The 72,089-nt window shown below is 44.3% G+C and overlaps 3 protein-coding genes across 4 annotated transcripts; 2 read left to right on the top strand and 1 right to left on the bottom strand.

Annotated features, from left to right (window-relative positions):
• Positions 1–21,562: 21,562 nt before the first annotated feature.
• Positions 21,563–22,381, top strand: LOC127315789 (BTB/POZ and MATH domain-containing protein 1-like). The gene has a single exon (XM_051346241.2). It carries the CDS (start codon positions 21,563–21,565, stop codon positions 22,379–22,381), a length of 819 nt encoding a protein of 272 aa, XP_051202201.2.
• Positions 22,382–23,525: 1,144 nt separating this feature from the next.
• Positions 23,526–25,635, bottom strand: LOC127316451 (uncharacterized). Of its 2 annotated transcripts, none has more exons than XM_051346843.2 (7): positions 25,162–25,635; positions 24,936–25,051; positions 24,734–24,822; positions 24,565–24,639; positions 24,377–24,469; positions 24,140–24,238; positions 23,526–23,982 (listed from the first exon to the last, which is right to left on the bottom strand). In XM_051346843.2, the coding sequence occupies exons 1-7, from the start codon at positions 25,503–25,505 to the stop codon at positions 23,728–23,730; spliced, it is 1,071 nt and encodes a 356-aa protein (XP_051202803.1). In that variant the 5' UTR covers positions 25,506–25,635; the 3' UTR covers positions 23,526–23,727. The 2 variants fall into 2 exon arrangements, with proteins under 2 accessions (XP_051202803.1, XP_051202804.1); XM_051346844.2 differs by having other exon boundaries at positions 24,140–24,235; positions 25,162–25,634.
• Positions 25,636–37,712: 12,077 nt separating this feature from the next.
• LOC127315790 (uncharacterized) lies at positions 37,713–38,705 on the top strand. Its single transcript, XM_051346242.1, has 2 exons — positions 37,713–37,865; positions 37,941–38,705. The coding sequence occupies exons 1-2, from the start codon at positions 37,713–37,715 to the stop codon at positions 38,703–38,705; spliced, it is 918 nt and encodes a 305-aa protein (XP_051202202.1).
• Positions 38,706–72,089: the final 33,384 nt, after the last annotated feature.

The following is a 72,089-nucleotide window of genomic DNA, read 5'->3' as shown; positions in this document are numbered from 1 at the left end:
TCTAATCGCTGCCTCTTTTTTGATCCATATCGAAAATATCCATGTTTGACCACTTTTGTGGGATCTTCTAGTGATCTCCTATGATGTGTTTGGATGCACGTACTTGAGCCTTGGAATTGAATTGGAGTGAAACACCAAAACCCAGATGGAAAGGAAATCACGTCCAATTCCGATTCTCTTGTTTGGGTTTGCATACTTATTGTTGGAATCAAAAGTTGGCACCGAAATCTAATTCTTGTTTGGATGTACAAACAGTGGAATTGCATGTTTTGTTGATTTTGGACAATATAAAGTAATCTACATGTATGAAAAATAGTATGTGTATCTTAGAAGGTTTATATATTATTTTTCACACATAATAAAACTTAAAGTAATCCAAACAAGGTCACAACAATGACATAACATAAAACACTAATTTTGTTTATAACCAATAGTATAGTGGATAATACTACAAGCTAACAATTTGGTTGTATGATATAGAGATTATAAGCTAGAGATTTGGATGTTTGCTTGAAGAAAATGAACTAACAAAACAAATACAAAGATATGGCGAAAATAGGACGTGAGAAATGTGAACATATTAAAATCATAGTTTTAAATAGCCGGCTATATTCCCGCTATAGCCCGGCTATAGCCTTTCGAGCAAGGTGCGACTAAAGACATTCGCGTGCTAAAAGGTGGCTATAGCCCGCTATAGCCTTTTTCGGAGGTCGCGGCTATATCCTATAGCCCGCTATTTAAAACTATGATTTAAAATTCAGATTATCTTACACACCGAATGTTTATGAGTTTTGATTAATTAATGAGTCCCTAAGCTTCTAAAAATGTACGAGATGAATGAAAATAAAAAGAAGAAAGCAATGCACACAGAATGTGGATATTCGGAAGACCATACACACTGAACGTTGATAGAGTCTCGAATAAAAAGATTATGTAAGCTACTAGGAAGAAAGTACTGCAATGAATAATCGAAGCAAACAAATACGGCATCATAATTAAATTCCTGATCTCTTTGAAAGAAGAAATTTTGGGAACAGAAGCAGCGGGGGACTTGGAGGCTTTGTCCTGTCTGCCGGATTCACGGTTGCACAGAGAATCCTCCTCCCGCCAGAGCTCATATGAGTGGAGGAAGAGGCAGATTGCCAAGTAGTCATCAATGGTGATATTGCGTGCATTTTGAATCTGCAATTAAAACACACAAAAGATCAGCCAAAAATAGCTTTGCATGGCTGCTGGAAGGGGGATGGTTCAGTTGGAAGCTGTTACACCAAGCTGTAGCCAAAAAGAAAATAGAAATAAGGAAGCAGAGAAAAATAAAACAGAAAACAAAAAAGAAGAAACAAAAACTAGGAAAACCGGCCTAATGGGCCGGCCTATACTCCTTCAGGCGGCGCGACGCTCCAGCGCCGCAAAGAACGGCATATAGCACCTCCCGAGACGGAGACGAGCCCTAGTCGGGAGGAAGTTGCGAGGGGCGGCGGCCACGCGAGGGTAGACGACGACCGGCGTCAGGGCGAAGGAGGCGGACTCTAGAGGAGGACCGGCGCATCCCGGCAATCATCGTCACCAGCAGGCCAACCGCCGCCACCTCCGGCGGCTTCAAGCCAGTGAGTGCCCACTCGTGTTCTTCTGATGTTCGTTAGTCTGCATAATAAAATAATTCGCCAGTTTGTGAATTGGTTTATCGTACTCTTTTCCAGTGAGCAACGGGGACAAGACGATCAGGCCGAAGGCGCAGATCACCAGTTTGGGTTCTGCCGCCCTCCACTTGAGAGTAGACTACGAGCAAGCCAAGCAGCTCCCCATCGGCCAATACGTACAATCTGGCGTCTTCTCGGCCGGGGGACACCCCTGGAGGATTGAGTGCTTCCCGTGTGGCGTGTTTGGAAGCGGCGGCCCGGCCGAGTATCTTGCTATCTACCTCAGGCACATGGGCAAGAGCAGAAGCGTACGGGCCCTCTTCGTGGCCTTCTTGATGGACAGGGATGGTCAACCATGTAGCAACACTGGTAGAAAAACAGGCTTCGGGTGAGCCCCATAAGTCGCGAAGCTGTAGGAACCGCGACTAATGGGACCTTTAGTCGCGGTTCGGGAGGCGAACCGCGACCAAAGGCCTGGGCCCAGGGTGCTCGGTGGCCAGCCGGTGCACGTGGGGGTCTTTAGTCCCGGTTGGCCTGGCCAACCGCGACTAAAGGTGCCCGAAGGCCTTTAGTCGCGGTTGGGCCAACCGGGACTAAAGCCCCCCCTATATATACTCATCCAAAGACCAACACTTAGCCATTTGGTGCCATTCTCTTCACAAACTTCACAAGTGGGTGTTAGGTTTGCTTTTGGTTCCTCTTATGCACATAAGGTGTTTGATGAAATGCCCCAAGAGCATGAAACAAACATGATATGAAGTGTTGGAGCCACACTTGAGCTTTCTCATTTATTTTTTCCTCCTCGATCGCGGTTAGCAACTTGAACCTTTGATGTGTCGTTGATAAAATGTGCATGTGCATGTGTGTAGTTCATTGTTTAATTTATATTGTTTGTAGCTAGTTAGTTTAACAAATGCATGATGGTTAATTATATATTTTATATTATAATAATGCAGATGAATCGACAATGGATGTACGGTAACCGACTCTCCGGCGAGTTCGATACGGGTTTGAAAGATTTCCTCGTAGTGGCTAATGCGAACAAGCGGGGGGTTTTGTTATCTGTCCATGTGTTAAATGTAAGAATCGGAATGGTTACTCTTCCTCAAGAGATGTTCACATGCACCTGCCGGCACGGTTTCATGCCAAGCTATAATTGTTGGACCAAGCATGGAGAAAGAGGGGTTATAATGGAAGAAGATGAAGAAGGGGATGATTTCATCGATGAAAGCTATCTTGCTCATTTCGGTGATACTTTCATGGAGGATCTGTCAAGGTGAAGGGGAAGGTGAAGAAGAGGCACGTGATGATCCCGTTGATGATCTTGGTCGGACCATTGCCGATGCACGGAGACGTCGCGAAACCGAAAAAGAGAGGGAGAATTTGGATCGCATGTTAGAGGATCACGGGAAGGCGCTGTACCCGGATGCGATGATGGTCTGAAAAAGTGGCCGCACTGCTGGATTTGCCGAGATGGAAGGCACAGCAGTGTGTAGCTGACTCGGCATTTGAAAACTTGCTAAAAATGTTGAAGAATATGTTTCCAAAGAATAACGAGTTGCCCGCCACTACGTACGAAGCAAAGAAGGTTGTCTGCCCTCTAGGTTTAGAGGTTACGAAGATACATGCATGCATCAACGATCGCATCCTCTACCGCGGTGAATACGAGAATTTGAATGAATGCCCGGTATGCACCGCATTGCGTTATAAGATCGAGGCGATGACCCTGGTGACGACGATGTTGAGGGCCGAGAAACCCGGGAAGAGGGTTCCCGCCAAGGTGATGTGGTATGCTCCTATAATACCACGGTTGAAACGTCTGCTCAGAACAAAGAGCATGCCAAGTTGTTGCGATGGCACAAAGAGGACCGTAAGTCGGACGGGAGTTGAGACACCCCGCAGATGGAACGCAATGGAGAAAGATCGACGAGAGAGTTCAAAGATTTTGCGGTGACGCAAGGAACATAAGATTTGGTCTAAGTACGGATGGCATGAATCCTTTTGGCGAGCAGAGCTCCAGCCATAGTACCTGGCCCGTGACTCTATGCATCTACAACCTTCCTCCTTGGTTGTGCATGAAGCGGAAGTTCATTATGATGCCGGTGCTCATCCAAGGTCCGAAGCAACCCGGCAACGACATCGATGTGTACCTAAGGCCATTAGTTGATGAACTTTTACAGCTGTGGGGCAGACCTGGTGTCCGTGTGTGGGATGAGCACAAAGAAGAGGAATTTGACCTACGAGCGTTGCTTTTCGTAACCATCAACGATTGGCCTGCTCTTAGTAACCTTTCGGACTCACAAATAAGGGATACAATGCATGCACGCACCGCTTACATGAGACTGAAAGTGTACATTTGCCAAATTGTAAGAAGAACGTGTATCTTGGGCATCGTCGATTTCTTCCGAAAGGTCATCCAAGAAGAAAGAAAGGCAAGCATTACAACGGCAAGGCGGATCACCGGCCGAAGCCACGGAACACTGCTTGGTGCCGAGGTATTTGATATGGTCAAGGATTTGAAAGTCATCTTTGGAAAGGGTCCTCGCGGACAATCGATTCCGAAGGGAGCCGACGGGCACGTAGCCATGTGGAAGAAGAAATCTATATTCGGGAGCTAGAATATTGGAAAGTCCTAGAAGTCCGCTCTGCAATCGACGTGATGCACGTTACGAAGAATATTTGCGTGAACATCCTAAGCTTCTTGGGCATGTATGGGAAGTCAAATGATACAAAGGAAGCACGGCGGGACCAGCAAAGTTTGAAAGACCCCGATGACCGGCATCCGGAACGGTTTCAAGGTCATGCCGCCTACGCTACGACCAAAGAAGAGAAGGCCATCTTTTTTGAATGCCTGAGCGGTATGAAGGTCCCGTCAGATTCTCGTCCAATATAAAGGGAATAATAAACATGGCGGAGAAAAAGTTCCAAAACCTGAAGTCTCACGACTGCCACGTGATTATGACGCAATTGCTTCCGATTGCTTTGAGGGGCTCTGTGCGGAAAATGTTCGAGTAGCCATTGTGAAGCTATGTGCATTCCTCAATGCAATCTCTCGAGAAGGTAATCAATCCGAGAAGTTCTACCACGGTTACGTAACGATGTGATCCAATGTCTTGTCGATTTCGAGTTGGTGTTCCCGCCATCCTTCTTCAATATTATGACGCACCTCCTGGTTCACCTAGTCGATGAGATTTCCATTCTCGGTCTGTATTTCTACACAATATGTTCCCCTTCGAGAGGTTCATGGGAGTATTAAAGAAATATGTTCGTAACCGTGCTAGGCCGAGAAGGAAGCATCGCCAAGGGCTATGGAAATGAGGAGGTAATTGAGTTTTGTGTTGACTTTGTTCCTGACCTTAAGCCGATTGGTCTTCCTCAATCGCGGCACGAGGGGAGACTAAGTGGAAAAGGCACGATCGGAAGGAAATCAATGATATGTATGGACGGCCATTCTCTCGATCAAGCACACCACACAGTTCGACCAATTCCAGCTTGGTGGCTCCGTACTTTGAGAAACACAAGAATATTTTACGCTCGGACAACCCGGGAAGCCCGAATCCTGGATTAGGAAGGCCCACATGGAGACTTTCGGCGGTTGGTTGAGAAAACATTTAATGAGTGACAATAAGGTTGTAGATCAGCCGTACATGTTGGCCAAGACACCATCTTCGACTATAACGACTTTCCAAGGGTACGAGATAAATGGGAATACATTTTACACGATCGCCCAAGATAAAAAGAGCACCAACCAAAAGCAGTGGTGTCCGCTTTGATGCAGCAACCGAGAATGGGCAAAAGGTCACATATTATGGTTACATAGAGGAGATATGGGAACTTGACTATGGACCCTCCTTTAGGGTCCCTTTGTTCCGGTGCAAATGGTTCAAGCTAACAGAGGTGGGGTAAAGGTGGACCAGCAATACGGAATGACAATGGTGGATTTCAACAATCTTGGTTACCTTGACGAACCATTCGTCCTAGCGAAAGATGTCGCTCAGGTTTTCTATGTGAAGGACATGAGTAGCAAACCGAGGAAACAGAAGATAAGAAAACGATCAGTACATCATGCGATGATCCAAAGCGCCACATTGTTCTTTCAGTGGAAAAGAAACATCGTGGGAGTGGAGGACAAGACAGACATGTCGAAGATTATAATATGTTTGCTGAAATTCCGCCCTTCAAAGTGAACACCGACCCAAGCATTAAGTTAAATGATGAGGATGCTCCATGGATACGGCACAATCGTAAGCAAGCGGGGACACAAGGGAAGAAATGATGTGTAATAATTTATTGTACCAAACTTTTTTGAATGTATCATGTGAATTATATTACCCGTGATGTGTTTGGTGTCTATTTTCGAATGATTCAATTGACTCGAGATAGCACTGATGATACATGAAATTTGGAGTGACTAAGTCATACTCCCGCATACATGAAATTTGGAGTGACTAAGTCATACTCCTGCATATAGGAAATTTGGAGTGACTAAGTCATACTCCGCATACATGAAATTTGGAGTGATTTAGTCATACTCCTGCCTAGGCGTATGATATGCATACTCGTAGTCTTCATAGCCGCCGCCGTTGTACCGGTAGTCGTCGCCTTCTAAGTTGTCGGCGTCGTCGTCCGTCTTGTCGTCGCTGTCGTCGGGCGGCGCTCGTGGCTCGAATCGAGGGTAGCGCAGCGGGGATATCGCCGGCCGTGATGTAGTCCATGACGCTCTGCAGAGTCCGGCCGTTCCACCATAGCCGACGGCCGGCCTCGTGGAAGTTTCCAGAGGCGCACCGTCCTCCTCATACAGCGAGCGCCCTCTCACGCCGATTGATGAAGAAGGCGTCCCAAGTATGCTGGTTATCGGGATGCCGCCGGGATTCATCCGCTGCTCCGGCGTGAGGTCGAGGTAGTAGTGGTTCGTGATGGCCGCCGGCGCGCAGTACTCGAGGGACGGGAGGGACCGGCACGCCGCCGCGCTAGGCTCCAGCCAGCATAGGACGCGGTAGTCCGGAGGGCAAGGGTAGTTCGAGGCGCAAAGCTCCTCCACCTGCTGGTAGGTTAGAGTGGGTGCGGTGGAAGCCATGAGAGAGTGATGAGAGATTGTAGAGATGATAATGCTGGCCAAGCCGGGCTACATATATGTAGTGACAAATGGCGGGAAAAATGGGAGCGGGAAGACAGAGGCGGGAAGAAAGAGGCGGGAGAAAGTGGCGGGAAGAAATTGGCGGGAAAAAATTGGCGGGAAGAAAGAGGCCTAAGAAATTGGCGGGAAACAATTGGCGGGAAGAAAGAGGCGGGAAGACAGGGAAGAAATGGCGGGAAGACGAGGAGGGAAGAGGGTCGGCGGAAAGAGGCGGGAAGAGGGGGCCAACGAACTTTTGAATTGAATTAGTTTTATTTTTATGAATTTTTGATAATTTGTATTTTTAAAATTTTGAATTGAATTAGTTTTATTTTTATGAATTTTTTGATATATTATATGTATTTTAAACATTTTGAATTGAATTAGTTTTATTTTTCTTAATTTTTTGATATATTATTTGTATTTTTAACATATTGAAATGAATTAGTTTTATTTTCCTGAATTTTTTCATACATTATTTGTATTTTTAACATTTAGAAATGAATTAGTTTTAATTTTCTGAATTTTTTGATATAATATTTGTATTTTTAAGATTTTGAATTGAATTAGTTTTATTTTTCTGAATTTATTGATATATTATATGTATTTTTCAGATTTTGAAATGAATTAGTTTTATTTTTCTTAATTTTTTGATATATTATTTGTATTTTTAACATATTGAAATGAATTTGTTTTATTTTTCTGATTTTTTTGATATATTATTTATATTTTTAAGATTTGGAAATGAATTAGTTTTATTTTCCTGAATTTTTTCATACATTATTTGTATTTTTAACATTTAGAAATGAATTAGTTTTAATTTTCTGAATTTTTTGATATAATATTTGTATTTTTAAGTTTTTGAATTGAATTAGTTTTATTTTTCTGAATTTATTGATATATTATATGTATTTTTCAGATTTTGAAATGAATTAGTTTTATTTTTATTTACTTTTTGATATATTATTTGTAATTTGAAAAAGAAAAGTAATTCGAAAAAGAAAAGTAATTTGAAAAAGAAAAGTAATTTGAAAAAATACCTTTAGTCGCGGTTGGCCTCGCCAACCGCGACTAAAGGGTATTTTTCCGCGGGAAACGAAAACCCGGCGAAAATACCCTTTAGTCGCGGTTGGTGTGGCCAACCGCGATTAGGGTACCCTTTAGTCGCGGGTCGCCTCCCCAACCGCGACTAAAGGGTGGTTACTATAAATACGCGCGTGGCGGCTCGGTGGCCGTTCATCTTCTTCTCGCGCGCGAACGACGAACTCGACGCTCGAGCCCCCGTCGCCGTCGCTGTCGCCTCTCGCCGCCGTCGCCGCGCCCGAGCCGCGCGAACGCGCGCGCTTCGTCTTCGCGCCGCGTACGTCTCGCCGTCCCGGCCCGTCGAACAACCGCGCGCGCGATCGAATAACAACCGCCGCGCCCGCCGGTCTTCGCGCATAGCGCCACCGCGCGCCGCCCCCACTCGCAGGCGCCCGCCGCTTGCCCGCCTTGTTTGCCGCCAGCCACGCGCTGCGCCGGGAGAGAGAGAGAGAGATCGAGGGCGCGGGGAGAGAGAGAGAGAGAGACGGCCGGCGCCCCTGCCTCTCTCTTTTTTTTTTGTTTTTTTAACTTAACTAAAAATTTGTATACTAACAAAATTTTGACTTAACAAAATTTAACAAATATGTAATATGTAACAAAATTTAACAAAAATTTACACATGTAATAGTATAATGTAACTAAAATTTTACTAAAATTTAGACTTAATGTAACTAAAATTTTACTTAACAAAATTTAGATTTAATGTAACTAAAATTTTACTTAAATTTAGACTTAATGTAACTAAAATTTTACTTAACAAAATTTAGACTTAATGTAACTAAAATTTTACTTAACAAAATTTAGACTTAATGATCAAAATTTTACTTAACAAAATTTAGACTTAATGATCAAAATTTTAACTTAAGAAAAATTTTACTTAACAAAATTTAGACTTAATGATCAAAATTTTAACTTAACAAAATTTAGACTTAATGATCAAAATTTTAACTTAAGAAAAAATTTACTTAACAAAATTTAGACTTAATGATCAAAATTTTAACTTAACAAAATTTAGACTTAATGATCAAAATTTTAACTTAAGAAAAATTTTACTTAACAAAATTTAGACTTAATGATCAAAATTTTAACTTAACAAAATTTTATTTGGGATCGAGCGGGGGCGAGGGTTATGTGTCCTCGGCACCGCCACCGCCCTCTCGGTCACCGCCACACCGGTCTCTCGGTCACGCGGTCACTGCGTCCCCCTTTCGCCACCGCCACCGGTCTCTCGGTCACGCGGTCACTGCGTCCCCCCTTTCGCCACCACCACCGTTCTCTCGGTCACGCGATCACTGCGTCCCCCCTCTCGCCTCCCTCGTCGCCCTCTCTCTTTATATGTAGAAGAGATATGATAATGCTGGCATATACACAATTAATTTGTTTTTACTACATGTTTTCAGATCGACATATGGCGGACGATAGAGCTGACCCGATTCTGGACAACTATGATCCGGACGCCTGAAGACCATATGTTCGGCATCATAAAAGGCGATATTCTATATGTGCTTGACCGGAGAAGAAGAAGATGATATCTCTTCTTATCTGAACCTTGAGGGTGAAGATGAAGGGCGCCGTCGGCAAGCGAGATGATGCCGAAGAAACGTCGATAAACAACGATCTTCAATTGGAAGTAGCAACCACCTCCGTGCGCCGAGGTATATATATATACATATTGAGCGTACGGTGATACAAACTAACTGATTTGAATAAATGTGTGTGTACTCACGCGCGCGACTCTCGTTCTTATTTTAGCCCTCGGCCGGATCGTCGAAAAATCGAGTACGTCGTCAAAGCGTGGCGCAACCAAGACGATGAAACCAAACGAAACATGCACCATCGATGTTGTCGATGAAGAAACCGCAGCCGCCGGAGCCCAACAAGAACGCCACCAAGTTTGTCGCCAATGCGGAGCCGTTGTTAGAGACAACGTCTCGATCACCGTCCAGGAGTGGAATGAGCCAAAGAAGGCACGTCTTGGTTTCACTTTTGTCGATAAGAGAACAAAAAAAGATTGCTTCAAGAAGCTTATGGAACATTTCGTTCTACCTCCGGAATACCGCAGATACGATGAGGCGGGTAACAAGATTCAGGAAAACAAGGAGAGGTGCAAGCTAGTCAAACAGTTCGCTCTTTCTAAGATGGCCAACGCATTCCGGAAATACAAGCAAAATCTAGCCCATGACTTTGTCAAGCAGGGCAAGACTCGGATTTCACAGGACAATATGAGAAACTGCAACATGATTGGCCAGAATTTGTGAAGCAAAAGAAATCGGAGCAGTTCCTTGAAATATCCAAAAAAAATAAGGAGAATGCGGCCAAGAAGGAGTACAATCATATCATGGGGCCAGGAGGGTATCGCTTTTGGCAGCCTAAGTGGGAGAAGATGGAGAACGAGCTGAGGGCGCGAGGAATCCGTCCAGGTACGGAGGGATGGGACCCAAGGGCCAAAAGCTGGTGGTACGGGCATGGGGGATCGCTGAACCCGGAGACAGGGGAGTGTGTTTATCGTGGCAAAATAATTACACCCACCCAAAAGCTTATTGAGGCAATGAGGGATGCTCAAGAGGGAGGATCAAGTTCAACAGAGAGAACGACGCCCGACAAAAGCCCTCGGGAATCCTGAACACGGAGGACGTGTACGAGGCATGGGGCCCATTCCGTGGAAAGTAGGGTTCCCCCAGAACGATGACCCGTACGGTTACAGAAGCCGTAAGAGAAAGATGGATCGGGATGCAGATGTTGTGGCGAAGTTGGTAACGGAAATGGATGTGATGAAGAAAACTGTGAGTGTACTAGTAGCCGAAAGAGATGCAGCTCGGGCGCAGCATGAAGATCATCCAATGGATCTCGGAAGCCGCAGCGGAGAAGAAGCAGCGTGGCTTCCACGGAGGCCTCACCGGCTGGTGCACCGACGATAGAAATTACCGCACCGGAGCCTCGGGTGGTCGAAATTACTGCACCGGAGCCTCCTCGCTACCCCGTGGACGATATAAAGGAGATGAAAGCATGTCATCGTATTATCCTATCGGGAACATGTCCATGAAGGTAGCCATCGGCGATGCTTTGCCACTGGAGCACTCCACCACAACAACCCCATTCAAGATGGCTATGCTCGTGTCACGGTGGAGGAGATAGTCCAAGGGTTTGAGGACCTGGACATTGACATTGCTACACCCGAAGGGGTGAAAAGACTTGGAGATGTCAAGCGCCAGTTCATTCTATGGCGTAAGAAATTTATCAAGTTTCCGGGCGAGGCGCCAACAACTCCACCCCCCACCGCTGGCGGGGGGGGCGGTGGCGGTGGTGGAGGCGTTTACGGTGGCGGTGGCGGCGGTGGTGGTGGTGCTTCACCTACGACACCTCCTTCACGTCGCCCGACGCCGCCCCAATTCACCTCCGGCGGGTAAGCGACGCCGCCCCCGATCCTCGTCCGGCGGGTGATCGCAGACACCGCCCCCAATCCACCTCCGGCGAAGAAGCGTAAGCAGTCCCGGGTTATTAACCCGGACCCTTATGTACCTAGAACCACAAAGATACCAGAGCCATCATCGAAGCCTCTCCCCACAAGGCCTTGGGAACGTAGTGCCGAGGAAGTCGACTCACGCGCGGCTGCTGAATATGAGAAATGGAAGGCGGACTGCAAGAAGAAAAGAGAGGGCGAGCCCAAGCGCATTTTTCGACAAGCAAAAGCAAATGGGCTAAGTCATTTTTGAACACACCGTCCCAAGCCGCGAAGAATCTGCCTGACGACTATTTACGTGAACTTCGTAGGCAAGCACTCGCGTTCAAGAGGAACCAAGAGTTGGCGGAGAAGAAAGCCTTGGAGGACGAGGCCGAGACAAAATTAGAAAGGGGGAAAGAAGTTGCCCAGCTCGGGGAACAAAGTAAACAATCGATCGCCCCGCTCATAGTGCAAGCCGTCGGTCCGGATGCCCCCGATATCATAGCAGCTGCGGCAGCACATGGATTGACTGTAACGAGTGCCAGAGAACAAGCGGCCGACTTAGGTATCACTCTTCGTGCACTGTTAGGCCTTGATGAGGCGCCAATGAAGGACGTAGTATTTACATATGTGAAGAATGGCCCTCTCGTCGAGCCTGCGCAGGAAGAGGATCTACCTCGACAAATGAAAGGTCTCAAGTAAATTGGTACAAGGGTTACATAAAACATAAAAACGCCAAAGACTATATCTATGCGGAAGTTAGACATGAGCATCACTTCAAACATTACTATGTGCAAATTCATCTGAGTGAATTGTTCCAGCTGTTCAATCTGCGCGACCTCGACAAATCTATCATCAGTTGCTACGTTCTGTAAGTGATTTATTAATTTCTACCCCATCTCGTTCATTGCCTGCACTATATATATATATATATATTGTCCTAACTATCTTGTTGTGTACGCTATTATACATAATGAAGAAGCGGGAAATGCGAATAAGGAACATCCATGATGTTGGGTTCATTGACCCACAAATCGTTAATTCATATGTGTTAGAACACCACCCCGCTGATACGTCCCCGACGTATCCATAATTTCTGTCGTTCCATGCTTGTTTTATGACAATACTTACATGTTTTGCTTGCACTTTATGATGATTTCATGCATTTTCCGGAACTAACCTATTAACGAGATGCCACAGCTGTGCCTCTGTTTTTCTGCTGTTTTGGTTCCGTAAAGGCTCTTCGGGCAATATTCTCGGAATTGGACGAAATCAACGCCAAACCTCCTATTTTTCCCCGGAAGGCTCCAGAACACCGAAGAAGAGTCGGAGAGGGGCTGTGGGGCCACCACACCACATGGCGGCGCGGGCCGGACCACGGCCGCGCCGGCCTAGGGTGTGGCGCCCCAGTGCCCCCTGCGCCGCCTCTTCGCCTATAAAATCCCTTTCGACCTAAAAACGCAGTACCAATTGACGAAACTCCAGAAAGACTCCAGGGGCGCCGCCACCGTCGCGAAACTCCAATTCGGGGGACAGAACTCTGTTCCGGCACCCTGCCGGGACAGGGAAGTGCCCCCGGAAGGCTTCTCCATCGACACCGCTGCCATCTCCACCGCCATCTTCATCACCGCTGCTACTCCCATGAGGAGGGAGTAGTTCTCCATCGAGGCTCGGGGCTGTACCGGTAGCAATGTGGTTAATCTCTCTCCATGTACTTCAATACAATGATCTCATGAGTTGCTTTACATGATTGAGATTCATATGAGTTTTGTATCACAATTCATCTATGTGCTACTCTAGTGATGTTATTAAAGTAGTTCTATTCCTCCTGCACGTGTGTAAAGGTGACTAGTGTGTGCACCGTGTGGTTCTTGTCGTAGGCTACGATCATGATCTCTTGTAGATTGTGGAGTTAATTATCATTATGATGGTATTGATGTGATCTATCTGGTTATGTTGATCTATCTTACACTATAAGGTTACTTAAATATGAACAAATTGTGGAGCTTGTTAACTCCGGCATTGAGGGTTCGTGTAATCCTACGCAATGCGTTCATCATCAACAAGAGTGTAGAGTATGCATTTATCTATTCTGTTATGTGATCAATGTTGAGAGTGTCCACTAGTGAAAGTATAATCCCTAGGCCTTGTTCCTAAATACTGCTGAGTTACTACTGCTTGTTTACTGTTTTTCTTTGCATTACTCTTTGCAATACTACCACCATCAACTACACGCCAAAAGCTATTTTTACGCACCGTTGCTACCGCTCATATATATTCATACCACCCGTATTTCACTATCTCTTCGCCGAACTAGTGCACCTATTAGGTGTGTTGGGGACACAAGAGACTTCTTGCTTTGTGGTTGCGGTGGTTGCATAAGAGGGATATCTTTGACCTCTTCCTCCCCGAGTTCGATAAACCTTGGGTGATCCACTTAAGGGAAAACTTGCTGCTGTTCTACAAACCTCTCGCTCTTGGAGGCCCAACACCGTCTACAGAAAAGGAGGGAAGTAGACATCAAGCACTTTTCTGGCGCCGTTGCCGGGGAGGAAAGGTAAAAGGTACTCACACTCCGGACCTCGGCTACCAAGCTATTTTCCGCCATTGTAAGTACTCGAAGCTATTTCCTTTAGATCCTGCAATTGCAACTTTTTGTTTCTTGTTTACACTAGTTAGGCATAATGGAAAACAACAAAAAAAGTGGTGAGCTTTTTAGTCTTTTTCCTGATTTAGAATTGTTTGATTCGAAAATTAAAAAACCTATGGAACCTTATTTGCATGCTAGTAGCGATGTTATTAGTATGAATGCAATTACTGCTAATGCTATGAAGAAGTCTAAGCTTGGGGAAGCTAGTTTTTGTGGTCTTTTTAGCTTCCCATCTTTAGGGAGAAAATTTGTTCTGATAATGCTTTATCTCCCATATGCGATACCGCTAATGATGCTCCTGATATTTTGAATCCACCTGCTGAAAGTATTCCGTATAAAATACCTATGAAAATTATTGAACGTGTTCTGGATAATCACTATCAAGGGGATGGAACCTGTCCATCCTAGAGATCATTCTAATGTTTTTGCACGAATTATGTGGGTTATTCAAGTGTGCAGGTATCTCTATGGATGAAGTGAGGAAGAAGCTATTCTCTGCTTTCATTGCCTCGTAAATCGGCGCATTGGTATAAATTATTGGAGAATAGACATTCTCTTGGTTGGGAGGAAATTGCATCTCTCTTTTATTCTAAATTTTATCCTCCGCATGAAGTGCATATTGATAGGAATTATATTTATAACTTTTATCCTCGTGATGGAGAGAGTGTTTCTCAAGCGTGGGGGAGATTGAAATCTCTAATGCTCAAATGTCCCATTCATGAGCTCCCCGTAATGTTATTGTTAACAATTTTTATGCGAGACTTTCAGGACAACACAAGGACTATCCGGACGCGTGTTCGGAGGGATCTTTCACAAGCAAGGAGGTTGAAGCTAGGTGGGATCTTCTTGATCGGATTGAGGACAACGCTGAAGGATGGGAGAACGACAAAGGTAAAGAGTCGTATAAATTATGATTATGAATGCATTGAAGCTTTTATGGATACCGATAAATTTCGAAATATGAGTGCTACTTATGGTCTTGACTCTCAAGTTGTTGCAAATCTTTATAAATCCTTTGCTTCTCATTTTGAACTGCCTAAGAAGAATTTTGATAAGTATCATGAACCTTTTAAAGAGGCTTGCATGAAGAATGAAATTGTTGTTAGTTATTGCCATAAGCATGCTCAAACTCCTAAGAGTGCTATTTCCTATAAGCATGTTAATTTTTGTGGAATACATAGACCATGTGGAATTAATCAAATCAAAGATGAATATTGTATCCATCATGCTAATGAAAAAACTAGAAAGTGGTTTAGGGCTCTAGATGATCTTGGTAAAAAAGTTTGTGCCCTCTATCCTTTTATTTGTGAAGTTTGCCATGAAGTGGGTCATTTTAATTTTCAATGCTCCTCCAATGATAATTTGAACCCAATGAGTGCTGCAAATTTGTATTGTGATGATGAAATTTCTCCTAATCAGCATGATGAACTTACTTTATTTTTGGGGTGTGAAGAACTATCGAGAAAAATCTCTTTGTTACATATGAGTGATCTTGATATTGATGATGTCCTGCATGGGTGTTTTTCTTATTGCATTGATAATAGCCATACAAATACTTACATACAAAATATTTTAGAAGATGACACCTTGCCAAAATATGATAGGACCGCTGTGTGTTTTCAACTAATTAATCAAAAGGAGGGATCCTCCCAAGTTTCTTCTATTGTTTCTGAAAGTAAATCAGGTTATGCGGACAAGCCACCCTTCAAGCCTCTTCCTCCTGAAGAAGGGAACGAGGAGAAGGAAGAGAAGAAGAAGAAGAAGGGAAAGAAGAAGAAGAAGAAGAAGGAGAATAAAAAGAAAGAGGTAACGGCGTATCCCCGCGTGAATGAGATAACGCTAGGTAACCGTAAGTATGTTGCTCCTAATGATTATTGTGATAATGAATCTGAATATGATGATCTTCCTATGCCCTTTACATACATTAGCAATCATGATTTGAATGAGCACACTACTTTTGATATTGCAAATCTCTGGGAAATTAATTCTGAAAATGATGACAATGTGCCTCCGATCTTTGATGATTATTATAAAGAATGCTATGATATAGGTTCTAACTATCCTTATGAAACTTGTCATAGTCATGATTGGGTTACCAAAAACAATTCTCTTAATATGCAACTTGTTTACCATGTTCAAATTCTTGATAATAATCTTGCTCCAATTACTATTAATGAGAATAACTCTTCTTATGCCAAAATTAATGATACTTCTATGCATATGAACCATGATAAGAATGTTTTAAGTGATGGGTATATTGTGGATTTCATCAATGATGCTACTGAAAGTTATTATGAGAGAGGGAAATATGGTTATATGCATCTTAATAATATTAAGTTTCCCTTCTTTATGTTGAGAATCTTGAAGTTACTCGTGTTTTATCCTCTTATGCTTATCACTTTGTTCTTCATGAATTCATTTGTGTACAAGATTCCTCTTCATAGGAAGCATGTTAGACTTAAATTTGTTTTGAATTTGCCTCTTGAAGCTCTCTTTTGCTTCAAATACTATTTCTTGCGAGTGCATCATCAAAACTGCTGAGCCCATCTTAATGGCTATAAAGAAAGAACTTCTTGGGAGATAACCCATGTGTTATTTTGCTACAGTATTTTGTTTTATATTTGTGTCTTGGAAGTTGTTTACTACTGTAGCAACCTCTCCTTATCTTAGTTCTGTGTTTTGTTGTGCCAAGTGAAGCCTCTAATCGAAGGTTGATACTAGATTTGGATTTCTGCGCAGAAACAGATTTCTATCTGTCACGAATCTGGGCTGTTTTCTCTGTAGAAAAATCAGAAAAATATGCCAATTTACGTGCGTATTCCTCAGATATGTACGCAACTTTCATTAGTTTTGAGTTTTCTGATCTGAGCAACGGAAGTATTTATTAGAAATTCGTCTTTACGGACTGTTCTGTTTTGACAGATTCTGCCTTTTATTTCGCATTGCTTCTTTCGCGGTGTTGGGTGGATTCCTTTGTTCCATTACCTTCCAGTAGCTTTGAGCAATGTCCAGAAGTGTTAAGAATGATTGTGTCACCTCTGAACATGTGAGTTTTTGATTATGTACTAACCCCTCTAATGAAGTTTATGAGAAGTTTGGTGTGAAGGAAGTTTTCAAGGGTCAAGAGAGGAGGATGATATACTATGATCAAGAAGAGTGAAAGCTCTAAGCTTGGGGATGCCCCGGTGGTTCACCCCTGCATATTCTAAGAAGACTCAAGCGTCTAAGCTTGGGGATGCCCAAGGCATCCCCTTCTTCATCGACAAATTATCAGGTTCCTTCTCTTGAAACTATATTTTTATTCGGTCACATCTTATGTGCTTTACTTGGAGCGTCTGTATTGCTTTTATTTTTGTTTGTGTTTGAATAAATTGGATTACATCATGCTTGTGTGGGAGAGAGACACGCTCCGCTGGTTCGTATGAACACATGTGTTCTTAGCTCATAATATTCATGGCGAAGTTTCCTCTTCGTTAAATTGTTATATGGTTGGAATTGGAAAATGATACATGTAGTAATTGCTATTAATGTCTTGGGTAATGTGATACTTGGCAATTGTTGTGCTCATGATTAAGCTCTTGCATCATATGCTTTGCACCCATTAATGAAGAAATACATAGAGCATGCTAAAATTTGGTTTGCATATTTTGTTTCTCTAAGGTCTAGATAATTTCTAGTATTGAGTTTGAACAACAAGGAAGACGGTGTAGAGTCTTATAATGTTTTCAATATGTCTTTTATGTGAGTTTTGCTGCACCGGTTCATCCTTGTGTTTGTTTCAAATAACCTTGCTAGCCTAAACCTTGTATCGAGAGGGAATACTTCTCATGCATCCAAAATCCTTGAGCCAAACAACACTATGCCATTTGTGTCCACCATACCTACCTACTACATGGTATTTCCTGCCATTCCAAAGTAAATTGCTTGAGTGCTACCTTTAAACAATTCAAAATTTATCACCTCTGATTTGTGTCAATGTTTTATAGCTCATGAGGAAGTATGTGGTGTTTATCTTTCAATCTTGTTGGGCAACTTTCACCAATGGACTAGTGGCTTCATCCGCTTATCCAATAATTTTGCAAAAAGAGCTGGCAATGGGATTCCCAGTCCCAAATTAATTAACAAAAATAGACACTCCTCCATGGTATGTGATTGTTGGACGGCACCCGAAGGATTCGGTTAGCCATGGCTTGTGTAAGCAAAGGTTGGGGGGAGTGTCATCATCATAATAAAACTAAAATAAAAAGGCACTCCTTCATGGTATGAGATTGTTGGCAGGCACCCGAGGATTCGGTTAGCCATGGTTTGTGAAAGAAAGGTTGGAAGGAGTGCCACCCAAAAATAAAATAAAATGGGAGCCGCTCTTTGAAGGTTTGCCTGGCAATGGGGGTTAGAGTACCCGCTACCATTCGTTGACAACAACAAGCACCTCTCAAAATTTTACTTTATTGCTCTCTATATGTTTTCAAAATCAAAGCTCTAGCACAAATATAGCAATCGATGCTTTCCTCTATGGAGGATCATTCTTTTACTTTCATTGTTGAGTCAGTTCACCTATTTCTCTCCACCTCAAGAAGCAAACATTTGTGTGAACTGTGCATTGATTCTTACATACTTGCTTATTGCACTTGTTATATTGCTTTGCATTGACAACTATCCATAAGATATACATGTTACAAGTTGAAAGCAACCGCTGAGACTTAATCTTCCATTGTGTTGCTTCAATACCTTTTACTAAGAATTCATTGCTTTATGAGTTAACTCTTATGCAAGACTTATTGATGCTTGTCTTGAAGTGCTATTCATGAAAAGTCTTTGCTTTATGATTCACTTGTTTACTCATGTCATATACATTGTTTTGATCGCTGCATTCACTACATATGCTTTACAAATAGTATGATCAAGGTTATGATGGCATGTCACTCCAGAAATTATCTGTGTTATCGTTTTACCTGCTCGGGACGAGCAGAACTAAGCTTGGGGATGCTGATACGTCCCCGACGTATCCATAATTTCTGTCGTTCCATGCTTGTTTTATGACAATACTTACATGTTTTGCTTGCACTTTATGATGATTTCATGCATTTTCCGGAACTAACCTATTAACGAGATGCCACAGTGCCAGTTCCTGTTTTCTGCTGTTTTTGGTTCCAGAAAGGCTCTTCGGGCAATATTCTCGGAATTGGACGAAATCAACGCCAAACCTCCTATTTTTCCCGAAAGGCTCCAGAACACCGAAGAAGAGTCGGAGAGGGGCCAGGGGGCCACCACACCACATGGCGGCGCGGGCCAGACCCGGCCGCGCCGGCCTAGGGTGTGGCGCCCCCAGTGCCCCCTCGCGCCGCCTCTTCGCCTATAAAATCCCTTTCGACCTAAAAACGCAGTACCAATTGACGAAACTCCGTAAAGACTCTGTGGGCGCCGCCACCGTCGCGAAACTCCAATTCGGGGACAGAACTCGTTCCGGCACCCTGTAGGGACAGGGAAGTGCCCCCGGAAGGCTTCTCCATCGACACCGCTGCCATCTCCACCGCCATCTTCATCACCGCTGCTACTCCCATGAGGAGGGAGTAGTTCTCCATCGAGGCTCGGGGCTGTACCGGTAGCTATGTGGTTAATCTCTCTCCATGTACTTCAATACAATGATCTCATGAGTTGCTTTACATGATTGAGATTCATATGAGTTTTGTATCACAATTCATCTATGTGCTACTCTAGTGATGTTATTAAAGTAGTTCTATTCCTCCTGCACGTGTGTAAAGGTGACTAGTGTGTGCACCGTGTGGTTCTTGTCGTAGGCTACGATCATGATCTCTTGTAGATTGTGGAGTTAATTATCATTATGATGGTATTGATGTGATCTATCTGGTTATGTTGATCTATCTTACACTATAAGGTTACTTAAATATGAACAAATTGTGGAGCTTGTTAACTCCGGCATTGAGGGTTCGTGTAATCCTACGCAATGCGTTCATCATCCCCCAAAAGGGTAGAGTATGCATGTATCTAGTCGGGGATGTGATCAATGTTGAGAGTGTCCACTAGTGAAAGTATAATCCCTAGGCCTTGTTCCTAAATACTGCTGAGTTACTACCGCTTGTTTCTTGTTTTCTTTAAGCGTTACTACTGCTGCAATACTACCACCATCAACTACACGCCAAAAGCTATTTTCTCGGCACCGTTGCTACTGCTCATATATATTCATACCACCTGTATTTCACTATCTCTTCGCCGAACTAGTGCACCTATTAGGTGTGTTGGGGACACAAGAGACTTCTTGCTTTGTGGTTGCAGGGTTGCATAAGAGGGATATCTTTGACCTCTTCCTCCCTGAGTTCGATAAACCTTGGGTGATCCACTTAAGGGAAAACTTGCTGCTGTTCTACAAACCTCTGCTCTTGGAGGCCCAACACTGTCTACAGGAAAAGGAGGGGGAAGTAGACATCACCCGCCGACGTGGAGGATGACCTGTGGCGGTTTATTAGAAAACAGCAACAGAAAAGTGATATTCTATTTCCTTACCATTTTGGGTGAGTGTTTCTGTCTTGAGCACATTCTCTTTTGTTTACTCCATGCATGGTATGTGGCTAATCGATGAGTTATGCATGACTGTGCATGTATCGTGTCCGCAGGTTCCACTGGATTCTTATGGTAATTCAAGTTCAGACCTCCTCAGTTCTCGTCCACGACTCTCTGAATATGGATCCGGCGCTTTGGGGCGACATGAGAAAAATGATGCAAAAGTAATTATTTTCATTCATTTGCGCTCTATATCGATCGGCCTATTTCGTTCATCATTTCCTAATATCAAGTAACTAATTAATAACTCTCTTGTTCATTTAATTTTCTTTGCCTCGTAGGGTTTGGAGACGGTTCGTAGATACCAAGGTCGGTGAATTCAAAAAAGAGCTACATTTTAAAATGGCAGTGCGGACGACTGGGGATATTCAGCCACCGGGGATCAATCTATGTGGATACTATGTTTGTGAGAGGATCCGGAGATACTGCAATGAGCGGGACCAGCAGTGTGAGAACAACATCCTGAGGAATAACCTCCGGAAGACGCTTAGTCCAGAAGCTCGCTTCCGACCACTTCAAGAGGAACTAGCTGGATGGTTGGCGAGGGAAGTCATCGATCCTAGAGGAGAACACCATTATGATGACGTAGAACTTTTTATGCACTAAATTATAGATGGAAACTTGTTCAAAATTGTATATGGTCATCCGATATTGAATATATATTGTATATGGTCGATATTGAATATATATTGTATATTCCTCTTGAATTCTTTTTGGTTCTAATTTCAAATTTGTTTGAAATTGTACATTCATATGCATGTATGTAGTACCGTAGAATATGTGAAACTCCTTCAAAATTACAACCCAAAAGAAATAAAACAATACAAATTAAAAAGAAACCAGATTTAGGGGGAGGGGGGCTAAAACCCTAAACCCTGCGGAGGCCTTTAGTCACGGTTGGCCAGAAGAACCGCGACTAAAGGTCCTCCGCCCTGGCGCTCGCCTGCGGCCCACGTGGACGGGCCTTTAGTCGCGGTTCGTAAGGAACCGCGACTAAAGGGGGGGGGGCCTTTAGTCGCGCTACTTTGATCGCGGTTGCGCCACCGCGACTAATGGCAGTTACCAACCGCGACCAAAGCCCCTTTTTCCACCAGTGCAAGGTAATGAAAGGACGGGCTTTGATGAATTCCCCAACCAATAAAGATTGCGATGACGATTCTGAAGACAATGGGTGGCTTAGGTTCGTTAAGTCAGCTACTTTGGAGAAAGACTATGTATTTGAGGGACACGTCACATTCCTATGCGCCATCTTGGTCATACATGACAGCCCAGAGCACCAAAAGACGGGTGGCAGCCCTATTCCTTCAGACATCGGGTCTGATCTTGGTCGCCTGTTAGATCAAGAGGATGGGACGGATTTGTCATTCATCGTCGACGGGGAGATATTCCGTGTGCACCGAGCAGTCATTGCTGCCCGCTCGCCGGTGTTTAGGGCGGAGCTCTTTGGTTCCATGGCTGAAGCTACAATGTCATCCATTACGCTGCAAGATATCACGCCTGCAACATTCAAAGCTATGCTTCGATTCATGTACACAGATAAATTACCCGGAGAAGATGAGCTTGTGGACTATTCTGTTGAGATGTTTCAGGATATTCTTGCCGCAGCCGACCGGTATGCACTGGACGGGCTGAAGCTTATGTGTGCCCAAAAGCTATGGGATTATGTGACGGTGGATACGGTTGCGGCTATTTTAGCTTCCGCCGAGACTTACAACTGTCCAAAGTTGAAGAAGGAGTGCTTCAACTTCTTTGCGGTGGAGAACAATTTTAAGAAGGCCGTGTTCACGGATGGCTTTGCAATGTTGGTGCAGAAATTCCCATCGTTAACTGCCGAGCTGAGAGAGAGGATTGTGAGTTGTGAAATAATATAGCGCAGTACAACTGCCTGTGCAGTTTACCCGTTTGAGCATGGCCAGAATATTGCGTTTAAAGCATGTGTTGAGTGCTATCTGATATCTTGGCAAGGATATTGGGACACAGGCTACTTTTATTTGATGAACTTGGGGTCTGTTATTTGCTGCCAAGTGGTATTATTAGGCGACGAGGTGTGGATTTCAGACAGCACAATGCAAATCAGAGGAGGGTATGCCAAACTATGACACATGTGTCTTCGTCTATGTTCACTTTTTTGGAAGTTAATTATACGCTCTCTTGGACTTCAAGTCCTGAAGATGGGCTGTTCTTGTTGATTTTAAGATGTTTCCTTTGCTATGCTGATCTGATGTATAACCACTAAGATATTTATTATCTATATGTCTATGTTTTTTTGCGCACGAGTACTATAAGATGAATGCAAGCATGCTCTAACTGATCGGTATACCAATATTCTGGGGTATATACCGTTTGCATTACTTCAGTCTCTACCAACTTAGCTTTAGCAGATTTCAGTATATGTAAATGTACAGATGAACATCAATTTTGTTCTAAAACTGTGTTATTCACAATATTGGTCGTAAATTGAATTTCTGACATGAATACTCTCACTCTGTTCCCATTTATAATGAGCACACGCTTTTCAAGAGACAAACCTCGACCCAAAAAATTAAGCAATAATATATCGATTATTTCGTACAAAATTGATATTCTTAGATTAGATTCATACTGAAAATATTTCTAATGATATAAATTATTTGTGAAATAATTCTTCTCTACTTGTACTAACATCTGGTCAAACAAAAATCCTGAAAAGTCGTGTGTGTCTTATAGATGGGAATGGCGGGAGTAGGATTTTGAAGTTGCTGAAGGTCGTTTGTTGCCAGGTGGAAGATTAATAGGGGATTTGGTCCCTGCAAAAACGAAGGCCTAAGTGGGCTTTGTAGTTGCTCAAAAGAAAAAAAATTAACTGTGTTTTTTTCAGATGCAACGCCAGGTAGCAATACTTCTTTGCACCATGGCACTATGCAAACTAGTACTTAGCTAATTTGTTCTAATCAACTGACCCTGAAGAAACAAAAAAGTTGCACTCAGCGCAATCTCACGCTGATAGCTATCGTGCACTGCAACTGCAAGCACAAATGATATGAGGTCAGGACTTCTTATGGTTGTTTCAGTACATAAAAGGTGCTGGCTATATGTCAGAAAAAGAACACTGCATTGACATTACAATCTCAAGCTACGTTGACAGTGCAAAAGGGCCTACAATGTCATGAATTTTAGTAGTTGCCAATGAAAACAGGTTCAGCTCTGCAATGTCTTGGTATACATATATAGTAGTAACCTATAGCGCCGCCTGCACCAGCTCGTACAGAGCCCACAGCGCGACCCCTATCACCGTGTCCCTGACGAGACCCTTGACGATGGAGCTAGCCCAGGTTTCCGACGAATCCCTGCCGACGAGGTCACGAAACCTCAGCTCGCCCTGGTCCGACATCAGTGCGTACACCACGCCATTCATGTGCCCCTTCCCGATGACCCCTACCACAGTCTTGCTCTTGTTCACGGCCTTGCTCCTCTTCAGCGACCAGGCCAGGTACTGTGAAGCAAACGAGAACAGGTTCAGGTACAAAATAAATACAGTCTGCAGCAGCCGTCACCGGTGGAGTGTTGAGTGTATCAGGGACAGCTTGAACCTTGCAGCATTGAATAAGTTCGATGAATTATAAGATAAGGACTCGGGGAATCGACCGTACCATGTCGCGCTCATGTATGAGAGGCTGCACCAATGAAGGGTATGAGCTGCTCAGCTTCTCGTACAATTCATACGGGCTAACCGCAGCTTTCTCATCCTGCTGGATAATCAGCAGTCAACCATGGGTTTTACTAAATGGGAAGGCTGGTTCGTTGGTATTGGCAGTTTATTTTTGCCTATATTAAAAAATCACCGGCTTCTGGGGCAAACGAAGAAGATTGAAAACAGGAGAGCATACCGGTGTATCGGTTGTAGAAGTGATTCCACGGAATAATGCGATTACGAGTTTAGTCTTTTCATCCCAGCTCAGCGATTTTAATGCTCGTTCAAGCTGCAAGAACAATCTGATGCCATTAGCAACATAGCAGTATTGGTTACATACATAGCTAGAATGTAGCATCAGTTTCAGTGCAGACTTCCACATACAGTAATTTCAATTGGGCGATCCCCGAGAACAAGTTGAGCATCAATATCTTCAGACACCCTCCTGGCTGCTCTGAACTGCCGGAAGAAGAACCGAGTAAATTAAGCTGGCTGCTGATTTGTTGCATAGCAAAATCCGGGAAGAAATGAGCTGTCAGGTCAGAACAATTACCTCCTCTCCAAATGGCCTGTTCGCGCCGGATGAAATCTTTGACGAGAAGACGGCCAGGAGCAAACGCAGAGCAAGAGCACTCTGCCCACCTGCAAGGTCACAAAGATACCGAAATGTAATCGGCAGCTCTCCATTTGTTTGATGAACCGGCGAACCAGTAAGAAAAAAACATATCAAGATCATTATGTGCTCGGTTGCGTACCCAGGTTGATGCTCCGGTTGACGGCTCCGAAGAACTTGGTGCCGCCGAGCGAGAACATGTTGGACTTCAGAAGCGGCTCGCCGGAGGCGTTGTCGGGAGCGTACATGATCCCGGCTCTGCAGTGAGGGCTCTGCAAAGGCACCTGTCAGATTTCGAACAGAGAAATGGTGGTATGTGAATATGTGATCGACCGATCGATCGGGGTATTGGAGGAGGTCGATCATGCCTGCTCCGGCAGAGCTCGACGACGACGTTGTCCGGGCGGACGGCGCGGAGCACGCGCTCGACGTCTTGGGTGGACTCTGCGGAGAGGTGCGAGGTCCCGAGGATCCACACCTCCTCGGGCTCGGCGAAGTCCGGCGGCCGCCAGGCGGGCACGGGCCCGAACCGGCGCCGCGGGACGCGCACCAGCGCGCCGGACTCGACCAGGCCGGCCAGCGCGGGGCTCATCGCGGCCGCGGCGGCGCGGGTGTCGGCGAGCGACGCGGACCGGTAGTCGAAGCACGCCGGCGGCGGCGGCAGGGGCGGCCGGAGGGACGCGGCGGTGGATGGCGTGGGACCCGCCGCCATTTCTTCTGGCTGGTGGTGCCCGCGCCGACGCGCGGGAGGATAATGGTGGCGAAGTTGGGCGGCTGTGGGGCGATGGACCTGAGGATGGATGGCGTAGATGGGCTCCTTGCCACTCGCGTAGTCGCGTTGCGCCGGATAGGTGAATTATTTTGAGTTTTCATTTGCTACTTTTTGTGAAGGAGCACTCCATCGTCACTTGTTTGAACAAATAAGTGTACGTTTACTTTTCTCCTAAGTTCAATTATTCTAGGTTTTTTCCAATATTACAGAAAAAGTAGCAAATAACTAAACATGAAATTAGTATATTCTAAAATTACAATTTTAAGATAGATCTAAAGATGTTAATTTGGTGCTATAGATGTTGCTTATTTTTTATAAAGCTGGTCAAACATGAGAAAGTTTGATTTAAAATAAAGTTAAAAGTACACTTATTTGAGGACGGATAGACTATATGAAAACTCAAAATAATTGATGGTAGTGAACTCATAACTAACTCAAAATAATTGATGGTAGTGAACTCATAACTGGACTAGATTTTATAAACTGAATCAGATTTTTCTGCTGATTTAAAGTTAAAAATGGATGGATGACGATGCAGCAGCTGCTCTTTCCTGGTCCTATGCGGTATGTTTGCATGTTGAATCCAGACGGGTGCTTTTGCCTAATCCAACTTTAATCTTGTCATTGCAGCATTTCACAGCTTTTACCTAATTTTACTTTTGCGGGACAATTTGCAGGACGCAGCTTGCACCCCTGCCCGTGGAAGAGATGGAGCTGACTAATAAGAGCATCTCCACGAGACGCGCTATATAGGCCGCGCGCTATATAAACCACCGATTTGCAGCGCGTGGAGCTGGAATCGCTTCTCCAGCAGGCGCGGTAAACGGCGGCGTTGTAAAAAAATTGGACGCGCAGCTTTTTGCACAATCCCGAGCGCCAAATATGACGTGTCGGCTGCAGCGCGCGGCATCGCTCAGCGCACGCGCGAATACGCAACGGCTGGAAATTTTCTCCCGCGCTCGCGCCCTCCATTTCCCACCGCTGCAAAATCATGCCGCCTCCTGTCGATTCCGCCGCCGGCCCCGCTATTGCTCGCCACCGTACCGTAGGTCCACCTCGCCCGCGCCTCCTACCGGCAGTAGCGGCCGCTCCGCCGCGCTGTACCGATCGGGCGCCGTCGCCACCGACGGGCACAAGCCGGCGCTTCTCCCTGCCTCGCCCGCGCCTCCTCCTCTACATACCACGCGCCGCCGTCGCCATGTCGTCGTCTTCAAGCTTGCTGTCGACATGGCGCAGCCAAGATGCTCGCCGATTTGCTCGCAAGGTATGCGCCTCCGCCGGCCGGCCGCCATGATTTTGTGTATATCTGAGATACTATAGTTGTAGTTAAGTAATTTCATATGTATGTTTGTAGAGTTCATCATAGATTCATCGGATGATGAGTATGAATGACATAGGCATCCCCGATGGGCCTGCCGAAGATGGTACCCGGGGTTTACTGAAGGCCCACGAGTCGAAGAATATGAAGTTCGGAAGCCCAATTAGTTGTTAAGGAAAGATAGAATTGTATTAGGAATAAGGAGACTTGTAACTTTACGGGTTGAACTCAAAGAGTTTCCCGGAATTTGTAAACTTATGTAATACGAAACCCTCGGCTCCGCCTCCTATATAAAGGGGAGTCGAGGGACAAAGAGAGGATCGAATCATTGTCAACACAACCCTAGTTTTCATAGCAGTCGAGTACTTTTCCGGCTGAAACCCTCGAGATCTACTTGCCCTCTACTTCCAACAAAACCCTAGTCTACAACTTGTAGGCATTGACAAGTCGATACCTTGTCAATGACCAAGAGGAAGAGGAGAACATATCCTTAATATTAGCATACCGCACCGTTAAGAACCAAAAATTGGTGGATCGGTGTTTGGTAGACAGAAGTTGTGGAGAGAAAGGATTGAAGGGCATGAGAAGTTGATGCGGTCGTATTTCAATGAGAATCCAATATTTCCCGAAAGATATTTTTGGCGTCATTTTCGGATGAGCATCAACTTGTTCAAGCACATCGCAACGGAGGTGACCAAGTATGATCGGTTCTTTCAGCAAAGGAGAAATGCCGCCGGAGAACTTGGTCACAGCACATATCAAAAGGTGACCGCCGCCTTACGTATGTTGGCATATGGTATACCGACGGATCTAGTTGATGATCATTTGGCCATGGGAGAGAGCACTTCTATCTTGTGTGTGAAGTGCTTTGTCGTTGCAATTGTGAATGTTTTCGGATCCACATACTTGAGAGCCCCCAATGCTCAAGACACGACAAGGCTTTTGGAGATCAACGCCGACCGGGGGTTTCCCGGTATGCTTGGTTCCATTGATTGTATGCATTGGAGTTGGAAGAATTGTCCAGCGGTATGGCATGGACAATTCAAAGGGTAGAAGAAGGATGCCACCATAGTCCTTGAAGCGGTCGTCGATCAAGAGACTTGGATATGGCATGCATTTTTTGGAATGCCCAGGTCTTGCAATGACATCAATGTTCTTCAACGATCACCACTAATGACAAGACTTGCAATGCGGGAAGGTCCATTGATGGAGTTTGAAGCAAATGGCCACAAGTACAACTATGACTACTTTCTCGCCGACGGCATATATCCAAGGTGGCAAACATTTGTGAAGCCGGTTATTCAACCATGAGGTAAGAAGCAAACCCAATTTCATAATGCACAAGCGGTGGCTAGGAAAGATGTAGATAGAGCATTTGGGATTTTGCAAGCTCAATTTGCCATTATGAGAGGGCCGGCTAGATTTTGGGACAAAGAGTGCCTTTGGTATATCATGACCGCTTATGTCATCATGCATAACATGATTATAGAGGATGATCGTGGGAAAGATGTGGATCATACCCACTACGAGTTAATGGGGGTTCCCGTGCAAGTGAGGAGGTCCGCACATAAGATTGTCCGGTTCATTGCCACGTACCATGTCATTCGCTCCAACGACACACACGATGAGCTCCAAAAAGATCTCATGGAAGAATGGTGGAATTAGCATGGATAACAATAGTTGCATACTTGTTGTATTTGTTTGAAAACTATGTGTTGTATTGTCTCAAAACTATGTTGTATTGTTGTATGTTGGTCCGCAAACTTGTTGTATTTGGTGTGAACAATTTCATGTACTTGTTGTATTTGTTGTGAACAATTTATTGTATTTGTATGGTATGTTTTATTTCTGAATTTAGATGGTTGTTTGATCTTCTTTGATGAATACTTGTGTGTGTTTGTTGTTTGCGCCGCGCTGCGCGCTGCATAATGGAGCGCCTGGCGGAGGAGATTTTTTACCGCGCCAACACGAGCTGCAAAATAGTGCATCCGGCGGGGCAAATTTCCACTCAGCGCGCGCTATACGTTTACAGCGTGATGGAAGCGAGATTTAGCGCGCCAAAATTTAGTGCGCTTGTTGGAGATGCTCTAAGAATCAGACGCTATATGTACTGACTACTGAGCCATGTTAAAACGACGCCCTGTTTATTTTATTTATCGTCGACTCTTAGCAAGAAGAAGAGGAGCTAAAACCGAACATATGCACTTAGAGCATCTCTAGCAGAGCCCCGTAAACGGGCCAAAACAGAAAAATAACCGCCAGTTTACGGGTTCGGGCTGAAAAATAGCGCCGATCAGTGACCGTAAGAGGCCCAAAACCGAAAAACTTTTTTCGGACCGAGACCGAAAACCCAAAACGGCATGTATTTGTAGGGGTCGCTCGAGCGAACCGAATGCTCGATCCCTATCTAAGGCGCGCTGAAATTTTAGCTGACGGAACCGCTAGCTCTCTCCCTCCCCGCGCCGCCACCACACTCCGCCGCTGCCGCACCGCCCGATTCGCCTGAGCCCTGATACGTCTCAAACGTATCTATAATTTCTTATGTTCCATGCTAGTTTTATGACAATACTCACATGTTTTATATACACTTTATATCATTTTGATGCATTTTCCGGCACTAACCTATTAACAAGATGCCGAAGCGCCGATTCTGTTTTCTTTGCTTTTGGTTTCAGAAATCCTACATAGGAAATATTCTCGGAATTGGACGAAACAAAAGCCCACGGTCTTATTTTGCACGGAGCCTTCCAGAAGTCCGAAGAGGAGACGAAGAGGGGCGATGAGGCGGCCACACCCTAGGGGGGCGCGGCCCCACCCCTGGCCGCGCCGCCCTATGGGGTGGGCCCCTCGAGCGTCCCCCGACTCTGCCCCTTCGCCTATTTATTCCCTCCATCGCGAAAACCCTAGTACCGGGAGCCACGATACGAGAAAAGTTACTGTGACGCCGCCGCCACCAATCCCATCTCGAGGGATTCAGGAGATCGCCTCCGGCACCCTGCCGGAGAGGGGAATCATCACCGGAGGACTCTACATCATCATGCCCGCCTCCGGATTGATGCGTGAGTAGTTCATCCTTGGACTATGGGTCCATAGCAGTAGCTAGATGGTTGTCTTCTCCTCTTGTGCTATCATGTTTAGATCTTGTGAGCTGCCTATCATGATCAAGATCATCTATTTGTAATGCTACATGTTGTGTTTGTTGGGATCCGATGAATATGGAATACTATGTCAAGTTGATTAATTGATCTATCATATATGTGTTGTTTATGTTCTTGCATGCTCTCCGTTGCTAGTAGAGGCTCTGGCCAAGTTGATACTTGTAACTCCAAGAGGGAGTATTTATGCTCGATAGTGGGTTCATGCCTCCATTGAATGCGGGACGTGTGACAGAAAGTTCTAAGGTTATGGATGTCTTTGTTGCCACTAGGGATAAAACATCGATGCTTTGTCTAAGGATATTTGTGTTGATTACATTACGCACAATACTTAATGCAATTGTCTGTTGTTTGCAACTTAATACTGGAAGGGGTGCGGATGCTAACCCGAAGGTGGACTTTTTAGGCATAGATGCATGCTGGATAGCGGTCTATGTTCTTTGTCGTAATGCCCTAAGTAAATCTCATAGTAGTCATCATGATATGTATGTGCATTGTTATGCCCTCTCTATTTGTCAATTGCCCAACTGTAGTTTGTTCACCCAACATGCTATTTATCTTATTGGAGAGACACCACTAGTAAACTGTGGACCCCGGTCCATTCTTTTACATCTGAAATACAATCTACTGCAATATCTGTTCTCTGTTGTTGTTCGCAAACAAACATCATTCTCCACACCATACGTTTAATCCTTTGTTTATAGCAAGCCGGTGAGATTGACAACCTCACTGTTAAGTTGGGGCAAAGTATTGTGATTGTGTTGTGCAGGTTCCACGTTGGCGCCGGAATCCCTGGTGTTGCGCCGCACTACACTCCTCCACCAACAACCTTCACGTGGCCTTCATCTCCTACTGGTTCGATAACCTTGGTTTCTTTCTGAGGGAAAACTTACTGTTGTGCGCATCACACCTTCCTCTTGGGGTTCCCAACGGACGTGTGCATCACGCGCCATCAAGACTGTTTTCTGGCGCCGTTGCCGGGGAGATCAAGACACGCTGCAAGGGGAGTCTCTCACATCCAATCTCTTTACTTTGTTTATTGTCTTGCTTTACTTTATTTTATTTTCTTTTTTGTTTGCTTTCTTTATATCAAAAACACACAAAAAATAGTTACTTGTTTTACTTTACTTAATTTAGTTTGCTTTACTTATTTTTATTACTGTTAAAATGAATACTCCTGAGAACACTAAGTTGTGTGATTTCACTAGCACCAATAATAATGATTTTATATGCACTCCTATTGCGCCACCTGCTACTACAGCAGAATTTTATGAAATTAAACCTGCTTTACTAAATCTTGTTACGAGAGAACAATTTTCTGGTGTTAGTACTGATGATGCTGCTGCCCATCTTAATAATTTTGTTGAACTTTGTGAAATGCAAAGGTATAAGGATGTAGATGGAGACATTATAAAACTGAAATTGTTTCCTTTCTCCTTAAGAGGAAGAGCTAAAGATTGGTTGCTATCTTTGCCTAAGAATAGTATTGATTCATGGACTAAATGTAAAGATGCTTTCATTGGTAGATATTATCCTCCTGTTAAAATTATATCTTTGAGAAGTAGCATTATGAATTTTAAGCAATTGGATAATGAACATGTTGCCCAAGCATGGGAAAGAATGAAATCTTTGGTGAAGAATTGCCCTACCCATTGACTAACTACTTGGATGATCATCCAAACCTTCTATGCAGGATTAAATTTTTCTTCGAGGAACCTATTGGATTCAGCTGCTGGAGGTACTTTTATGTCCATTACTTTGGGTGCTGCAACAAAACTTCTTGATAATATGATGATCAACTACTCTGAATGGCACACCGAAAGGACTCCTCAAGGTAAGAAGGTAAATTCTGTTGAAGAAACCTCCTCCTTGAGTGATAAGATTGATGTTATTATGTGTATGCTTGTTAATGGTAGATCTAATGTTGATCCTAATAATGTTCCTTTAGCTTCATTGGTTGCTCAAGAAGAGCATGTTGATGTGAACTTCATTAAAAGTAATAATTTCAACAACAATGCTTATAGGAATAATTTTGGTAACAACTATAGGCCATATCCTTCTAATAATAGTAATGGTTATGGTAATTCTTATGGTAATTCTTACAACAATAGTAGGAGTACACCCTCTGGTCTTGAAGTCATGCTTAAAGAATTTATTAGTACACAAACTGCTTTTAATAAATCTGTTGAAGAAAAGCTTGGTAAAATTGATGTTCTTGCTTCTAAGGTTGATAATCTTGCTGCTGATGTTGATCTTCTAAAATTGAAAGTTATGCCTAATGAAGATAAAGATATTAAGTCATTTGCTACAGCAAACGCTATCCAAGTTCGAATTAATGATAATATTAGGTTGATGGCTGAATTGCATGCTAGGTGGGAAAGAGAAGAAAGAGAAAAACTTGCTAAAGAGAATAATGTAGCTAAATTTTGGACTATTACCACCACTAGTAATGTTGATGCTTCACATGTTGCTAAACCTCCTACTATCACTGGTAAAATAATTTGTGTTGGCAATGTTTCTAATTCTACTGCAAAGCGTGCAAAATTGCCTGAAACTGTTGAAACTGTTTGTGATAAAAGTGCTGAAATTTTTCAGAATGCTGTAGATCATAATGGTTTAGATTTTGATAGTTGTCATATCTCTGAAGTTATTAAGTTCTTACAAAAACTTGCTAGAAGTCCTAATGCTAGTGCTATAAATTTAGCCTTTACAAAACATATTACAAATGCTCTCATTAAAGCTAGAGAAGAGAAATTAAAACTTGAAACTTCTATTCCTAGGAAGTTGGAAGATGGTTTGGAGCCCATCATTAAGATGAAAGTCAATGATTTTGATTGTAATGCTTTATGTGATCTTGGTGCAAGTATTTCTGTTATGCCTAGGAAACTCTATGATATGCTTGACTTGCCACCATTGAAAAATTATTATTTGGATGTTAATCTTACTGATAATTCTATAAAAAACCTTTGGGGAGGATGATGATGTTCACATTACGGTTAACAATAACCTTGTCCCCGTGGATTTTGTTGTCTTGGATATTGAATGCAATGTATCTTGTCCTATTATTTTGGGAAGACCCTTTCTCCGAACTGTTGGTGCTATTATTGATATGAAAGAAGGAAATATTAAGTATCAATTCCCTCTCAAGAAAGGTATGGAACACTTCCCTAGAAAGAGAATGAAGTTGCCTTTTGATTCTATTATTAGAACAAATTATGATGTTAATGCTTCTTCTCTTGATGTTACTTGATTTGCACTTTCTGCGCCTAGCTAAAAGACGTTAAAGAAAAGCACTTCTTGAGAGATAACCCATGATGTTTTTATTTTACTACTGTTTGGTTGTGTTTTGGAAGTTGTTACTACTGTAGCAACCTCTCCTTATCATGTTGTTGTGCCAAGTAAAGTCTTTGATAGTAAAGTTGATACTAGATTTGGATTCCTGCGCAGAAACAGATTTTTACCTGTCACGAATTTGAGTAGATCTCTCTGTAGGAAACTCGTAAAATGCTGAAAAAATTCATGCGCGATCCTTAGATATGTACGCAACTTTCATTCAATTTGAGATTTTTCATCTAAGCCTGTTAAGTGCCTCGAAATTTTTTTCGTCTTTACGGACTATTCTGTTTTGACAGATTCTGCATTTTATTTCGCATTGCCTCTTTTACTGTGTTGAGTGGATTTATTTGTTCCATTAACTTTCAGTAGCTTTGGGTAATGTCCAGAAGTGTTAAGAATGATTGTGTCCTTTCTGAACATGTGAATTTTTGATTATGCACTAACCCTCTAATGAGTTTGTTTTGAGCCTGGTGTGGAGGAAGTTTTCAAGGGTCAAGAGAGGAGGAAGATATAATATGATCAAGAAGAGTGAAAAGTCTAAGCTTGGGGATGCCCCCGTGGTTCATCCATGCATATTTCAAGAAGACTCAAGCATCTAACCCTGGGGATGCCCAAGGCATCCCCTTCTTCATCGACAACTTATCAGGTCACCTCTAGTGAAACTATATTTTTATTCCGTTATGTGCTTTACTTGGAGCGTCTGTTTGTTTTTGTTTTTGTTTTTGTTTGAATAAAATCGGATCCTAGCATTCCTTGTGTTGGAGAAAGACACGCTCCGCTTTTTCATATGAACACTGGTGTTCTTAGCTTTACTTTAATGTTCATGGCGGAGTTGAAAGCTGCTTCGTTGATTGCTATTTGGTTGCAAACAGAAAATGCTTCATGTGGTAAATGGTATATTGTCTTGAATAATTTGATACTTGGCAATTGTTTTGAGCTCTCATAGATCATGTTTAAGCTTTTGCATCATGTAGTTTAAACCTATTAGTGGAGAACTACCGTAGAGCATGTTGAAATTTGGATTGCATGATTGATCTCTCTAAGGCCTAGATATTTTCTGGTAAAAGTGTTTGAGCAACAAGGAGACAGTGTAGAGTCTTATAATGCTTGCAATATGTTCTTATGTAAGTTTTGCTGTACCGGTTCATACTTGTGTTTGCTTCAAACAACCTTGCTAGCCAAAGCCTTGTACTGAGAGGAAATGCTTCTCGTGCATCCAAAAACCTTGAGCCAAAACTCATGCCATTTGTGTCCACCATAACTACCTATATGTGGTATTTCTCTGCCATTCCAAAGTAAATTGCTTGTGTGCTACCTTTAAAATTTCATTCCTTGTCTTTGCAATACATAGCTCATGGGAAAATAGCTTAAAAACTATTGTGGTATTGAATATGTCGCTTATGTATCTTATTTCTTATAAGTTGCTTGTTGAGCGGTAACCATGTTTCTGGGGACGCCATCAACTGTTACACCTTTGTTGAATATCATGTGAGTTGCTATGCATGTTTGTCTTGTCTGAAGTAAGGGTGATTTATCATGATTAAATGGTTTGAGTATGCATATTGTTAGAGAAGAACATTGGGCCGCCAACCAAAGCCATGTATCATGGTGGAAGTTTCAGCTTGGACATTAATCCTCAATCTCTTATGAGAATATTATCTGTTGTTGAATGCTTAAGCATTAAAGAGGAGTCCATTATCTGTTTTCTATGTTGTCCCGGTATGGATGTCCTCAAGTTGAGATCTATCAAAACTGAGAAATCAAATGCGATCTATCTCCTTGGACCTTTGTACAGGTGGCATAGAGGTACCCCTTTGTGACACTTGGTTGAAACATATGTAATGCAATGATAATCCATGGAAATCCGAGCTAATTAGGACAAGGTGCGGGCACTATTGGTATTCGATGCATGAGGCTTGCAACTTATAAGAGGTTTTATGCATAACACATATGAATTATTACTACTGTTGACAAAATTGTTTCCATGTTTTCAAAATAAAAAGCTCTAGCACATGAGTAATCCATGCTTCCCTCTGCGAAGGGCCTTTCTTTTACTTTATGTTGAGTCAGTTTACCTACTTCTTTCTATCTTAGAAGCAAACACTTGTGTCAACTGTGTGCATTGATTCTTACATGTTTACTTATTGCACTTGTTATATTGCTTTATGTTGACAACTATCCATGAGATATACATGTTACAAGTTGAAAGCAATTGCTGAAACTTAATCATCCTTTGTGTTGCTTCAAAACTTTCTATTAAGAATCTATTGCTTTATGAGTTAACTCTTATGCAAGACTTATTGATGCTTGTCTTGAAAGTACTATTCATGAAAAGTCTTTGCTATATGATTCAGTTGTTTAGTCATTATCTTTTTGTTAGCAAAACTATAGACTATTGCTTCAAATCACTTCATTCATCTCATATGCTTTACAATAGTATTGATCAAGATTATGACAATAGCATGTCACTTCAGAAATTATCCTTGTTATCGTTTATCTACTCGAGGGCGAGTAGGAACTAAGCTTGGGGATGCTTGATACGTCTCAAACGTATCTATAATTTCTTATGTTCCATGCTAGTTTTATGACAATACTCACATGTTTTATATACACTTTATATCATTTTGATGCATTTTCCGGCACTAACCTATTAACAAGATGCCGAAGCGCCGGTTCGTTTTACGCTATTTTTGGTTTCAGAAATCCTACACAGGAAATATTCTCGGAATTGGACGAAACAAAAGCCCACGGTCTTATTTTGCACGGAGCCTTCCAGAAGTCCGAAGAGGAGACAAAGAGGGGCGACGAGGCGGCCACACCCTAGGGGGGGGCGCGGCCCCACCCCTGGCCACGCTGCCCTATGGGGTGGGCCCCTCGAGCGTCCCCCGACTCTGCCCCTTCGCCTATTTATTCTCTCCGTCGCGAAAACCCTAGTACCGAGAGCCACCATACGAGAAAAGTTACTGTGACGCCGCCTCCGCCAATCCCATGTCGGGGGATTCAGGAGATCGTCTCCGGCACCCTGCCGGAGAGGGGAATCATCACCGTAGGACTCTACATCATCATGCCCGCCTCCGGATTGATGCGTGAGTAGTTCATTCTTGGACTATGGGTCCATAGCAGTAGCTAGATGGTTGTCTTCTCGTCTTGTGCTATCATGTTTAGATCTTGTGAGCTGCCTATCATGATCAAGATCATCTATTTGTAATGCTACATGTTGTTTTTGTTGGGATCCGATTAATATGGAATACTATGTCAAGTTGATTAATTGATCTATCATATATATGTTGTTTATGTTCTTGCATGCTCTCCGTTGCTAGTAGAGGCTCTGGCCAAGTTGATACTTGTAACTCCAAGAGGGAGTATTTATGCTCGATAGTGGGTTCATGCCTCCATTGAATGCAGGACAGACGAGAAAGTTCTAAGGTTATGGATGTGCTGTTGCCACTAGGGATAAAACATCGATGCTCTGTCTAAGGATATTTGTGTTGATTACATTACGCACAGTACTTAATGCAATTGTCTGTTGTTTGCAACTTAATACTGGAAGGGGTGCGGATGCTAACCCGAAGGTGGACTTTTTAGGCATAGATGCATGCTGGATAGTGGTCTATGTTCTTTGTCGTAATGCCCTAAGTAAATCTCATAGTAGTCATCATGATATGTATGTGCATTGTTATGCCCTCTCTATTTGTCAATTGCCCAACTGTAATTTGTTCACCCAACATGCTATTTATCTTATTGGAGAGACACCACTAGTGAACTGTGGACCCCGGTCCATTCTTTTACATCTGAAATACAATCTACTGCAATCTCTGTTCTCTGTTGTTCTTCGCAAACAAACATCATTCTCCACACCATACATTTAATCCTTTGTTTACAGCAAGCCGGTGAGATTGACAACCTCACTGTTAAGTTGGGGCAAAGTATTGCGATTGTGTTGTGCAGGTTCCACGTTGGCGCCGGAATCCCTGGTGTTGCGCCGCACTACACTCCTCCACCAACAACCTTCACGTGGCCTTCATCTCCTACTGGTTCGATAACCTTGGTTTCTTTCTGAGGGAAAACTTATTGTTGTGCGCATCACACCTTCCTCTTGGGGTTCCCAACGGACGTGTGCATCACGCGCCATCAAGCCCCTCATCCCGGAGGTAGCGCAGGTCACCCCGCACCCCGCCCGATGTTCCTCGCCCAACTCTGGGTGCCGCCCTCTTCCCCGCTGCCGCCGCTCTATCCGAATCGAGGATGAGCTAGGGCGACGAGTTCGTCGATGTCGATCTGTCGGATTCGTCGAGCCCAGACGATTCCGACCTCGACGAGCTGCTCCAGGACGACAAGATGGAGGCCACCATGCTCCTCCTCTCCGTGAAGGAGCTGGAGGACCGTGCGAAGCTGCTGAATCAGCGACGCGGGTCCGTGGTCGGCCGGAACCACATCCAGCGGAATCGCCTCCTCGGCCACGAGCAGCTGATGGAGGACTACTTCGCCGAGGTACATACCTATCCTCCCCATCTGTTCCGTAGGAGGTATCACATACGGCGTAGCTTGTTTGTCTGAATCGTCAAGGCATGCAAAGCCAATTCAAATTACTTCAAGCAACGTAGGAATGCCGCCGGGGTGATGGGTTTCAGCGCGTTCCAAAAGATCTCTGCTGCCATGAGGGTCATTGCGTATGGCATCCCTGCGGATTACACCGACGAGTATCTTCAAATTGGCGAAGATACTACATCGGAGTCGGTCCGCAGGTTTGCTCGCATGATTATCAAGTTGTTTGGGCCAACGTATCTCCGAGCTCCCAATGATGATGACACCAAACGCTTGATGGAGATAAATGAGAAAAGAGGTTGGCCGGACATGCTTGGTAGTCTTGATTGTATGCATTGGACATGGAAGAATTGTCCAAAGGCATGGCATGGACAGTACTGTGGCAAGAGCAAAGATGCAACCATTGTACTTGAGGCCGTTGCATCACAAGATTTGTGGATTTGGCACTATTTTTTTGGTTTGTCGGGGACACTCAATGACATCAACGTGCTGCAAAGGTCTCCTTTGTTTGCCAAATTAGCAAATGGGGAAGCACCCACTTGCAACTACAAGGTCATGAACAATGAGTACACAATGGGATATTACCTAGCCGATGACATCTATCCGGATTGGGCAACTTTTGTTAAGTCTGTCAAGGATCCCCAAGATAGAATTGAAGCTGAATTTGCCAAAGCTCAAGAAGTAGCTCGAAAGGACATTGAGAGAGCTTTTGGTGTTTTGCAAGCAAGGCTTGCCATTGTTCGTGGCCCTGCCCGATTTTGGGATAAGAAAATGTCGTCGTGGTGAACAGACAGATGCCATAGGATGGCTTAAGTTGGGGCCGAATGGGCGCTAGAGGATTCGGGGGAGGGTTTTTGATTAGATTGGATGAACTTCCGGATGCTTTCCTCAAGAACTTGGCCTAAGCCAGAGGTAGAAGAAGAAAGACACAAGGAAGAACTCTGCTCTAGATCTCTCTCTTCATTGATCTCCACATATTACAGGTTTGTGCATACAAGGTTCGTCGTTTGGCTCGTACATCTCATGCCCGCGATGGGGTGTGCCCCCTCTCCTTATATAGGGGAGAGGGTGGCTTACAGGGGAAGAAACCCTAGGAAACCCTAATGGCATCTTTGAACAGACAAACTACTTTACAAAGCTACTTTAATCATAGATGACACTGGTATCTTCTTTAATCAGGGAAGCTGACGTTCCCCGGTTGCTTTTGGCGTCATCTTCCTCTTTCGCGTCAGGGCTTCGTTTAAAGCTACTTTGCTTAGCTCATCCTTGTCCTCTAGCTCTTTGAGAGAATCTTTGACCAGTCTTGCCGACGTGCTACAGTACACATCTTACCGGTGACCCGGTGTCTTCTTAGCTCATTCCGGTATACCCCTCTTGGGGATACCGGTATAGATTTACTTAGCCAAATGTTTAACTTCGCATTCCGGAATAAACATTAAACCGGTATCTTGATGGCTCAAACCATCCGGTTTGGCATGCCTTTGGCATACCGGGGGTCATCCCCCCAACATTAGTCCCCGAAGCTGGTATAGTCCGGTGGATTTTATCCGACGGACCATGCCAGGTTCCCATATCTTAAGGTACCGGTTTAATCTTTCCGGTGGTCAGTTTAGATTTCCTGGCATCTTTGCCGGACTCATATCTTTCTCTCCTTACGGAGTATTTCCGGTATCTTACCTTCCCGTATCTATGACATTAAATTCCTCCTCGGTGAAGTCGAGAATTTCTCGGGTACAGTGCCTGTCAGAGACATGCGCACTGTATCTGACGCGCCAGTGCCAGGGGTCACTTCCCTTCGGCTTCTGCGCTAGCATTTATGGCACCGCACCGGATCCCGCTGCTGTTCCGGATCCGTGCGGCCTCCCTGTGGCATTTTGTTTTCCGCGCGTGTATTCTCGCGCCACATGGCGGCCCACGAACCGAACCGCCGTGGCCCAGCGGTTGCCAGCCCACTACTTCTTCTTCTATATAATGGGGGTGTGGTTCCACTGCTTCTTCTTCTCCGCACCTGCCCCCTTTCCAGCGCACAGAGCTCCTCGCCCCTTGCGCTCTCATCGCCGCCGGTCGCCGCCAGAGCGTTGCTCCCGACGAACCAGCGTCATTGCTTCCGCTGCGCTGAAGGTCTCCGCCGCGCAGAGATCCACCGACGCTCCTTTGCCGCTGCTGCTTCGAGCTTTCTTCGGCGGCTTTCGCCTCTCTTCGTCGCCGGCCTTCGTCGACGACCACGAGCTCGCCGCACCTCTGGCAAGCCTCTTCTTCGCGTCTCCCGCTGCCTCAGGTGAACCCGAATGCTCATTTGCCCTCTTCTTTCTCGTTTTCCAGTTCTTGGGCCGGTAGGGTATTTACTCTTTCTTTTCTTTTGCTTTTTGTCTTACTCGTAGATCTTCGCGCAAGGGTAGATCTTGGGAAACCAGTTTTTGGGTAGAATCCGGCGTCTTTCAGACTCGTATGTCTAGCGAAGAGTATCTTTCCGAATCATCCTCCAGTAGCCAGCAAAGCGAAGCTTCCGATGGGCTGTCCGCTGAACTCTCCCAGATGGAGTCTGACACCGGAAGAGGTCAAGAGGCCGGCAGCTCCGGCCAAGGTTCCGGAGTGGATCTATCTGGTATCACCCGCGGAGCCTGGAAGGGCTCCGATGTAACGCAGCATGAAATTGACTGGCTGTACCGTTCCCGGAGGATACCGGCAGAAGTATCTTGCCGGCTTCCGCGCGACGAGATCGAACCGGTACTCGAACCCGGTGAGTCCGTCGTTTTCCTTGCTCATTTTGAGCGCGGCTTCGGCCTTCCCGCTTCCAACTTCTTTCGCGAGTTCTTGGATTTCTACCAACTCCAGCCTCACCACCTTCCTGGCAATGCCATCTTCTACCTTTCTTGTTACGTTTCTTTCATGGAGGGCTACATAGGCCTCCGCCCCACTCGCGAGACTTTTGCTCGCTTCTTTTCTCTTCGGATCAATTCCGTCCAGGGCAAGGAAATTCCTAAGCCCAAGCCCCCCGTTCAATGCGTGTCTTGCATCATCGGCTCCCGTCAAGGGAGCCCCTTTTTTAAATTCTCCGGTCTCGAGTCATGCCGGGCATGGCAAGAGACCTTTTTCTATGTGAAGAACACCGGCGCCACAGATCTCATCAATCTGCCGGCTTTCAACCCGGGGGTGCCCACGAAGGCCAATTGGGGCTACAATCCTGGGACCAATCATATTGAAATGAACCGGATTGTTCGCTTCATGGATCAACTGATGAGGGAGACAGATATTTGTTCTGACGACATTATCCGCACCTTCATCTCACGCCGGGTGCTTCCCCTCCAGCGCCGGGCCCATAAGATAAGCGAAATGTACGGCCCTGGCGATCCCACCAAGATCACCGGCCTCCCTCTAAGCAAGGAAGATGTAGTCCTTAAGGCTAGGAAGATCTGCCAAACCTCCATGCCGATGGACTGGGAGTGGGGCTTCCTGCCTCTTAGCTCCACCAACCCTCCAACTGACGAAGTAAGAGATTATGCAATCCGGGTTGTTTTACCGGTAGCTTTCATGTTGTGGCTAACTATTTTATCATTCTTTTTCAGGCAAAGGAGTGTTTCCCTCGCATTGCTGCGGAGAAGCGAGGCCCTTGCTGTCAACACCCGGATTTTTAAGTCCAGATGCCTGTTATGCCATACATCGCAATCCCAGGAATATTGTTGTTGCGAGACATAACAGTTGAATATCATAAGTCATCGTTCATTACACACCATAGTCGTCTTACAAATAGAGATCACATGATCCATATTACACAAATAGTTGATCTATTGATCAACATACACAAATTTCATAGTTTCATAGCGGAAGCGTAAATAGAAGGGACTCTCTAGTCCACAGGCCAACGTCTGACGTCAGAAGATTTCCTAGTTGTCGTGGACATCCTGGTTGCCGTCATCTTGATAGTTCTGCTCCTCTTCAGGGTCTGGCCATTTGAATAGCCAGGGACATAGCCGTGAGTACTTTAAAGTACTCGCAAACTAATACTAATGTAAGTGCTAACAATTCTAGTAAGGGGTGCTAAGCTCTAGTTTATTTTGCATAAAGCCAATTTTAGTTCACAAACATTTTTGTAAACAACTCTTTATGTGCTAACTAACTCAAGTGGGAACCTTAGTGTCATTCCCACCATGCAGTTGTGATTCAAAGTCAATGTCATCTTTCAAGTTCAAATTCACAAGTCACCCTTCACCATTCATAGTTTTTGAAAAGTTCTGATGACGGAACAGTATGGCCTTTCCAACTGTCCATAACCGAGGACGCGGCTATTCGAATAGGTTTAACTCTGCAGAGGTTGTACACTTGTGCCACAACAATTGCAATAGCTCGTCGTGGTAATCGGCCTGATTTATCGTACGCAGTACGCGAACTACCAATCCTAACCTTTCATTTACATACCCTAGTATAGGCACCTCTCCCCATGAGCTTGGCCTCCCAGTGAAGACAGACGGTCAGCCTGGGAACTGCACAGGGCTTGGGCTGGACATTCACCTCATTTCGCATCATATCATATCATTTCTGTTGTGGTAGAGGCAGCTTTCGGCATAACCCCAATGACGCTTGTTTAGAGGGAACCCATACTAAGACACACAAACTTCCGGTTAAGCCCTACCCAGATTCAGGTATTGTGGGGGTACTTGTAAAATTGGAATGGTATCGCATCCGAACCCAACCATCGTTGTTTTTGTAAAATTCACCAAGTCATTCACCAGTCATATTCACCTTCAAAATCTCTCAATAGAATGACTCATCATTCCAAGGTTTTCAAAGTCATTTCAATTCCCAAGTTCCCAAATGGAGTAGTCACTTTCAAATTAGCACTAGCATCTATGTATGAGGGGCGCTAAGTATTTTGCTTTGCTTCTAGGCTAACTTTGATACTCTTGTACTAATCCAATACTAACCAAGTGAATCATGAATCAAAAAGTACTTTGATAAAACAAAAGTAAATAAAGCTTGTAAAGTAAAACTGGGAAATAGGATCATAAGCATAAAGTAAATAGGGTAATGCCTTGCTCATAGTGAGCTTTGCACTTTGCAAGAGTATTATCTTGCATTGGGGTTAACTTGCCAAAGTCTAGCTTGCATTGGTGTTAGCTTGCAAGAATATTAGCTTGCCTTGGTTGAAGTGAGGGTCCAAGTTCTCTTCTCCTTCCTCTTTGTAGAAGTCCTCCTCCTCCTGATAGTCTCTGGTACTAGCGTCTAAAATACGAATACGGGGTACACAATCATCATACCAAACTTACCTACTAAACTAAGCACACACAAGATTTACACAACTTCAACTAGCATCACACACTACTATTAGGTGGGTGGATGTGTTCCTCTCTTATTTAAAGAAAAATAATTTCCTCTCATACTCACTTAGGTGTTACTTTTAATTACTTAGAGAAATAGTTTCCTCTCATTATCTTATTAAGATTTAATTTCTCTCATGAACAATATATGACCTAGGTTGACCAAAGTCAACCTCTTCATACTCATCATTTAAGAAAATGATTTAAATGAGGTTCCATACCTCATACAATTTAATACTAACATGGTAGTGATTTAATGTCACCAAATACTCAACATGAGATTATATAGACCATGGTCACTACCTCATGTTGAATTACTTGAGACCAAGATTTAAATGAGAGGAAAACCTCTCATATGATTTAACACATAGTTGTAACTAGGTTAACAACTACCATTGAGGTGATTTAACATCATCAACAATTCATTGGCTATTCTAACATTACTTGTATTTACACCAATTATTCTATTCACACAAATACTACAATTGGGGTGCATTGGTTGGGTTGCTTGAGGGAAATAATTTCCTCTCCTTACATATGTAAATGATAATTTCCATATGGTTCTTGAGAAATACTTTTCTCTCATTGAAATCTTCTTAAGATTTAATTTCTCAAACAATCGTACATGAAATCATGTTGACCCAAGTCAACCATTCATCATCATCATTTGAGAAATTGATTTAAATGAGGTAGAGTACCTCATACCATTTAATAACACTACATATGATTTAAATCTCTAAGTAATTCATATAAGTGAGTTTGGCCAGGGGTCGAAACATCACATGAATTCATTTGAGACAAGATTTAAATGAAGTATAAGACTTCATATGAATTACTTAATAGTTTTGGACAATATCAACTAGTTAAACTAGCCATATTCTCCACTACTTAAACTAGGGCATGATCATGCAAAGTGACCACACCATTTTCTTGCCTAAACAATTAGTGTAAGTCAAATGTGAGCTATTGGAGTTGGAATTAACTTCATATCTATTTTGGTTGATTTTTAAGAATTATTTGAATGTGCAAAAGTCCCTGACTTGTTCTTTTTGTCAGATTAATTCTACAAATAATTTTGAGATGGGACCAGTGGCATTTGATTGATAATTTCACTAGCTTTCCAACGGTATAAAATTCATCAATTTTGGTTCAGTAGATTTGAAACTATTGAATTTCAAAGTTTGTGCTGAATTGAAATTCATTTGGAATTAATTAAACTCGATTTAAATTAAGAGGGCCGGCGGGAAAGCTAGGTGGGCTGAAAGGTTTAAAAACGGCCCAAGGCCAGCCCAGCAGCTAAGCGCCCAACGCAATGGGCCAGCTGACAGTGGGGACCCACCCGTCGATGGGTGAAACTCACCGAATCGGTACGGGGCTGAGAGGCGTTGGATCGAAGCGCATCTGACGGCGGAGAGTCGTCGTCGTCGACGATGCGAGGGAGGCGCTGGCACGGCGGAGGTAAGGGGTCGACGGCGAGCTGGGACTCCGGCGAGGGTCAGCGGCGGCGCAGGACGGCGTTGTCGACGATGAGGAGTGCGCTGGTACCAGCGGCGTCGCTCGGGGAGGCGTCAATCGACGGCGGCTTCTGCGTCGGGTTCCGGCGATCGACGGAGCAATTGGCGAGCTCCGGTGAAGATTGGAGAGGGGAAATGGGTCGAGGAGATCGAGGAGAAGGAGGCGAGCAGGTTTGGTGTGGAGGTGAAGGCGCGGGGATGGCTCTATTTATAATGGTGAGGTGGCCGTGTGGGGTGCGGCGAGGGTGACAGCATCGCGGCGGCTCCGGTGAGGGAATCGGGTTGGCGACGTTAGCGCTAGCTAGGCGGCGTCCAGGCGGTGCTAGGGAGCTAGAGAAGGAGGTGGGGGACGGTCTGGCGAGCGCGCGAGAGGCGAGGTACTGGCGGCAAGATCACGGGGGTCCGGCGAGCTAGTCGTCGGCGACAGGCAGTGCGAGAGCACGGGAGCGTGTCTGGTGGGTTGGCGCGGCGACGGTGATGCTCAAGGTGCTCTGCGGTGGTCCAGGGGAGGCGCAGAGGGATGGGGCGACGCGTGCTCTGTGGGTGTCCGTGGCGCGCGCTGGGGCGTGTCCACGCCGTGATCGGCATGCCTGGGGAGATTTGGGCGCGCGAATTCCGGCCATCCTCGGCATCTTCTCCGACCAGGGTTGGCATAGGCTGCATTAGGGAGGTGAGGTGGAGCCAGAGGACAAGGTGGCCAGAGGGTTAGTCGAAGGGGAGAAGGGGAGGAAGAACATGGCCGGCATGGCCATGTACATGCAAGCTATGCTTGCTCCTTTAGGGTTTCTGTGGTGGTGTGATGAGTAGAGGGGACAAGGGGACAGGTAGGGTGGAGATGGGGTAGGTTAGGTTTAGATAGGACATTATTTCAAATAGTGTCACATAGTGCCATAGATGCTATTTGCAAATTTGGTCCAAATTTGGTTTAATTCAAATAGTTGGCCAATTTGAAAAGTGTGTGTTTAGATAGGTTGTATTTGACCAGAGACAACTATGTGTCGTGGTGGAATTTAGAAATTCAAAGAATTGCAAAAGGTGACAAAGTGAGATTGTTGATCATAATAAAAAGTCTCAACTTTGCATGAGCATAGTTATTGATCAAAGATGATTTTGGCATGGTGGTCTTTACAAAAAGTGTTCACTTTGATGTTGACTTTGAAATGGTTCCAAGAGTTAGCAAGAGTTGGTTTGAGAAAATTGAATGGCAAGGGCTCAAAGTAGTGATCAGGCTAACATTGGCAGATTTGACCATTATTGTATGTGAGCCAAATTTGAGTTTGAAAAAGATTTGAGTTGGGTTTCTTGGATTCCCAAAAGTTGTAATAAGTGTTTAGTATCATATTACAATTAATGGTGAAGGCCAAAATGGTCTAGGGTTATAAAAATGGCATACACCATATGTAAGGGTTTTGGGATTTTCTAACTTTTATTCTTTTATTCCTCTTTGCTTCATTTTGACAAGAGTGAGGTTTATTTGGTGTTAGATTGAGTTAGGTGAAAGGTTCAAACCATTTTGAGGCAATGGAGGTGGCTAGGTCAAGATTTGATGAATTGGCCCTAGGTGTATGTGAGTGAAAATGGAATTATCTCACTATTTGATTTCTCTCCATTTGATTTGATCTTTCTTGACTCTAAAGTGATTCTTACTAATTTAGGAACATTTCCCAACCATTGAAACCATTCCAAAAGGTCTAGCTCAAAGATTTGTAAAATTGGCCATAACACATGAGAGGTGACATGTCAATTTTCATTATTCTTTGTAAATTGTTCATCTTGCTTTACTTGGGCATGGGTTAGGGTCAATTTAATATTAGATTAGGTTTAGATATGGTTTCACACCATTTGGTCAAGGTAGAAGTGCATAGGACAAGAATTGGTGAAAATGGCTATGTGTCACATATGCCTCTATGCATATGTGTGATATGTCTTCGGCGTATCGATAATTTCTTATGTTCCATGCCACATTATTGATGTTATCTACATGTTTTATGCACACTTTATGTCATATTCGTGCATTTTCTGGAACTAACCTATTAACAAGATGCCGAAGTGCCAGTTGCTGTTTTCTGCTGTTTTTGGTTTCAGAAATCCTAGTAACGAAATATTCTCGGAATTGGACGAAATCAACGCCCAGGGTCCTATTTTGCCACGAAGCTTCCAGAAGTCCGAAGAGGAGACGAAGTGGGGCCACGAGGTGGCCACACCCTAGGGCGGCGCGGCCCCCCCTTGGCCACGCGACCCTGTGGTGTGGGGCCCTCGTGCCGCCTCCTGACCTGCCCTTCCGCCTACTTAAAGCCTCCGTCGCGAAACCCCCAGTACCGAGAGCCACGATACGGAAAACCTTCCAGAGACGCCGCCGCCACCGATCCCATCTCGGGGGATCCAGGAGATCGCCTCCGGCACCCTGCCGGAGAGGGGATTCATCTCCCGGAGGACTCTACGCCGCCATGGTCGCCTCCGGAGTGATGTGTGAGTAGTCTACCCCTGGACTATGGGTCCATAGCAGTAGCTAGATGGTTGTCTTCTCCCCATTGTGCTTCATTGTCGGATCTTATGAGCTGCCTAACATGATCAAGATCATCTATCTGTAATTCTATATGTTGCGTTTGTTGGGATCCGATGAATAGAGAATACTTGTTATGTTGATTATCAAAGTTATGTCTATGTGTTGTTTATGATCTTGCATGCTCTCCGTTACTAGTAGATTCTCTGGCCAAGTAGATGCTTGTAACTCCAAGAGGGAGTATTTATGCTCGATAGTGGGTTCATGCCTCCATTGATATCTCTGGGACAAAGGATGTAAAGTTCTAAGGTTGTGGATGTGCTGTTGCCACTAGGGATAAAACATTAGTGCTATGTTCAAGGATGTAGTTACTAATTACATTACGCGCAATACTTAATGCAATTGTCTGTTGTTAGCAACTTAATACTGGAGGGGGTTCGGATGATAACCTGAAGGTGGACTTTTTAGGCATAGATGCATGCTGGATGGCAGTCTATGTACTTTGTCGTAATGCCCAATTAAATCTCACTATACTCATCATGATATGTATGTGCATGGTCATGCCCTCTTTATTTGTCAATTGCCCAACTGTAATTTGTTCACCCAACATGCTGTTTATCTTATGGGCGAGACACCTCTAGTGAACTGTGGACCCCGGTCCAATTCTCTATACTGAAATACAATCTACTGCAATACTGTAATTTGTTACAGCAAGCCGGTGAGATTGACAACCTCACTGTTTCGTTGGGGCAAAGTACTTTGGTTGTGTTGTGCAGGTTCCACGTTGGCGCCGGAATCTCTGGTGTTGCGCCGCACTACATCCCGCCGCCATCAACCTTCAACGTGCTTCTTGACTCCTACTGGTTCGATTAAACCTTGGTTTCTTACTGAGGGAAACTTGCCGCTGTGCGTATCACACCTTCCTCTTGGGGTTCCCAACGGACGTGTCAACCACACGCATCAAGCAAATTTCTGGCGCCGTTGCCGGGGAGATCAAGACACGCTGCAAGGGGAGTCTCCACTTCCCAATCTCTTTACTTTGTTTTTGTCTTGCTTAGTTTTATTTACTACTTTGTTTGCTGCACTAAATCAAAATACAAAAAAATTAGTTGCTAGTTTTACTTTATTTGCTATCTTGTTTGCTATATCAAAAACACAAAAAAATTAGTTACTTGCATTTACTTTATCTAGTTTGCTTTATTTACTGTTGCTAAAATGGCCAACCCTGAAAATACTAAGTTGTGTGACTTCACAACCACAAATAATAATGATTTCTTATGCACACCTATTGCTCCACCTGCTACTACAGCAGAATTCTTTGAAATTAAACCTGCTTTACTGAATCTTGTTATGCGAGAGCAATTTTCTGGTGTTAGTTCTGATGATGTTGCTGCCCATCTTAATAATTTTGTTGAATTATGTGAAATGCAAAAGTATAAGGATGTAGATGGTGACATTATAAAATTAAAATTGTTCCCTTTCTCATTAAGAGGAAGAGCTAAAGATTGGTTGCTATCTCTGCCTAAGAATAGTATTGATTCATGGACTAAATGCAAGGATGCTTTTATTGGTAGATATTATCCCCCTGCTAAAATTATATCTTTGAGGAGTAGCATAATGAATTTTAAACAATTAGATACTGAACATGTTGCTCAAGCATGGGAAAGAATGAAATCTTTGGTTAAAAATTGCCCAACACATGGACTGACTACTTGGATGATCATCCAAACCTTTTATGCAGGACTAAATTTTTCTTCGCGGAATTTATTGGATTCAGCTGCTGGAGGTACCTTTATGTCCATCACTCTTGGTGAAGCAACAAAGCTTCTTGATAATATGATGATCAACTACTCTGAATGGCACACAGAAAGAGCTCCACAAGGTAAGAAGGTAAATTCTGTCGAAGAAACCTCTTCCTTGAGTGATAAGATTGATGCTATTATGTCTATGCTTGTGAATGATAGGACTAATATTGATCCTAATAATGTTCCGTTAGATTCATTGGTTGCACAAGAAGAACATGTTGATGTGAACTTCATTAAAAATAATAATTTCAACAACAATGCCTACCGGAACAATTCTAGTAACAACTATAGGCCATATCCTTATAATAATGGCAACGGCTATGGTAATTCTTATGGGAATTCTTACAACAATAATAGGAATTCACCCCCTGGATTTGAAGCCATGCTTAAAGAATTTATTAGTACACAAACTGCTTTTAACAAATCTGTTGAAGAAAAGCTTGGAAAAATTGATATACTTGCTTCTAAAGTCGATAGTCTTGCTGCTGATGTTGATCTTTTGAAATCGAAAGTTATGCCTAGTAGGGATATTGAAAATAAAATTGTTACTACAGCAAATGCCATCCAAGTTAGAATTAATGAGAATATAAGATTGATGGCTGAACTGCGTGCTAGGTGGGATAGAGAAGAAAACGAAAAACTAGCTAAAGAGAAGAATGTAGCTAAAGTTTGGACTATTACCACCACTAGTAATGCTAATGCTACACAAGTTGCTGCACCTCCTACTATTATTAATAAAAAAATTGGTGTTAGCAATGTTTCCACTTCTAATGCAAAGCGCGAGAAACTGCCTCGAAATCGTTAAAATCATTAAACCGCCCGTGATAAAGCTGCTGAAATTTTTTCCAACATTGGGGATGATGATCCCATTGCTTTAGATTATAATGGTTTGAATTTTGATGATTGCCACATCTCTGAAGTTATAAAGTTCTTGCAAAAACTTGCTAAAAGTCCTAATGCTAGTGCTATAAATTTGGCTTTCACGCAACATATTACAAATGCTCTCATAAAAGCTAGAGAAGAGAAACTAGAGCGCGAAGCCTCTATTCCTAAAAAGCTAGAGGATGGTTGGGAGCCCATCATTAAGATGAAGGTTAAAGATTTTGATTGTAATGCTTTATGTGATCTTGGTGCAAGTATTTCTGTTATGCCTAAGAAAATTTATAATATGCTTGACTTGCCACCGCTGAAAAATTGTTATTTGGATGTTAATCTTGCTGATCATTCTACAAAGAAACCTTTGGGGAAAGTTGATAATGTTCGCATTACCGTTAACAATAACCTTGTCCCCGTTGATTTTGTTGTCTTGGATATTGAATGCAATGCATCTTGTCCCATTATATTGGGAAGACCTTTTCTTCGAACTGTTGGTGCTATCATTGATATGAAGGAAGGTAATATTAAATATCAGTTTCCTCTCAAGAAAGGTATGGAACACTTCCCTAGAAAGAGAATGAGGTTACCTTTTGATTCTATTATTAGAACAAATTATGATGTTGACACTTCGTCTCTTGATAATACTTGATACACACTTTCTGCGCCTAGCTGAAAGGCGTTAAAGAAAAGCGCTTATGGGAGACAACCCATGTTTTTTTACCTACAGTACTTTGTTTTTATTTTGTGTCTTGGAAGTTGTTTACTACTGTAGCAACCTCTCCTTATCTTAGTTTAGTGTTTTGTTGTGCCAAGTAAAGTCGTTGATAGAAAAGTTCATACTAGATTTGGATTACTGCGCAGAAACAGATTTCTTTGCTGTCACGAATCTGGGCTGTTTTCCCTGTAGGTAACTCAGAAAATTATGCCAATTTACGTGAGTGATCCTCAGATATGTACGCAACTTTCATTAAATTTTAGCATTTTCATTTGAGCAAGTCTGGTGCCTCGATAAAATTCGTCAATACGAACTGTTCTGTTTTGACAGATTCTGCCTTTTATTTCGCATTGCCTCTTTTGCTATGTTGGATGAATTTCTTTGATCCATTAATGTCCAGTAGCTTTATGCAATGTCCAGAAGTGTTAAGAATGATTGTGTCACCTCTGAACATGTTAATTTTTATTGTCGCTAACCCTCTAATGAGTTGTTCTAAGTTTGGTGTGGAGGAAGTTTTCAAGGATCAAGAGAGGAGTATGATGCAACATGATCAAGGAGAGTGAAAGCTCTAAGCTTGGGGATGCCCCGGTGGTTCACCCCTGCATATATCAAGAAGACTCAAGCATCTAAGCTTGGGGATGCCCAAGGCATCCTCTTCTTCATCGACAACATTATCAGGTTCCTCCCCTGAAACTATATTTTTATTCCATCACATCTTATGTGCTTTTCTTGGAGCGTCGGTTTGTTTTGTTTTTTGTTTTGTTTGAATAAAATGGATCCTAGCATTCACATTGTATGGGAGAGAGACGCGCTCCGCTGTAGCATATGGACAAGTATGTCCTTAGTTTCTACTCATAGTATTCATGGCGAAGTTTCTTCTTCGTTAAATTGTTTTATGGTTGGAATTGGAAAATGATACATGCAGTAATTTGCTATAATGTCTTGGGTAATGTGATACTTGGCAATTGTTGTGCTCATGTTTAAGCTCTTGCATCATATGCTTTGCACCCATTAATGAAGAAATACATAGAGCATGCTAAAATTTGGTTTGCATATTTGGTTTCTCTAAGGTCTAGATAATTTCTAGTATTGAGTTTGAACAACAAGGAAGATGGTGTAGAGTCTTATAATGTTTACAATATGTCTTTTATGTGAGTTTTGCTGTGTCATTCATCCTTGTGTTTGTTTCAAATAAGCCTTGCTAGCCTAAACCTTGTATCGAGAGGGAATACTTCTCATGCATCCAAAATACTTGAGCCAACCACTATGCCATTTGTGTCCACCATACCTACCTACTACATGGTATTTTCCGCCATTCCAAAGTAAATTGCTTGAGTGCTACCTTTAAAATTCCATCATTCACCTTTGCAATATATAGCTCATGGGACAAATAGCTTAAAAACTATTGTGGTATTGAATATGTAATTATGCACTTTATCTCTTATTAAGTTGCTTGTTGTGCGATAACCATGTTCACTGGGGACGCCATCAACTACTCTTTGTTGAATTTCATGTGAGATGCTATGCATGTTCATCTTGTCTGAAGTAAGAGCGATCTACCACCTTATGGTTAAGCATGCATATTGTTAGAGAAGAACATTGGGCCGCTAACTAAAGCCATGATCCATGGTGGAAGTTTCAGTTTTGGACATATATCCTCAATCTCAAATGAGAAAATTATTAATTGTTGTTACATGCTTATGCATAAAAGAGGAGTCCATTATCTGTTGTCTATGTTGTCCCGGTATGGATGTCTAAGTTGAGAATAATCAATAGCGAGAAATCCAATGCGAGCTTTCTCCTTAGACCTTTGTACAGGCGGCATAGAGGTACCCCTTTGTGACACTTGGTAAAAACATGTGCATTGTGATGATCCGGTAGTCCAAGCTAATTAGGACAAGGTGCGGGCACTATTAGTATACTATGCATGAGGCTTGCAACTTGTAAGATATAATTTACATGATACATATGCTTTATTACTACCGTTGACAAAATTGTTTCATGTTTTCAAAATCAAAGCTCTAGCACAAATATAGCAATCGATGCTTTTCCTCTATGGAGGACAATTCTTTTACTTTCAATGTTGAGTCAGTTCACCTATTTCTCTCCACCTCAAGAAGCAAACACTTGTGTGAACTGTGCATTGATTCCTACATACTTGCATATTGCACTTATTATATTACTCTATGTTGACAATATCCATGAGATATACATGTTATAAGTTGAAAGCAACCGCTGAAACTTAATCTTCCTTTGTGTTGCTTCAATGCCTTTACTTTGAATTATTGCTTTATGAGTTAACTCTTATGCAAGACTTATTGATGCTTGTCTTGAAGTGCTATTCATGAAAAGTCTTTGCTATATGATTCACTTGTTTACTCATGTCATATACATTGTTTTGATCGCTGCATTCACTACATATGCTTTACAAATAGTATGATCAAGGTTATGATGGCATGTCACTCCAGAAATTATCTGTGTTATCGTTTTACTCGCCGGGACGAGCAGAACTAAGCTTGGGGATGCTGATACGTCTCCGGCGTATCGATAATTTCTTATGTTCCATGCCACATTATTGATGTTATCTACATGTTTTATGCACACTTTATGTCATATTCGTGCATTTTCTGGAACTAACCTATTAACAAGATGCCGAAGTGCCAGTTGCTGTTTTCTGCTGTTTTTGGTTTCAGAAATCCTAGTAACGAAATATTCTCGGAATTGGACGAAATCAACGCCCCGGGTCCTATTTTGCCACGAAGCTTCCAGAAGTCCGAAGAGGAGACGAAGTGGGGCCACGAGGTGGCCACACCCTATGGCGGCGCGGCCCCCCCTTGGCCGCGCGGCCCTGTGGTGTGGGGCCCTCGTGCCGCCTCCTGACCTGCCCTTCCGCCTACTTAAAGCCTCCGTCGCGAAACCCCCAGTACCGAGAGCCACGATACGGAAAACCTTCCAGAGACGCCGCCGCCGCCAATCCCATCTCGGGGGATCCAGGAGATCGCCTCCGGCACCCTACCGGAGAGGGGATTCATCTCCCGGAGGACTCTACGCCGCCATGGTCGCCTCCGGAGTGATGTGTGAGTAGTCTACCCCTGGACTATGGGTCCATAGCAGTAGCTAGATGGTTGTCTTCTCCCCATTGTGCTTCATTGTCGGATCTTGTGAGCTGCCTAACATGATCAAGATCATCTATCTGTAATTCTATATGTTGCGTTTGTTGGGATCCGATGAATAGAGAATACTTGTTATGTTGATTATCAAAGTTATGTCTATGTGTTGTTTATGATCTAGCATGCTCTCCGTTACTAGTAGATGCTCTGGCCAAGTAGATGCTTGTAACTCCAAGAGGGAGTATTTATGCTCGATAGTGGGTTCATGCCTCCATTGATATCTGGGACAGTGACAGAAAGTTCTAAGGTTGTGGATGTGCTGTTGCCACTAGGGATAAAACATTAGTTCTATGTTCAAGGATGTAGTTACTAATTACATTACGCGCAATACTTAATGCAATTGTCTGTTGTTAGCAACTTAATACTGGAGGGGGTTCGGATGATAACCTGAAGGTGGACTTTTTAGGCATAGATGCATGCTGGATGGCGGTCTATGTACTTTGTCGTAATGCCCAATTAAATCTCACTATACTCATCATGATATGTATGTGCATGGTCATGCCCTCTTTATTTGTCAATTGCCCAACTGTAATTTGTTCACCCAACATGCTGTTTATCTTATGGGAGAGACACCTCTAGTGAACTGTGGACCCCGGTCCAATTCTCTATACTGAAATACAATCTACTGCAATACTTGTTCTACTGTTTTCTGCAAACAATCATCTTCCACACAATACGGTTAATCCTTTGTTACAGCAAGCCGGTGAGATTGACAACCTCACTGTTTCGTTGGGGCAAAGTACTTTGGTTGTGTTGTGCAGGTTCCACGTTGGCGCCGGAATCTCTGGTGTTGCGCCGCACTACATCCCGCCGCCATCAACCTTCAACGTGCTTCTTGACTCCTACTGGTTCGATTAAACCTTGGTTTCTTACTGAGGGAAACTTGCCGCTGTGCGCATCACACCTTCCTCTTGGGGTTCCCAACGGACGTGTCAACCACACGCATCAATGTGGCATTTGATTTTTAATTTGACTAGGCTTGACCCAATTGATGTTGTTGGGTGTTGAAATGGTATATAGGAGTGATCCAACCATTCACTACAAGTCTTAGGGTCAAGATCCTCAATTTCACAAATTTGATATTTTGCTCTCATATGCCTCTATGGCATTATTACTTTCTTTTTGAAATCTTTTGTTTCACTTTGGATTGGGTTTGAGAAGTACTAGATAAGGTTTGTAAGGGTTTTCCAATCTTCTAAATAAAGTAGAAAGGCATAGGGTAAAGTTTTACAGAAATAGCCATAGGCACATATGCCTCTATGCATATGTTTGATTTTATTTTGTTTCACACTTGAATTGGTTGGTAAGTGCTTTGTTGAGTGGGTTGAGGTATTTCAATTCATCTACTCAATGTAGACAAGGCAAAACTCATCATTTTCCAAAAAGTATCCCTAGGCTTGCATATGCCTTTTTCTTAAATAAGATCTTTCCTTTTTATTTTATTTCTCAAAGATTGATGACAAGAGGGATGAGGTTTAGGGTTTAATAAGTTTTGCAATGGTTCCCCACCATTTAGCAAAATAAGAAAAGGTAGGGTTCAAGATTTACATATTAAGGCTATAGGCCCACATATGGCTTTTTCTTTAATTTAAGTTTCTCAAAATAGATCCAAATGATTCTTGAGAAGGTTAGGGTTTAGGGTTTTTCTTATTTGATTTATTTCTCTTTTAATTTCATTTGGTTTGTGATCTTTACTTGATCACTTTAGGGTTTTAGGGTTTATCACCTAAGCCTAATAACACTCATCATGGCAAAACACAAGTATTTGATATGAGCACTAAGCATAGCACTCTAGTTTTGAAAAGTTTTTGTTGGTTCTCATTTTTGGAAAAAGGAAATTCATTTTCGCTTTGTTTTGAAATTTGGGGTGTTACAAACCCTTCCCCCTTAAACAAATCTCGTCCCGAGATTTTAAGAAAAATTAGGTTCCTAAGAGGGATTGGGCGATATGATTTAGTAGGAAACATACTTGGCATGTTCTGAGGTGCTTCTTGCGCTTCGGTGGCCGTCGTGTTGTAGTAGCGACCGTTGTTGTTGTTCTGGTTTCTTCTAGCTGCGAAGCGGCGCTGTTGCTGAGCAGGTGCAACAGTATTGGGGGCAGTCTTGGCAAGCTTATTGGGGCATTCATTGGAGTAATGATCCACAGTTCTACATTCATAGCAGGTTACCGTTGACTTGTTCTTTTGGGTAATGGGTACCGCATTGCTTCCAGTCCTTGGGGCATTGTTGGCGGCTTTCATCGGGCACTTTTTAGAGTAATGACCAGTAACACCACATGCATAGCAAGTCACCGTGGACTTGCCTCTGGGGGCATGGTTGGGTATTGGGATGAGCTGCTCTAGTGAGGCTATCCTCACGCGGAGGCGAGCAATGAGGTAGTCCTTCTTGGCGTGCTGATGGCGAAGTGCCTTGCACTCCATTGCAAGGATTTTGATGGTGTCAGTCATCTTGGCGTGTTCAATGTGCATCTGATTGGCCTGAGCACGGGAGTTGTTGCGGGTAGGAGGGGCCATCTGAAGATTGAGGTAGATGATAAGATAAGAGGGAAATTTCTATGGTTGGTGTGAGTTAAAGTTCAAAAAGTTCAAAACTTGAAAACTTGAGTAGGGTTGAGGGGGTAAAAACCAGCAACACTTTTTCATTCATACCAAACATCACACATTACAAATCTAACACACCGTTGGTTTGAAGAACCATTCATTCGCTCTACGATACAAGGGGATCCTGATACAACTCACACCTACTTAAGTGCTGGGGTGATACTACTCTTCCGGGTGGATTCTTCTTCTTCACGGGTGATGTGCTTGGCGAGAGGCAAGGGCGTTGTCCAAATCCCTGCGGGTTTTGTACTGCCTGAAGTCCTGATGTGCTACATAGGGGTTCATCTCCGGGGGTGGGGGCATGGTCATCGGTCCTCCCATGGAGTCATGTCTTGGGTAGTAGATGAAGCGAGTGTTCTTGATCTTGTCCTCATTTTGTCCACACAGACGGGAAATGGCTTCTTGCATAGCTTTGATTAGTCCTTCCTTCCAAGTGTTTCCCGTTACAGAAAACCAGATGGTTTCCCATACCGGGGCTCCAAGCTTCCTTCGTAGATCAGTAGAAACGTCCCACCGAGGTGGTTCTCCTAACTGAGTTTTGAGGGGTATTCCGAAGAATTCGGGATACGGGTGTCCTAGATATTCCACTAGTTGCTTCAACTCCCTTTCGAACCTTAGGTCGCCTCCGGGACCAAGCTGATAGGACTCCCATTGGTACTTCATCTGTGAGCAATTAGGATAAGTAAGTTAAAGAAGTAGTCAAGTGTGCAACATTTTAGGTAGGCTTGTAAAGAAAGTAAAGTATAGATTTCTCAATATTTTTTTTTTTGAAAAAGAATCTCAAGGATAAGGGTAAGAACAAGTTTTCACAAATATTCACTTCATTGGTTTTTGAAACTAAGTTTTTCAGACGTCCATTCTCACTAGGGTCTCCTAAGGTCAAACAATGGCTCTGATACCAACTTGTCAACACCCGGATTTTTAAGTCCAGATGCCTGTTATGCCATACATCGCAATCCCAGGAATATTGTTGTTGCGAGACATAACAGTTGAATATCATAAGTCATCGTTCATTACACACCATAGTCGTCTTACAAATAGAGATCACATGATCCATATTACACAAATAGTTGATCTATTGATCAACATACACAAATTTCATAGTTTCATAGCGGAAGCGTAAATAGAAGGGACTCTCTAGTCCACAGGCCAACGTCTGACGTCAGAAGATTTCCTAGTTGTCGTGGACATCCTGGTTGCCGTCATCTTGATAGTTCTGCTCCTCTTCAGGGTCTGGCCATTTGAATAGCCAGGGACACAGCCGTGAGTACTTTAAAGTACTCGCAAACTAATACTAATGTAAGTGCTAACAATTCTAATAAGGGGTGCTAAGCTCTAGTTTATTTTGCATAAAGCCAATTTTAGTTCACAAACATTTTTGTAAACAACTCTTTATGTGCTAACTAACTCAAGTGGGAACCTTAGTGTCATTCCCACCATGCAGTTGTGATTCAAAGTCAATGTCATCTTTCAAGTTCAAATTCACAAGTCACCCTTCACCATTCATAGTTTTTGAAAAGTTCTGATGACGGAACAGTATGGCCTTTCCAACTGTCCATAACCGAGGACGCGGCTATTCGAATAGGTTTAACTCTGCAGAGGTTGTACACTTGTGCCACAACAATTGCAATAGCTCGTCAGGGGTAACTGGCCCTGATTTATCGTACGCAGTACGCGAACTACCAATCCTAACCTTTCATTTACATACCCTAGTATAGGCACCTCTCCCCATGAGCTTGGCCTCCCAGTGAAGACAGACGGTCAGCCTGGGAACTGCACAGGGCTTGGGCCGGACATTCACCTCATTTCGCATCATATCATATCATTTCTGTTGTGGTAGAGGCAGCTTTCGGCATAACCCCGATGACGCTTGTTTAGAGGGAACCCATACTAAGACACACAAACTTCCGGTTAAGCCCTACCCAGATTCAGGTATTGTGGGGGTACTTGTAAAATTGGAATGGTATCGCATCCGAACCCAACCATCATTGTTTTTTTGTAAAATTCACCAAGTCATTCACCAGTCATATTCACCTTCAAAATCTCTCAATAGAATGACTCATCATTCCAAGGTTTTCAAAGTCATTTCAATTCCCAAGTTCCCAAATGGAGTAGTCACTTTCAAATTAGCACTAGCATCTATGTATGAGGGGTGCTAAGTATTTTGCTTTGCTTCTAGGCTAACTTTGATACTCTTGTACTAATCCAATACTAACCAAGTGAATCATGAATCAAAAAGTACTTTGATAAAACAAAAGTAAATAAAGCTTGTAAAGTAAAACTGGGAAATAGGATCATAAGCATAAAGTAAATAGGGTAATGCCTTGCTCATAGTGAGCTTTGCACTTTGCAAGAGTATTATCTTGCATTGGGGTTAACTTGCCAAAGTCTAGCTTGCATTGGTGTTAGCTTGCAAGAATATTAGCTTGCCTTGGTTGAAGTGAGGGTCCAAGTTCTCTTCTCCTTCCTCTTTGTAGAAGTCCTCCTCCTCCTGATAGTCTCCGGTACTAGCGTCTAAAATACGAATACGGGGTACACAATCATCATACCAAACTTACCTACTAAACTAAGCACACACAAGATTTACACAACTTCAACTAGCATCACACACTACTATTAGGTGGGTGGATGTGTTCCTCTCTTATTTAAAGAAAAATAATTTCCTCTCATACTCACTTAGGTGTTACTTTTAATTACTTAGAGAAATAGTTTCCTCTCATTATCTTATTAAGATTTAATTTCTCTCATGAACAATATATGACCTAGGTTGACCAAAGTCAACCTCTTCATACTCATCATTTAAGAAAATGATTTAAATGAGGTTCCATACCTCATACAATTTAATACTAACATGGTAGTGATTTAATGTCACCAAATACTCAACATGAGATTATATAGACCATGGTCACTACCTCATGTTGAATTACTTGAGACCAAGATTTAAATGAGAGGAAAACCTCTCATATGATTTAACACATAGTTGTAACTAGGTTAACAACTACCATTGAGGTGATTTAACATCATCAACAATTCATTGGCTATTCTAACATTACTTGTATTTACACCAATTATTCTATTCACACAAATACTACAATTGGGGTGCATTGGTTGGGTTGCTTGAGGGAAATAATTTCCTCTCCTTACATATGTAAATGATAATTTCCATATGGTTCTTGAGAAATACTTTTCTCTCATTGAAATCTTCTTAAGATTTAATTTCTCAAACAATCGTACATGAAATCATGTTGACCCAAGTCAACCATTCATCATCATCATTTAAGAAATTGATTTAAATGAGGTAGAGTACCTCATACCATTTAATAACACTACATATGATTTAAATCTCTAAGTAATTCATATAAGTGAGTTTGGCCAGGGGTCGAAACATCACATGAATTCATTTGAGACAAGATTTAAATGAAGTATAAGACTTCATATGAATTACTTAATAGTTTTGGACAATATCAACTAGTTAAACTAGCCATATTCTCCACTACTTAAACTAGGGCATGATCATGCAAAGTGACCACACCATTTTCTTGCCTAAACAATTAGTGTAAGTCAAATGTGAGCTATTGGAGTTGGAATTAACTTCATATCTATTTTGGTTGATTTTTAAGAATTATTTGAATGTGCAAAAGTCCCTGACTTGTTCTTTTTGTCAGATTAATTCTACAAATAATTTTGAGATGGGACCAGTGGCATTTGATTGATAATTTCACTAGCTTTCCAACGGTATAAAATTCATCAATTTTGGTTCAGTAGATTTGAAACTATTGAATTTCAAAGTTTGTGCTGAATTGAAATTCATTTGGAATTAATTAAACTCGATTTAAATTAAGAGGGCCGGCGGGAAAGCTAGGTGGGCTGAAAGGTTTAAAAACGGCCCAAGGCCAGCCCAGCAGTGCGTCCAGCGCAGCGGGCCAGCTGACAGGGGGACCCACCCGTCAGTGGGTGAAACTCACCGAATCGGTACGGGGGCTGAGAGGCGTTGGATCAGAAGCAGATCTGACGGCGGAGAGTCGTCGTCGTCGACGATGCGAGGGAGGCGCTGGCACGGCGGAGGTAAGGGGTCGACGGCGAGCTGGGACTCCGGCGAGGGTCAGCGGCGGCGCAGGACGGCGTTGTCGACGATGAGGAGTGCGCTGGTACCAGGGGCGTCGCTCGGGGAGGCGTCAATCGACGGCGGCTTCTGCGTCGGGTTCCGGCGATCGACGGAGCAATTGGCGAGCTCCGGTGAAGATTGGAGAGGGGAAATGGGTCGAGGAGATCGAGGAGAAGGAGGCGAGCAGGTTTGGTGTGGAGGTGAAGGCGCGGGGATGGCTCTATTTATAATGGCGAGGTGGCCGTGTGGGGTGCGGCGAGGGTGACAGCATCGCGGCGGCTCCGGCGAGGGAATCGGGTTGGCGATGTTAGCGCTAGCTAGGCGGCGTCCAGGCGGTGCTAGGGAGCTAGAGAAGGAGGTGGGGGACGGTCTGGCGAGCGCGCGAGAGGCGAGGTACTGGCGGCAAGATCACGGGGGTCCGGCGAGCTAGTCGTCGGCGACAGGCAGTGCGAGAGCACGGGAGCGTGTCTGGTGGGTTGGCGCGGCGACGGTGATGCTCAAGGTGCTCTGCGGTGGTCCAGGGGAGGCGCAGAGGGATGGGGCGACGCGTGCTCTGTGGGTGTCCGTGGCGCGCGCTGGGGCGTGTCCACGCCGTGATCGGCATGCCTGGGGAGATTTGGGCGCGCGAATTCCGGCCATCCTCGGCATCTTCTCCGACCAGGGTTGGCATAGGCTGCATTAGGGAGGTGAGGTGGAGCCAGAGGACAAGGTGGCCAGAGGGTTAGTCGAAGGGGAGAAGGGGAGGAAGAACATGGCCGGCATGGCCATGTACATGCAAGCTATGCTTGCTCCTTTAGGGTTTCTGTGGTGGTGTGATGAGTAGAGGGGACAAGGGGACAGGTAGGGTGGAGATGGGGTAGGTTAGGTTTAGATAGGACATTATTTCAAATAGTGTCACATAGTGCCATAGATGCTATTTGCAAATTTGGTCCAAATTTGGTTTAATTCAAATAGTTGGCCAATTTGAAAAGTGTGTGTTTAGATAGGTTGTATTTGACCAGAGACAACTATGTGTGGTGGTGGAATTTAGAAATTCAAAGAATTGAAAAAGGTGACAAAGTGAGATTGTTGATCATAATAAAAAGTCTCAACTTTGCATGAGCATAGTTATTGATCAAAGATGATTTTGGCATGGTGGTCTTTACAAAAAGTGTTCACCTTGATGTTGACTTTGAAATGGTTCCAAGAGTTAGCAAGAGTTGGTTTGAGAAAATTGAATGGCAAGGGCTCAAAGTAGTGATCAGGCTAACATTGCCAGATTTGACCATTATTGTATGTGAGCCAAATTTGAGTTTGAAAAAGATTTGAGTTGGGTTTCTTGGATTCCCAAAAGTTGTAATAAGTGTTTAGTATCATATTACAATTAATGGTGAAGGCCAAAATGGTCTAGGGTCAAGATTTATAAAAATGGCATACACCATATGTAAGGGTTTTGGGATTTTCTAACTTTTATTCTTTTATTCCTCTTTGCTTCATTTTGACAAGAGTGAGGTTTATTTGGTGTTAGATTGAGTTAGGTGAAAGGTTCAAACCATTTTGAGGCAATGGAGGTGGCTAGGTCAAGATTTGATGAATTGGCCCTAGGTGTATGTGAGTGAAAATGGAATTATCTCGCTATTTGATTTCTCTCCATTTGATTTGATCTTTCTTGACTCTAAAGTGATTCTTACTAATTTAGGAACATTTCCCAACCATTGAAACCATTCCAAAAGGTCTAGCTCAAAGATTTGTAAAATTGGCCATAACACATGAGAGGTGACATGTCAATTTTCATTATTCTTTGTAAATTGTTCATCTTGCTTTACTTGGGCATGGGTTAGGGTCAATTTAATATTAGATTAGGTTTAGATATGGTTTCACACCATTTGGTCAAGGTAGAAGTGCATAGGACAAGAATTGGTGAAAATGGCTATGTGTCACATATGCCTCTATGCATATGTTGCATTTGATTTTTAATTTGACTAGGCTTGACCCAATTGATGTTGTTGGGTGTTGAAATGGTATATAGGAGTGATCCAACCATTCACTACAAGTCTTAGGGTCAAGATCCTCAATTTCACAAATTTGATATTTTGCTCTCATATGCCTCTATGGCATTATTACTTTCTTTTTGAAATCTTTTGTTTCACTTTGGATTGGGTTTGAGAAGTACTAGATAAGGTTTGTAAGGGTTTTCCAATCTTCTAAATAAAGTAGAAAGGCATAGGGTAAAGTTTTACAGAAATAGCCATAGGCACATATGCCTCTATGCATATGTTTGATTTTATTTTGTTTCACACTTGAATTGGTTGGTAAGTGCTTTGTTGAGTGGGTTGAGGTATTTCAATTCATCTACTCAATGTAGACAAGGCAAAACTCATCATTTTCCAAAAAGTATCCCTAGGCTTGCATATGCCTTTTTCTTAAATAAGATCTTTCCTTTTTATTTTATTTCTCAAAGATTGATGACAAGAGGGATGAGGTTTAGGGTTTAATAAGTTTTGCAATGGTTCCCCACCATTTAGCAAAATAAGAAAAGGTAGGGTTCAAGATTTACATATTAAGGCTATAGGCCCACATATGGCTTTTTCTTTAATTTAAGTTTCTCAAAATAGATCCAAATGATTCTTGAGAAGGTTAGGGTTTAGGGTTTTTCTTATTTGATTTCTTTCTCTTTTAATTTCATTTGGTTTGTGATCTTTACTTGATCACTTTAGGGTTTTAGGGTTTATCACCTAAGCCTAATAACACTCATCATGGCAAAACACAAGTATTTGATATGAGCACTAAGCATAGCACTCTATTTTTGAAAAGTTTTTGTTGGTTCTCATTTTTGGAAAAAGGAAATTCATTTTCGCTTTGTTTTGAAATTTGGGGTGTTACACTTGCCGGAAGCGGGCTCTGGACACGGTGGACCCGGATCCATACGTGCACTGGACCGACCTCAAGATGGGCCGCACCCACACCTCGCGCCCCGGTAACTTCTCATCCGAAGCTTCCGGTTCCGATGATGACGTTACTATACTTGAGGTATCTTATTCTTTCACCTCCTCATATGCTTTCTTGCTGTAGATGCTCCCTCAGCCAGCACCAACCCACAGGTCCTGGACCACGCTACGCCACTGCAGGCCGAGGTTGGCCGCGAGTTCCTGGAGAAACTCACCTCCCAGGGCAAGAAAAAGAAGGCGCCGACATCTGAAGCCGGCCCCAGCGAGGCTCCTCCCGCCAAGCGCCCCCGGCAAGAAGTTGTCGGCGGGAAGACGGTCTCCAAGAAGCAGTACAAGAAGCGGCAGATGCCGGTTTCTTCCGGGTAAGTTCTTGTTTCCCTGTTTGCTTTGTTTTGCAAACTTTTCCTTCCGGTTGCTCTTTCTGATCCTTTCTCTTTTTCTTGTTCAGCCCTACGCTCAAGATCTCCAAGAGCGCCAGCGGCATGAGGCCGGAGAGCTACGAGGGAACCGCAAGGACCTCACCTCCTCCTCACTCAAGCCCGGTACCATGTGGTACCGGCAACCCTTCTGCCTCCCCTCTGGGAGGCACTTCAAGTGCGGGGAGCGCGGCCCCTACACCTCCAGATCACCGCGCGGAGGAGGACCATGTCTCCCCTCCAGAAACACAAGACACTGGCGCCAGCAACATCGGCGCCGATTCTGAAGCTGCTGGGGGGGGGGAACCTCAGGTTCCTCCCGTCCCGAAAAGAAAGAAGAAGAAGACTGCGGATTCTTCCCCCTCCAAAACCGTGCCGGACTCCTCCGCGCCGGCAGGCTCAACTTCGGGCCAGGACGCACCCGACGCCCGCTCGCCGCCCGAGACTACGCCCGCGCCTCCACCAGAAGCTCCCACCTGCGAGCCAACTGGGGCCAAGCCAACGCCGCCAAGCAAAGGACCCACCGCGGCCGAGCTCATGCCGCCTCCAAGCCAAGGACCCGCTGCGGCCAAGCCGCCGCCGCCGCCAGAAGGCACCAAGCCCCTCAAGCCGGAACCTTCCAAGGCGAAGGCCACGGCTTCCGGCACTCCTACCTCCGGCCCACATCCCTTGGTGCTGCACGTCGGCCGCGCCGCTGTCGTGGCCGGAGAAACGGCTTCCGGTCAGCTGGGCCAAATCACGGAGCTGACGCGCGGAGGCAACGAGCTGGGGCATTTGCTCGAATACGCTGAGAAGTGGAATCGAGCGGATGTGTCCACGGCTACGCGCGGCCTGGGGAAAGACCGGCTTCCGACGATTGACCCCGCTGGCCCCTGATGTACTGAGCAGCACTTCATGCGGCTGCGGCGCGCGGTCAAGGAGCTTGACAACACGTGGCACGATGCCACCAACAACGTGGTGGTGAGTTACACCAAACCCTTTGAAATTTTTCAGCTTATGCCGGTTTCATTCTTTCCAGATTATGTATATCTTCCCAGTCCCCGAGTTTCGGGTTGAGAGCATAGCTCTGAGCGCAAAACTTCCTTAAAAATTCCCAATACCGGCATCTTCTTATAGTCATTTTTATTTGAACAGAGCACGGCGGACGCCCGGAAGCGCCTCTTTGAGGAGCTTCTGTGGGAGCACCGGGATCTTGCCGAGGCCCACAGCCACTGCCAAGGTGAGCTCTTTTATCTCCGGCTTCTTTTCACCGGTTGGTTTTTCCTCTTCGTTACTTATAATTTTTTTGCATAACAGCTATTCCGGAAGCCTCCATCGAAGCCCTCAAGACTCAGCTCGCTGCACTCCAAAGTACTCTTTCTTTTCCGGTTAACTTGCTTCTCTACATCCTACCGGTTATCTTTTTGCTAACATGTCTTTTTTCCGGACTCCAGCTAAAAAGGAGCAGCTCATCACTGCGCATCGCGAAGTGAAAGAGCAGGCCATGCAAGCTGGGCTCCGGCACACGCGTGAACTCGAGGAGGCCCAGGCTGTGGCTGAAGCCAAACTTGCTGAGTCACTGGAGGAGTATACCAACAACACTGCGGTGCTGCGGGCAGGGCTGGAGGAGGAGAGCAAGGCGCGGAAAGCTGCGGAGCATCGGATTGATCTTATGACCACTGATCATAGGGAATATGACCGGCTGGTCATGCAGATCGACGCGCTGGCTCTCAGTAAGCCTTTGTCTTGTCCCTTTTTTCGCTTACAAGCTTTTTCTTTCCGGTAGCATGTCTGTATTCTTTTGCCTTCCGGTAGATTATCTTTTCCGGTAACTTATCCTTATCTCTTTTCTTGCCTCTTGTAGAGCTTTTCCCGGACTCCCAGACGCACGCGCTGAAGAAGGTGATGGACGACAGGGTGGCCCGGGAGATGCCCAACCTGGACGTGCCTTGGGACGGGTACGACTATCTGGTTGCACTTTCCGCCCGAGTCCAGCACATGCGCTCCGTGGATCGGCACCTTGCTGATCTTCCGGAGGTCGCCATCCAAATCTTCAAAGTGTTGTGGCCTGGAGAGGCAGTGCCAGCCAACATCACGCTCACCGCCGACCGGCTAAAGGAGGCAGGGCGCCGGATTCGTGAATGGAAGTGCTCGGCGGCCCGTGCCGGAGCGGATTCTGCACTGCGCATTGCCTGCTCCTGGTACGAGGAGCTCAACCTGGATGCCCTCCACAGTCTTCATGGCGACGCACCCACTGATACGGATCCGGTCCTTACCGCGAAGCGGCAGGACCGAGCGTACCGGATCGCGGAGTTTGCGTCTACCAGCACTTTTATCCCTCCTCCCTCCGATGTCCAAGATGCACTTTCTAACGAAGAAGAAGACATCGAGGAGGAAAAGGATGAAGATGCCGGAGAAGACCAGGTGCCTCCAGAGCATGCCCCGGAAGCCCCTGAGGCTGGTTCCGCTCCTCCTGAAGCTCCCGCAGCTGGCCCTCAGCCTCCGGCTGCCTAAACATTTCATGTGGTGTATTTGTCTGCCCTGCTTATCTCAAAAACAATGCTTATCAAATTCTACCCCGGTATGACGGGGTTTATGATGTAAGATAATACTTAGCCGTTCTTTTGGCTGTGTTACCATATTATCTGCCGGTATGTTATACCGGTAGCTTATTAACCTATGTTTGTCTGTTGACTTAGCATTTTGCTCATTGTTTGCTTTGATCTTGTACCGCGAAGATTCCGGAATTGTTTCCGCATCCAATCCGATGCACACTTGGCTCTTTTGCTTTGGATCTGCCTACCTCTTTTGGGTGTTTTGGCGTATGAGGCACAACGTTCTTTTGCCAAGCAAGCACTTTCTTGAACTTAGAAATAACTCGAAAATTTCACAAAAAACCGGTATAACCGGGGTTAGTTAAACTTTTCCGGATTGTTCGTTCCCACTCTCCCTTTTCGTAGTTCACGTGTGTAATTCCTACCAGTTTATCTTGCTTGCCATGAAGCCGGGTTGCGGACAGCAGCAGAGTCGAAGACTCCGGTAGGTTTAGCACGTTACTAAACCGGAAAGAAAAAATGTTCAACAAGCAACCGGTAAACTGAAAAAATAAACATATTGCATGCAATTTCAGTAGGGGTAGTCCCCGATATTCATTCGAGGTTCCGACATCTTTTATTCATAGCAAATAAGGTACAAAAAAGAACTTCTTACACCACAACTTCATGAGTAGAAAGGACGCAATAGAGCTATGTTCGACGGACGCTTGGTCTCATCTCCGGATCTGTCCGCCTTTCCTTCTTTCCATTCCTGTGCATCGATTAGGTAATAGGCATCATTGTGGAGAGCTTTGCTCACAATGAAAGGTCCCTCCCATGGGGGTGAAAGCTTATGCTGGCCTTTAGTGCGTTGCACTAGGAGCAACACCAGATCTCCTTCCCGGAATACCCTCGGGTTAACCTTCCGGCTGTGATAGCGTCTGAGGTTTTGTTGGTAAATGGATGTTCTTGCCAACGCCAACTCTCTTGCTTCTTCTAGCAAGTCCACATCGTTTTCTCGGGCCTCTTTTACCTCTTGTTCGGGATAGAGTTGCACCCTTGGTGAGTCATGGAGAATGTCGGTTGGTATGACCGCTTCTGCTCCGTAAACCATAAAGAATGGAGTGTATCCGGTAGACCGGTTCGGAGTCGTTCTTATGCTCCACAATACTGATGGCAGTTCATCAAGCCAACAGCCCGGTGTCTTTTCGAGTGGTTCAATGAGCCTTGGTTTTATACCGGAAAGCACCAGCGCATTTGTTCTTTCCACTTGACCATTGCCTTGTGGGTGTGCCACTGAGCACAAATCCAACCGGATGTTGTTATCCTCACAGAATCGCTTGAACTCACCTTGGACAAAGTTAGAGCCATTGTCGGTTATGATACTATGTGGGTATCCGTACCGCAGGATGACGTCCTTTAGGAATTTCACCGTTGTGTGCCCATCACACTTTGCAATAGGCTTCACTTCCAGCCATTTGGTCAATTTATCCACCATTACCAAGATGTGGGTCATGTTTCCCCTTGCAGTTTTGAATGGGCCAACCATGTCAAGGCACCAAACAACAAACGGCCAAGTTAGCGGTATAGTTTTTAAACCAGATGCCGGGGTATGATTTTGCTTGGCATACCTCTGGCACCCATTGCATTTTCTTACCAAATCTTCAGCATTTTCCAGTGCAGTGGGCCAGTAGAACCCATGCCGGAACACTTTCGCCACCAGCGCCCTTGATGAAGCATGATGCCCACACTCTCCTTGGTGGATCTCCACAAGCATCTCTTTTCCCTCTTCCGGTTACACACATCTTTGAAGGACACCGGTAACACTTCTTTTGTACACCTCGCCATTGATGAAGGTGTATGCTTTGGCTCTCAGCTGGATCCTTCTCGATTAAGTTTCCTCAACCGGCAAGGTGCCGTTGATCAGGAATTCCTTAATAGGTTTAACCCAAGATGGTGCTTCTCTAACCACAAACACCGGTACGTCTATCTCCATACTATCCACCATCATTGCTTCTTCCGGTATAGATTCCGCAGTCCCCGGGTTTACCGGAGCAGTCACCGAGTGTACCGGTATAGTCCCCGGGTTTCCTTCATCAATATCCATTGGTACCACATGCGATTCCGGTACGAAAATTGATTCCGAGTCCGGACTTGGCTTGATCGATGGTACCCTTAAATGAGCCAAGGCTATTTCGCGAGGAATTTCCTGCCTAGATGAGCCCAGCTTGGACAAAGCATCCGCAGCTTCATTTTCAGCCCGCGGCACATGGTGAAACTCACATCCTTCGAAGAAGCTGGCAATCTTTTGCACGTGAAACCGGTATAAGGCCATGTTGGCATCTTTTGCATCCCAATCTCTGGAACACTGTTGCACCACAAGATCTGAATCGCCGTAGCAAACGATCCGGTGTGCACCGATTTCTTTTGCGACCTTAAGCCCATGGATCAGAGCCTCATACTCAGCGACATTGTTTGATGCCCTGAAATGCACTTGCAAAACATACCGGAGATGATCTCCCTTTGGCGAGGTGAGTACTACACCGACACCCAGACCTTCTTTGAGTTTGGATCCGTCAAAGTGCATCTTCCAGTATTGTATTTTTTGTTCCGGCGGCTTATATTGCATTTCCGCCCAATCGACCAAGAAATCGGCCAAGGCTTGTGATTTTATGGAATCTCTTCTTTCGTATACCGGCACGTATGGTGACAGCTGAATTGCCCATTTTGCAATCCTGCCGCTAGCATCTTTGTTGCCCATGATATCTGAAATGGGTGCTTCACTTACCACTTTCATGGGGTGCTCCTCGAAATAATGCTTAAGCTTCGTAGCGGCCATGAACACGCCATAGGTCATCTTCTGGAAGTGGGGGTAGTTTTGTTTTGAGAGGGAGAGCACCTTGCTCAAGTAGTATACCGGCCTCTGCACGACTTTTTCTTCCTCCTCTCTTTCCACTACAACCACAACACTTACGACCCGGTTAGTTGCTGCTATGTACAACAACATGGGTTCCCTTTCCAAAGGCGAAGCCAGTACCGGTGCGGTGGCTAGCATTGTTTTTAGCTCTTTAAACGCTGCGTCTGCCTGAGGGGTCCAGACGAACGTATTGGATTTTTTCATCAGAGCATAGAGTGGCAGAGCCTTTTCTCCCAACTTGCTTATGAACCGGCTTAGCGATGACAAGCTTCCGGTAAACTTCTGCACGTCCTTGAGATCTTGTGGTATAGTCATTCTTTCAATGGCCAGGATCTTTACCGGATTCACCTCAATGCCCCGGCTCGATACAAGAAAACCAAGCAGCTTGCCAGCAGGGACACCGAAGGTGCATTTTGCCAGATTGAGTTTCATCCGGAACCTTCTTAAGTTGTCAAAAGTTTGCCGGATATCGTCGATCAAGGTTTCTTTTACCTTAGTTTTTATCACGACATCGTCCACATAGACTTGCACATTTTTTCTGATTTGATTAAACAAGCATTTTTGCATACAGTGCTGGTACGTTGCACCAGTGTTGCGCAAACCGAAAGGCATGGTGACATAGCAATAAGCCCCGTGCGGGGTAATGAACGCAGCTTTTATTTGATCTTCCTTTTTCAGGGGAATTTGGTGGAAACCGGAATAAGCATCCAGGAAAGACAACAACTCACACCCAGCAGTGGAATCAATCACTTGATCGATCCGCGGTAGAGGGAAAGGATCTTTTGGGCAAGCTTTGTTCAGGTTGGTGTAGTCGACGCACATGCGCCACACCTTTGGAGCTTTTGCTTCAAGGTTCTCTTCTTTCTTCTTTTCAACCAGCACCGGATTGGCTAGCCACTCAGTATGCAGTACTTCCACGATGAAACCGGCAACCAGCAACTTTGTCACTTCTTCTCCAATGATTTTTCTCCTATCCTCAGCAAATCGGCGCAAGGGCTGCCTTACCGGCTTAGCATCCTTCCGGACATTTAAACAGTGCTCAACCAGCTCCCTCGGAACACCTACCAAATCATCAGTAGACCAGGCAAAGATATTCTGATTCTCACGGAGGAAGCTGACGAGCGCGCTTTCCTATGCCTCACTCAGGCCGGCACCGATACGAACGGTACGCTCAGGGTAAGCCGGATCCAGCACAATGTCTTTTGTTTCCTTTGTCGGCTTGAATGCCGGTGTGCCCAAGTTTCCACTCATTGCCGCTAAGCTCAACTGTGAGGACTGAGCCAGCGTAACCGCAGTTTGCATCCTCCTTTTTTCCTCTGCAATTACCAGCGATTCTGCCAGGTTTGATCCGGCAGAAGCAGTTTCCAGCAAAATCTTGTAGTTTCCCACCACAGTTAAGGGTCCACGAGGTGCCGACATATTCATCTTGAGATAGGCCGTATGAGTTGAGGCCATGAAGGCTGCCAATGCCGGCCTCCCCAGCAATGCGTGATAAGGACTGTCTAGGTCCACCACTTCAAACAGAATGTTTTCAACCCGGTAGTTGTCACGTCCTCTGAATGACACATCCACCCGGATTTTTCCTACCGGTGCGCAGGACAAGCCCGGAACGATTCCGTGGAATGTTGTGTGAGTTGGCTGCAGCATGTTTTCTGTTATCCCTAGTGTATGCATGGTGTGTCGGTACATGATATTTATGCTGCTTCCATTGTCTATCAGCACTTTGCTGAACTTGACTCGAGTCGTTGGCCCATGCATGATTGGGTCCACTACAAGAGCATAGCCGCCCGGATTCGGCATGATCTTGGGGTGATCCTTGAACGACCAGGTAATTTCCTAATCTGACCACAACATGTATTTGGGAACTGCCGGCATCACTGCGTTCACTTCCATGGAACGACGATGCATGCTTTGCCTGTCGGTTGGCTCAGTAACGAACATAACGCAGCATAAGTGCGGGTCCTTGTAAATGTTCCGGCCCAAAGGTGCCGGCGGTGGCGGTTGATCACTACCCTCTTCCACCTGGTGAACTTGCTGGTGCTGCTGTACCGGTATGGTATTGGCTCCGGTAAGCGGTGGTGGCAGTGGTAATGGATGCTGATGCAACATGTCATGTGAGGGTGGCAGTACTGTGGAACACCCTTGTGCTTGCGCATCTTTTGCCGCACCTCTCAGCATCAAGTGCTTGATCCAAGAACAATCTTTTGTCAAATGGTTTGCCGGCCTCGTCAGATTCGGAGTGTGAAACCGGCATGGTTGCTCCATTGATGCTTCCATGGTGTATCTAATATGTTCTTGCCAATCTTTTTTCTCTCCCCACTTCTTCTTCTCAACCCATTGTTTTTTAGGACCCGCCCATGGCTGCGATCCGGTTTTTTGCCTCTGGCTCCCGCTAGGGCCGTAATGTTCCTGTACCGCGGCTACTTGCTGCGGACCATATCTTCTATCAGGAAAATTTTCTCTTCTTTTGTTGTGCCGGTTATCCCGGTACTGATCTTGGCGTGGTTGGCTTGTATGTGCCGGTTCGGCTTGTACTGCCGGTTGCATTGGGTCTCCCAACGCATAATTGTTAGCCACCCGCATCATTTTAGCCAATGTGGTTGGCATGTTCCTTTGTAGCCTTTGCCACAACGGTGACCCTCTCCGGCATCCGTGACAGAACCAAGCAATCGCTTGTGCTTCTATCACACCTTCGCACGTATTTCTTGTCGAGTTCCACCAGGTCAGGTAATCCCGGTCTGTTTCATTAGGACGCTGCAAGCATAGAGCGAGTTGTTGCGGCCTGTTTGGCCTT

The sequence above is a fragment of the Lolium perenne genome, chromosome 7 (assembly GCF_019359855.2).
Source record: "Lolium perenne isolate Kyuss_39 chromosome 7, Kyuss_2.0, whole genome shotgun sequence".
Lineage (NCBI taxonomy): Eukaryota > Viridiplantae > Streptophyta > Magnoliopsida > Poales > Poaceae > Lolium > Lolium perenne.
The sequence above is the reverse complement of the archived record's forward strand: the minus strand, read 5'-3'. Positions and strand labels throughout refer to the sequence as shown.

Bases quoted from the DNA above. Each gene is read 5' to 3' on its own strand.
- LOC127315789 (XM_051346241.2), top strand. From the start codon at position 21,563: ATGGCAGTTACCAACCGCGACCAAAGCCCCTTTTTCCACCAGTGCAAG.
- LOC127316451 (XM_051346843.2), bottom strand. From the start codon at position 25,505: ATGGCGGCGGGTCCCACGCCATCCACCGCCGCGTCCCTCCGGCCGCCC. The intron at 24,823-24,935 runs GTACGCAACCGA...GTGACCTTGCAG, and splicing joins CAACCGGAGCATCAACCTGG to GTGGGCAGAGTGCTCTTGCT. The intron at 24,470-24,564 runs GTATGTGGAAGT...TTGTTCTTGCAG, and splicing joins ATCGCCCAATTGAAATTACT to CTTGAACGAGCATTAAAATC.
- LOC127315790 (XM_051346242.1), top strand. From the start codon at position 37,713: ATGGAGGCCACCATGCTCCTCCTCTCCGTGAAGGAGCTGGAGGACCGT. The intron at 37,866-37,940 runs GTACATACCTAT...TGAATCGTCAAG, and splicing joins TGGAGGACTACTTCGCCGAG to GCATGCAAAGCCAATTCAAA.